Here is a 72,089-nt window from a genome sequence, read left to right on the forward strand (position 1 = left end):
TAGTTACTCCTCCGCCACTAGTTACTTCTTTGCGACTAGTTACTACCCCACCACTAGTTCCTCCCCCGTAACTAGTTACTCCAACGCCACAAGTTACTCCACCGCCACTAGTTACTCCAACGCTACTAGTTTCTCCCACCGCCACTAGTTACTCCACCGCCACTAGCTACTCCACCGCCACTAGTTACTCCCCCGCTACTATAGTGTCTCCCCCCGCCACTAACTACTCGCCCGCCACTAGTTACTCCACCGCCACTAGATTCTTTTCCGCCACTAGTTACTCCCCCACCACTAGATACTCCACCGCCACTAGTTACTCCCCCGCCACTAGTTACTCCTTCGCTACTAGTTATTTCCCCGCCACTAGTTACTCCACCGCCACTAGTTACTCCCCTGCCACTAGTTACTCCACCGTGACTAGTTACTCCACCGCCAATAGTTACTCCACCGCTACTAGTTACTCCACCGCCGCTAGTTACTCCACCGCCACTAGTTACGCCACCGCCACTAGTTACTCCACCGCCAATAATTACTCCCTTGAAACTAGTTACTCCACCGCCACTAGTTACTCCACCGCCATTAATTACTCCACCGCCACTAGTTACTCCACCGCCACTAGTTACTCCACCGTGACTAGTTACTCCACCACCACTAGTTACTCCACTACCACTAGTTATCCCCCGCCACTAGTTACTCCCCCAGCACTAGTTACTCCTCCTACACTAGTTACTCCCCGCCACTAGTTACTCCACCGCCACTAGTTACTCCACCGCCACTAGTTACTCCCCCGCCACTAGTTACTCCCCGCCACTAGTTACTCCACCGCCCCTAGTTACTCCCCCCCGATACAAGTTACTCCCCCGCCACTAGTTACTCCACCGCCACTAGTTACTCCCCCGCCACTAGTTACTCCTCCGCCACTAGTTATCCCCGCCACTATTTACTCCACCGCTACTAGTTATCCCCCACCACTAGTTACTCCCCCGCCACTAGTTATCCCCCGCCACTAGTTTCTCCACCGCCACTAGTTACTCCCCCGCCACTAGTTACTCCCCGCCACTAGCTACTTCACCGTCACTAGTTACTTCCCGCTACTAGTTATTCCCCCCACTAGTTATTCTACGGCCACTAGTTACTCCCTCGCCACTAGTTATTCCACGGCCACTAGTTATTCCCCCCACTAGTTATTCTACGGCCACTAGTTACTCCCTCGCCACTAGTTACTCCTCCGCCGCTCTTTATCCCCCGCCACTAGCTACTCCCCCGCCACTAGTTACTCCCCCGACACTAATTACTCCCTTGAAACTAGTTACTCCACCGCCACTAGTTACTCCCCTGCCCCTAGTTATCCCCCGCCCCTAGTTACTCCCCCGCTACTAGTTACTCCCCCTCCACTAGTTACTCCACTGACACTAATTACTCCCTTGAAACTAGTTACTCTACCGCCACTCGTTACTCCACCGTCACTAGTTACTCCCCGCTACTAGTTTCTCCAACGTCACTAGTTACTCCCCTCCACTAGTTACTCCACCGACACTAATTACTCCCTTGAAACTAATTACTCCACCGCCACTCGTTACTCCACCGCAACTAGTTATTCTCCCGCCACTAGTTACTCCCTTGCCACTAGTTACTCTCCTGCTACTAGTTTCTCCAACGTCACTAGTTACTCCACCGCCACTAGTTACTCCCTTCGCCACTAGTTACTCCCCAGCCACTAGTTATTCCCCCGCCACTAGTTACTCCCCGCCACTAGCTACTCCCCCGCTACTAGCTACTCCCCCGCCACTAGTTACTCCACCGCCTCTAGTTACTCCCCCGCCACTAGTTACTCCACTGCCACAAGTTACTCCCCCGCCACTAGTTACTTCCCCGCAACTAGTTACTCCCCCGCCACTAGTTACTCCACTGCCACAAGTTACTCCCCCGCCACTAGTTACTTCCCCGCAACTAGTTACTCCCCCGCCACTAGTTACTCCACCGCCTCTTGTTACTCCCCCGCCACTAGTTACTCCACCGCCTCTTGTTACTCCCCCGCCACAAGTTACTCCACCGCTGCTAGTTACAATCAATCAAATGATATCCAAAGCTTTGTTCATGAATTGGTATACACTTATAATTGGGAATGTTGACATATAAAGAATTACAGTACATTAAAGGGTCACAATAACATCACAGTATGTAAACAATGTCGTTCGCGGATTCACAACCGTATTCGCGATAACTTACACGAATCAGGGAAATATATATGCTTCCTGAACGGAAGTGTACCTATCTAAATCAAATTGACATTTTGGAATTAGGTGAAAATATTTAATTTACTATGGGAGTGGTGAGACATATTTTTAAAACAAATAAGTGGTAAGCCTTAAATGAGGCTTACCAATAGACTTGGTATGGTGGATATTGGTATGTTTAATATTTACAAAAAATTAGGATGAACAGCATACCTAATTATACCATGATGTTAGTGAAATTTGTTCACAGTCAACACTGTGTTTCAACATATTTAGGAAAGTCCAAGATGAAAATCACTGAAAACACTCATGGGCTCATACAATAGAGATCTGACTTCAATAGAACTTCAATAGGCCTGTCAGTAATCTGTCGCTTTGTGATAGTTCTTCATAGTTCCAATTGTCCAGGTATGACTCGCTCTGCTTTTTCTAGCTGCTTGTTCTTTTATTTTATCCTGTTTTCCTGCTTTGTAACATTATGTCAATCATTCTTAGATTGTATTTCGTAACAATTAATTGTTTTTTATGGAAAAGTGAAAGTGTCCAAGAATAAGCGATTACTTAAACGGAGTTGATTGAGTTTGCTGGATGGATGATTCCTTCTAGATAAAATTATATAATTCTTCTGTGAATCAGGAGGGAGACTGCCGAGAGTGACAGGATGGACACCCAATATCTAGAATATTTCCTCTACTCACAATTATGTTTTCCTTAGTGAACATTTGTTTATCTCCCATTGTTCACATCCATACAGGCTTGGACATGGCCTCCAGTACCAACGTTGCCGAGTCGTTTGGGAACCACCAGAATGCGGGTTCAAGCCACTCCATTGCCCCCAAAAAAATTAATTGACAATGAAATTACTTTCGACCAGATATTAAGATGACGAAGTTCACAAATGGTATTAGTTCGAAGGTATTAGTTCGTCATAATGGTATTATGACGAAGTTCACAAATGGTATTAGTTCGGATCTTTAGATATGTAATAGTATCAGAAAAATATGTCAAGTGAGGCTCTTTGAGCTATAATTTGCCCCAAATGCTTTTCAGAATACTTTACTGGCGTTGTTCTCCTTAGTAATGTTATTTTGGTAAAAAACTGTCAGTTAATAGCATTTATAACACATCTGACAAATGACAGGATTAAATGTTAATATTCAGCATTGTATCCTAAATATATTAATCAAAATTTCCATTGCCTCTTTAGACGGGGCTAACACCACAAGATCATCAACATGACAGAAATCAGTGGCCTAAGTACGGCTAAGGCCACTGATAAGGCCACTTAGTCCTGGCTAAGTGCGGTAGCAACTAGCTCTATAATTCTACTGGCTGAAGCTGGCCAGGTCTATTGGCTACAGCTACTCTACTGGTTCTACTGGATATTTCGAACAAATTCAACAATGGAGCAAGCTAGATATCAAACAATAAAGAACTAGTAACAGCACTTAGTTTGACCCCACTTTCAGGGAGAATTTTTCATACAGGACATTACTTAATTTCATAGCTAATTTGCATACCCAATACGAACAAACATAAGAATCAAGCGACGACAGGACATGCTTCTCTGATTAGTCTCTTAAACGTCTGGTGTGTTCAATTTAAAATCTTTGGAAGTATCAAGAAACCGAGCAAAGGTTTTCCCCGTGAGGGGAAAAGCATAGTTTCTATTACAGCAAAAGTTTCAAAATATATACCATGCTGTATAGTTTCAAAAGCATTGAAACTATACAGCATAGTTTCCAACCCCGCAAAACTACTGAGCATGGGTGAGTAACCAGCATTGTATGCAAATTCAGACTCACAGGTGTATAGTTCGTCGGCTAGAAAATCAATAAGTATAGAATCAAACACTTTGTTTAATAGTGAGTTTAGGGCAAAAGCTCTGGAGTTATCAGGAGGAGGACAAGGAAGTTCGGCAGTTCTTTGGGAAGAGAATAAGTGCAGAGGTGTTTGTTAATGGCGATGGACCATGGGATGAGACAGCATGTAAGATATACAGATAAATAAACAGTCTTGGCCTTCCATGTTCAAGGTTGTCAGAGTGTATGTTACAGAGCCTATCATAACTCCCATTTGTTTAGCCTTCTTTCTTCGCTCCTCCACTCAACCTCCCACAGTATAACTCCATAACTACCACAGTATAACTCACCCTCTCCCACATACAACTTCCGGTAGTATAACTCCATCACTTCCACACAAAACCTCCCACAGTTTAACTCCATTAACACACAACCTTCCACAGTATAACTCCATCTACACACAACCTCCCACAGAACAACTTCATGAACACACAACCTCCCACAGTATAACTCCATCACTCCTACACACACAACCTCCTACAGTATAACTCCATCACTACCACAGTATAACTCACCCACTCCCACACACAACCTCCCATAGTATAACTCCAACATACAACCTCCCACAGAATAACCCAACCACTTGGGCTGGACGGTAGAGCGACGGTCTAGCTTCATGCAGGTCGGCGTTCAATCCCCGACCGTCCAAGTGGTTGGGTACCATTCCTTTCCACCGTCCCATCCCAAATCCTTATCCTGACCCCTTCCCAGTGCTATATAGTCGTGATGGCGTGGCACTTTACCCCTGATAGTTCCCTAGTTCCCTTCCCACAGAATAACCACGAACATCCTGTGAAAATCCTGTAAAGTATATGCGCTCCGTTGACCCCCAAGATTAAACTTGCATTTCTTCTCTCACCTTAAGCGATATCTCTGTTTCCCCTCTTCCAGCCCGAACACTTCCCCCTCACTACTTGTCATACAAGATTAAACTTCTAGTTCTGTTAAAACTTCCAGTGCTGACATCTTAGAATGACGTTAATGATGCCCTTAATGTCAATTGGAAATTTCACTATTTAAAATAATTCTTTTATCGAGACCGATTTAAGTTTTCTGGGATTAAAAGAAAGTTTGTTTTATGTGTTTTAATATTTGTGTTATTTATGTTATCTGATTCAGGTAATCTCTATGTAGGTTCTTGAATATAAGTTAAACTCTTAAACCCTTTTTTGTGTTATCTAAAGCCAGTTTAGGGAATTTCTGATAAAGAAAATCGGTAATAACTGAGCCTCTTCCTGTTATATTATCTTGAGGCAGTGACATCAATCCTTCAGACAAGGATGTGTGGGAGTGAGAGTAAGTGGGAGTAACGATAAACACTGAACACTGCATACTGTTATGTACAATATTCCAGAGTAAATCTTCAATATCTTGGAGATTACTGAGAATTCTCGTAACTCCCAACCTTTGCCTTTCGTAGTTTCCAAAGCCAATCTTTAAAAAAAAAAAATCCTTGAGATTACTGGAAATCCAAAATACTCTAAGCTCCCCCCCACCACCACCACCACCACCAGCCGTATTCTAAAGTCAATCTTTAGGCGTGTCCTCACGTTCCCACCCTTGCATAAATCCAGTTCTCTCTTCTCCTGTAACACTCTCCGCCCTCTGTATCAATACCCCTACCATAAGCCTGCCCTCCAGTACTCGCCTCACTAACTCCTCTACGGTTCAGGCGCCAGCTCTTTACACATCTGCCTTTTGTATTATGGTACGAGTGTTGCATGCGCTCAATCTCCTGGAACTCATCCCTGATGAGTTTATGCTGCCTCAATTTCTTCCCTTGCTCACTTTCAAGGAGAGAGAGAGTGTGCTTGAATTGTGTTTTTATTGGTGTTTTAATTCTGTCATTCTTCACTTATTATTTTATCTCTGGTTTTTTCGCTGTTCTCTTTCTCGTTCTCTTGCTGTTCTATCTTTCGTTATCTCGATGTTCTAAATTTCGTTCTTTCACTGTTCTATCTCTTGTTCTTTCGCTGATCTATCTCTCGTTATCTCAATGTTCTATCTCTCGGTCTGACACTTCTGTCTCTCATTCTTTTTCTTTATCTCCGTCACGTTACGGTGGCGCTGTGTCCTGTACGATGCACTACCGTAATCACACTGTATTTACCAATGCTTTTATCTTAAGACTTAGATATTTATTACAATATTATTTATATATTTTACTATGCGATTCAACTTTACTGAGGAATTCCAGTCAAGTTGGAATAAAGCCCCTTTTAGCATCTTGGGCTCAGGGTCATCACATTAAAGTTAGAGGACAATTATCTGTTCATTTATACGTGTTGATCTTTCCTGAATTACTGTAGTAAGATAGTCACACAGAGATCACAATAGCGTGATATATCAAATGAACAAATCAACAAGGGCTAAGATGAGGGTTCGAACCTACGTCCGGGATGATCGTCAGGGCAAGTAGCACTCCAGGTTACAATTCTTTTTAACCATGTTGTGGCGCAGTCAACTAAGGCGCGTCTGGGATCATCCCGGACGTAAGTTCGAACCCTCATCACGGCCCTTGTGGATTTGATCACTAGTAAGATAGTGTTACCCCTTCCTTGAGATGGAATCCATGATCCTGTTAGTAATTGGTGTTGATTACCTCTGTTTGTTTCGTGGTTTCGCGTGTCTTAAACAGATAGTGAAAGTCAGTGAGTTTATACCTTGGTTAGTGAGCGTGTTTAAGGCAGGTTGTGTTCTCCAACGAATTGTAATCAAGTTTATTAAAGCTAGTGCAAAGTTATTTATTTACTAAGTGCAAAATATAATATGGTTTTTAAAAGTAACATTATAACGCTTCAGTGATGAGTACCTGGCCAGCGTTCAGGCAGTAATTACGCCGCTGTTAGTTCAGCCAGGTACCAGGTACCAGACAACCCTTACCCCCTATCCCTTCTATGCCTATCATGACCTCCACCACTATGCCTATCAAGACCATTCCCCCCCCCCCCATCTATCCTCCCCACATTATGCTTATCCTGACCTACATCTTGCCTGTTGGGGGCCCAGTTGAGGCTAGGCTTGGGGTCCTCAGAGGGTCCTCAGAGGGTCCTCAGGGGGTCCTCAGGGGGTCCTCTGGGGGTCCTCTGGGGGTTGAGGGAGGGGACGCATGAGTGAGGGGAGGGCCCCCTTCCCCAGTCAGAAGACTGGGGAAGTGAGCAAAGAGTTGAAATGAAGTCGATGCGTTATTCAGGAAGGTTCATGTGAACACTGAAGGGCTATATGCCTCCCTCCTGCCTCCCTCCTGCCTCCCTCCCTCCTGCCTCCCCCCCTCCTGCCTCCCTCCCTCCTGCCTCGCTCTTGCCACCAGGTCTCCTCTTTTTTCCCGAAAGAATGTTGTTCTCTTTTTCTGGACACATGAGACAGGACCCCCGGGGTCCACGAGGCTGGCGTGTGACCTGACCCCCGGGGTCCACGAGGCTGGCGTGTGACCTGACCCCCGGGGTCCACGAGGCTGGCGTGTGACCTGACCCCCGGGGTCCACCAGGCTGGCGTGTGACCTGACCCCCGGGGTCCACGAGGCTGGCGTGTGACCTGACCCCCGGGGTCCACGAGGCTGGCGTGTGACCTGACCCCCGGGGTCCACGAGGCTGGCGTGTGACCTGACCCCCGGGGTCCACCAGGCTGGCGTGTGACCTGACCCCCGGGGTCCACCAGGCTGGCGTGTGACCTGACCCCCGGGGTCCACGAGGCTGGCGTGTGACCTGACCCCCGGGGTCCACGAGGCTGGCGTGTGACCTGACCCCCGGGGTCCACGAGGCTGGCGTGTGACCTGACCCCCGGGGTCCACGAGGCTGGCGTGTGACCTGACCCCCGGGGTCCACGAGGCTGGCGTGTGACCTGACCCCCGGGGTCCATGAGGCTGGCGTGTGACCTGACCCCCGGGGTCCACCAGGCTGGCGTGTGACCTGATCCCCGGGGTCCACCAGGCTGGCGTGTGACCTGACCCCCGGGATCCACGAAGCTGGCGTGTGACCTGACCCCCGGGGTCCACCAGGCTGACGTGTGACCTGACCCCCGGGGTCCACGAGGCTGGCGTGTGACCTGACCCCCGGGGTCCACGAGGCTGGCGTGTGACCTGACCCCCAGGGTCCACGAGGCTGGCGTGTGACCTGACCCCCGGGGTCCACGAGGCTGGCGTGTGACCTGACCCCCGGGGTCCACCAGGCTGGCGTGTGACCTGACCCCCGGGGTCCACGAGGCTGGCGTGTGACCTGACCCCCGGGATCCACGAGGCTGGCGTGTGACCTGACCCCCGGGGTCCACCAGGCTGGCGTGTGACCTGACCCCCGGGGTCCACCAGGCTGGCGTGTGACCTGACCCCCGGGGTCCACCAGGCTGACGTGTGACCTGACCCCCGGGGTCCACGAGGCTGGCGTGTGACCTGACCCCCGGGGTCCACCAGGCTGACGTGTGACCTGACCCCCGGGGTCCACCAGGCGGGCGTGTGACCTGACCCCCGGGGTCCACCAGGCTGGCGTGTGACCTGACCCCCGGGGTCCACCAGGCTGACGTGTGACCTGACCCCCGGGGTCCACCAGGCGGGCGTGTGACCTGACCCTCGGGGTCCACCAGCCTGACGTGTGACCTGACCCCCGGGGTCCACCAGGCGGGCGTGTGACCTGACCCCCGGGGTCCACCAGGCTGGCGTGTGACCTAACCCCGGGGTCCACCAGGCGGGCGTGTGACCTGACCCCTGGGGTCCACCAGGCTGGCGTGTGACCTGACCCCCGGGGTCCACCAGGCTGGCGTGTGACCTGACCCCCGGGGTCCACGAGGCTGGCGTGTGACCTGACCCCCGCGGTCCACGAGGCTGGCGTGTGACCTGACCCCCGGGGTCCACGAGGCTGGCGTGTGACCTGACCCCCGGGGTCCACGAGGCTGGCGTGTGACCTGACCCCCGGGGTCCACGAGGCTGGCGTGTGACCTGACCCCCGGGGTCCATGAGGCTGGCGTGTGACCTGACCCCCGGGGTCCACCAGGCTGGCGTGTGACCTGATCCCCGGGGTCCACCAGGCTGGAGTGTGACCTGACCCCCGGGATCCACGAGGCTGGCGTGTGACCTGACCCCCGGGGTCCACCAGGCTGACGTGTGACCTGACCCCCGGGGTCCACGAGGCTGGCGTGTGACCTGACCCCCGGGGTCCACGAGGCTGGCGTGTGACCTGACCCCCGGGGTCCACGAGGCTGGCGTGTGACCTGACCCCCGGGGTCCACCAGGCTGGCGTGTGACCTGACCCCCGGGGTCCACGAGGCTGGAGTGTGACCTGACCCCCGGGATCCACCAGGCTGGCGTGTGACCTGACCCCCGGGGTCCACCAGGCTGGCGTGTGACCTGACCCCCGGGGTCCACCAGGCTGGCGTGTGACCTGACCCCCGGGATCCACCAGGCTGACGTGTGACCTGACCCCCGGGGTCCACCAGGCTGACGTGTGACCTGACCCCCGGGGTCCACCAGGCTGGCGTGTGACCTGACCCCCGGGGTCCACCAGGCTGGCGTGTGACCTGACCCCCGGGGTCCACCAGGCTGACGTGTGACCTGACCCCCGGGGTCCACCAGGCTGGCGTGTGACCTGACCCCCGGGGTCCACCAGGCGGGCGTGTGACCTGACCCCCGGGGTCCACCAGGCGGGCGTGTGACCTGACCCCCGGGGTCCACCAGGCTGGCGTGTGACCTGACCCCCGGGGTCCACCAGGCGGGCGTGTGACCTGACCCCCGCGGTCCACGAGGCTGGCGTGTGACCTGACCCCCGGGGTCCACGAGGCTGGCGTGTGACCTGACCCCCGGGGTCCACGAGGCTGGCGTGTGACCTGACCCCCGGGGTCCACGAGGCTGGCGTGTGACCTGACCCCCGGGGTCCATGAGGCTGGCGTGTGACCTGACCCCCGGGGTCCACCAGGCTGGCGTGTGACCTGATCCCCGGGGTCCACCAGGCTGGAGTGTGACCTGACCCCCGGGATCCACGAGGCTGGCGTGTGACCTGACCCCCGGGGTCCACCAGGCTGACGTGTGACCTGACCCCCGGGGTCCACGAGGCTGGCGTGTGACCTGACCCCCGGGGTCCACGAGGCTGGCGTGTGACCTGACCCCCGGGGTCCACGAGGCTGGCGTGTGACCTGACCCCCGGGGTCCACCAGGCTGGCGTGTGACCTGACCCCCGGGGTCCACGAGGCTGGAGTGTGACCTGACCCCCGGGATCCACCAGGCTGGCGTGTGACCTGACCCCCGGGGTCCACCAGGCTGGCGTGTGACCTGACCCCCGGGGTCCACCAGGCTGGCGTGTGACCTGACCCCCGGGATCCACCAGGCTGACGTGTGACCTGACCCCCGGGGTCCACCAGGCTGACGTGTGACCTGACCCCCGGGGTCCACCAGGCTGGCGTGTGACCTGACCCCCGGGGTCCACCAGGCTGGCGTGTGACCTGACCCCCGGGGTCCACCAGGCTGACGTGTGACCTGACCCCCGGGGTCCACCAGGCTGGCGTGTGACCTGACCCCCGGGGTCCACCAGGCGGGCGTGTGACCTGACCCCCGGGGTCCACCAGGCGGGCGTGTGACCTGACCCCCGGGGTCCACCAGGCTGGCGTGTGACCTGACCCCCGGGGTCCACCAGGCGGGCGTGTGACCTGACCCCTGGGGTCCACCAGGCTGGCGTGTGACCTGACCGCCGGTGATGAAAGGCTTGAGGTTAGCCATCTCTTCACAGGATGACGACGAGTGTATAGTGTTTAATCTCAAGATTAAGATTTTAAGAGCTGAACCCTTTTAATATATTTGAATGAGATGGAGTCACTGTTTACTTCCAAATTTTATATGATATATCTCAACCCAACCCCCCCCCCTCCCCTCCTCAAAACCCCCTTATGTAATTTTTGAATTTAGGATTTGAGTTACGTGAAAGACACTTTGGAGTGGACTTGCTTTTCCATTAAAAAGCAGTTCGATTATCAACATTGGTAGGAGACAATATTTGATGTTCAAGCTGTCTCCGACCCGCACAACACAGCTACTGTGTGAATTGATAATCGATTTACATTTAAATTAATTGAAGCAGCAAATGTTCATTTTGTAAATACATGAAGAGCAGTGAATTCTTGAGTCATTAACCTTTTATCTCTTGATGGAGTCGTCACAGTGTGTGGGTATAGGGCATCTTAGACTGCGTGTTGAGAACTGAATACCACGTACCAGTTGGAGGTGATCGTATCTTAAGGCAGTTATCAACACCAACTTGTAAACACGTCATGTTCATAATCTCATAAAAAAATTATAATTGACATTTGAATTCCTATAAATTATGGTACATAACCATAATATACCTTTTCTCATACCAAATATTAGTATTCAGAAAACTAAAGGTTGTGAACAGTTGTTCTATTTCCCACACTAAGATGCAAGTGGTTTGTGGATTCCCCTCTCCCCTGCCCCCTTCAGCGTGACATTACCCGACACTGGGCCAGATGGCACGTCACGGCTGACACAGGGCCAGATGGCACGTCACGGCTGACACAGGGCCAGATGGCACGTCACGGCTGACACAGGGCCAGATGGCACGTCACGGCTGACACAGGGCCAGATGGCACGTCACGGCTGACACAGGGCCAGATAGCACGTCACGGCTGACACAGGGCCAGATGGCACGTCACGGCTGACACAGGGCCAGATGGCACGTCACGGCTGACACAGGGCCAGATGGCACGTCACAGCTGACACAGGGCCAGATGTCACGTCACGGCTGACACAGGGCCAGATGGCACGTCACGGCTGACACAGGGCCAGATGGCACGTCACGGCTGACACAGGGCCAGATAGCACGTCACGGCTGACACAGGGCCAGATGGCACGTCACGGCTGACACAGGGCCAGATAGCACGTCACGGCTGACACAGGGCCAGATGGCACGTCACGGCTGACACAGTGCCACAGGACTGCCGCTCCTGTGAACAAAGACAATCATTTATCTCATAAAACCCATAACTAAGTTTTAATTAGTGTTTCTATAATGGTAATATTTTCCAAATACAGTTCTGAATTCGCGGTTTCCTGTGAAGTAGCTTCTGATTAAAGTTATAATGGGGCTTAGTAAGGCTTAATTGGTTTTCAGGTTATTGTTTGACACTACAGATGACCTGGTGGGAGTGTCAGGTAGGGCAGTTATCAGGAGAAAACACTAAGTCAATACGACTACATAACACTTGGAATGGATATGAGGGATAAGGATTTAGGATATTACGAAGTGAAGGAATGGTGTCCAATGACTTGGTTCGTCTGGGATTGAACGCCGATCCTGCAAAAAATGGAAGGGTACTATCAGGGAAAGCGCCAAGCTATTAGGACTATATAGCACTGGGAATTGATCATGATAAGAGTTTGGGATGGGACAGGGGGGGGGGAGAGGATGGAATGGTGGTCAACCAGTTGGACGGTCGGGGACTGAACGCCGACCAGCAAGAAGCAAGACCGTCGGTATACCGTCCAGCCCAAGTGGTTGGACTACCTGATAAGAAGAGACACACACACACATGACATGATCACCACATTCAAGATTCTCAAGGGAATCGACAGGGTAGATAAAGACAGGTTATTTAACACAAGGGTCACACGCACTAAGGGGACACAGGTGGAAAATGAGTGCTCAAATGAGCCACAGATATATTAGAAAAAACATTTTTAGTGTCAGAGTGGTTGATAAATGGAATGCATTAGGAAGTGATGTGGTGGAGGCTGACTCCATACACAGTTTCAAGTGTAGATATGATAGAGCCCAGTAGGCTCAGGAACCTGTACACCTGTTGATTGACGGTTCAGAGGCGGGACCAAAGAGCCAGAGCCCAACCCCCGCAAACACAACTAGGTGAGTACACACACAACGACACGCACGATTTCATTTTCTTTAATTACTGTAGTCCAATATCTAACAGATTTGTGGTCAATAATTGGTCACTTTCGCGATAGCTTTATGAGTTATCTGAGGAGTCATGGTGGTTTGTTGACAAACATTGTGATTCCATGTATACATTAGTGATTTTTACAATGATGAAGCTGACAGGAAAATCTAAAAACTTCACCATTCTGGCCATAACAAAACTGCCTATTTACAAAGATCAAAACAAAAATTATTATATATCGCTAGGGAAAATTTTGTTGTTATTATAACTATTTTCTGCACTTGAGTAATTTAGTTATTTGCAGGTGGCGAGGAAAAATGGTACAAGACAAGAGTGGTCAACCTGAACCAGGTATAAGATCAAGGTCCACCTCGAGGCATTACATCAAGGTCCACCTGGAGGTCACACATCCTGGTCCATCTGGAGGTCACACATCCTGGTCCACCTGGAGGTCACACACATCCTGGTCCACCTGGAGGTCACACATCCTGGTCCACCTGGAGATTACACATCCTGGTCCACCTGGAGGTCACACATCCTGGTCCACCTGGAGATCACACATCCTGGTCCACCTGGAGGTTACACATTCTGGTCCACCTGGAGGTCACACATCCTGGTCCACCTGGTGATCACACATCGTGGTCCACCTGGAGGTCACACATCCTGGTCCACCAGGAGGCATCACATCCTGGTCCACCTGGAGGTCACACATCCTGGTCCACCTGGAGGTCACACATCCTGGTCCACCTGGAGGTCACACATCCTGGTACACCTGGAGGTCACACATCCTGGTCCACCTGGAGGTTACACATCCTGGTCCACCTGGAGGCATCACATCCTGGTCCACCAGGAGGCATCACATCCTGGTCCACCTGGAGGTCACACATCCTGGTCCACCTGGAGGTCACACATCCTGGTCCACCTGGAGGTCACACATCCTGATCCACCTGGAGGTCACACATCCTGGTCCACCATGGAGGATCACACATCCTGATCCACCTGGAGGTCACACATCCTGGTCCACCAGGAGATCACACATCAGGAGTAATATGTAGATTATATGACCTCTTCTACTTCCCGGGGTCGACCACCCGTGTGATATGATCCAACATGCTGTTGCTTGGAGCGGACCCGCCGACCCACATATCCACTACAACCATGGTTGATACGGCTTTTCGTGCAGAAAATTTTGGTTTCTTAAATACGTCCACGTTTGTCCTTGCAATATTTCTAATGTGTTTGTTGGTAGGGTAGTCGACGATCTGTCGGCGATCTCAGATGGTTCTGTTCTGCCTTCCCTTACGTGTCGTTCCCTCCAGAATGTTGTTATTTCACTTTGCAAATTTGGGACCTGGCCTTCCAGTATTTTTTGTTTACATTTTATGTTATTCCATTCTCGTCTCCAATTTTGACAGTACATTTAAGAGCTTTGATATGGTCTCTCTAATTTACGTACTCTGTAATACCGTTGCATTCAGAGCTTGTTCTCTGTATTCCCATGCCCAATCACTTCGGCTGGACGGTAGAGCGACGGTCTCGCGTCATGCAGGTCGGCGTTCATTCCCCGACCTTCCATAAGTGGTTGGGCATCATTCCTTTTCCCCCTCCCCGTCCCATCCCAAACCCTTTTGCTGACCCCCTTCCAAGTGCTATATTGTCATATCTGGGAGACTTGACTATAGGTATGTAAGTTGGCGACCCGATCCTCTAAGTGGTTGGGCACCATTCCTTCACCCCGTCCCATCCCAAATCCTTATCCTTATCCCTTCCATGTGCTATATGGTCGTAATGTCTAAGCGCTTTCTCCTGATCGTTCCCGTCCCTTCTCTGTATTCCCAATATTTCAGAAATAACTCTCGCTTTGAGAGGGTAAATGAGTAGGGAGCAGCACTCAGGGGAGGAACCACAAAGTATTTAAATATCAGGATCATTCTGGGTGAATCATCGAGTTGAAATTTTATCATAATCCACACTGTCAATTTCCTGACTGATGACATATTTTCTTTATGTTGACCAGACCAGGACGGTCTGGTCAACATAAATGGTCCAGGACGGACCGAAACGTCGTCGTCCCTTCAATTTCTAGTGTGTGGTCTGGTCAACATACTTCAGCCACGTTATTGTGACTCATCGCCTGCATATTTTCTTTATCATCATCATCATCGTATGTTATGTCGTCACACATCATTATTCTGATATCCTTTATATGTGGTTTTCCTTGAATCTTGAAGAGATCTAATTGTGTTTTCTACTCTGTATCTCGTTTATTTTTTTTTTACCATTCCTAAGTATCTGCAATTTATCTCTGATAATCTGTTAATCGCCATGTTATTTTCTGTTGCCCAATCATAGTAGGTTTTGAATGTCTACTACTGAAGTCATATTCATGCTGATATTTGTATTATCTGCAACAGATGACTCGAATCTCTAATTTGCATTGTTGTCTATATCTGTTATGATACTGAGAAAAGCAGTGGTGCAAGGACTATGCCCTGGGGTACAGTGGTGCAAGGACTATGCCCTGGGGTACAGTGGTGCAAGGACTATGCCCTGGGGTACAGTGGTGCAAGAACTATGCCCTGGGGTACAGTGGTGCAAGAACTATGCCCTGGGGTACAGTGGTGCAAGAACTATGCCCTGGGGTACAGTGGTGCAAGAACTATGCCCTGGGGTACAGTGATGCAAGGACTATGCCCTGGGGTACAGTGATGCAAGGACTATGCCCTGGTGTACAATGGTGCAAGGACTATGCCCTGGGGTACGGTGGTGCAAGGACTATGCCCTGGGGTACAGTGGTGCAAGAACTATGCCCTGGGGTACAGTGATGCAAGGACTATGCCCTGGGGTACAGTGGTGCAAGGACTATGCCCTGGGGTACAGTGGTGCAAGGACTATGCCCTGGGGTACAGTGGTGCAAGGACTATGCCCTGGGGTACAGTGATGCAAGGACTATGCCCTGGTGTACAGTGGTGCGAGGACTATGTCCCTGGGTACAGTGGTGCAAGGACAAGGACTTTCAAAAGGAGGAGCATAGAGAATGTATTGAACTGGATGCCAGACCCACATGCATACCAGAATTACACATACAATTACATACCAAAATGGAACTACAACTACGACAGGCAACTGCCCTACAACAATCAGCACTGGTCAGAACACACTCAATATGTCCACGCATAATAGGCTTGTCGAAAAAGTCTCTCAAGTCAAACTATCCTTAAATGAGTAACCTCATTCATCTTTGCCAACATACAAGGACTAAAAACAAGAACAACCAACAAAGTACAGTTCATAAATGGCCTCCTCACGGAGTCAAATGCAGTATTTGGAGCTTTCACAGAAACTCATGCAGGGAAATTCTTGGGCAGTGAGATCTGGATTCCAGAATATAATCTATACAGGTGTGATAGGATAATTAGGTCACATGGAGGAGTGGCTCTGTATTAGGGAAGACCTTGTATGCTCGGAGCTCGTTGACGTTACAAATGAGATGGTAGAGTTACTGGGAGTAAAAATAGATAAAATAAACTTAGTTATTATTCTAATATACATACTGCCATATGCAACGGCCGAGAAATTCGCAGAACAGATAAACAAAATAGAGAGTAGCCTTGATAATTTGGAGAACCTGATACTAACTTCCTAGGTGACTTCAACTTGCCTAGTCTCAGATGGAGAATAACAAACAATAATATTATACCAGGAAATCTATCGGTACATAACCAACCACAGATTAGAGAACTGCCTAGATTCTGTGACAAATTTTTACTCAACCAGCAGATATCGGAGCAAAAGAGAAATTAAAAAGATATAGATCTGATCCTTACAAACAATGAATACATAATCAGGGACATTACGATATCAGATACCACATACTCAGATCACAAGCTCATTGAAGTGCAAACGACCATCAATACTCAGAATAGACCTAAAACGTTGATCAAGCGAGACGGGTTATTTAATAAATTCAATTTTAAAAATAAAAGGATAGACTGGGAGAAAATAAACATACAACTTACAAACATTCCATGGGAAACTGTTCTAAGTAATAAAAATCCTACAGAAGGAATTGAAAAACTGACTTCGGAAACATATATAAAGTCTGTCTGAAACATGTTCCTTTGAGGAAAGCCAGAAAAAGTTCCAACGTAGAAAGAGAATGCAAACGACACTATAAAAGAAGGAAAAAAAATACCGGAAATACTTAAGCAGACACGACTTTCCCAGTCAAAGAAGGAATAATTTAAATAGGGAGATTGGAGAAATCGAGCGGAAACTTGAAACACTCATATCAAACTGAAGAAAGGCAGTTAGAACAGAAAGCAATTCAGGAAATAAAGAAAAATCCAAAATACTTCTTCACATATGCGAAATCCATAGCAAAAACCACTGCCAGTATTGGACCTATTCGTACGAGTGAAGGTTCATACACAGAGGATAACAAAGAAATTAGTGAAATCCTAAGAAAACAATATGAGGACATGTTTAGCACTCCAATAAACAACATGAAAGTGGAAGATCCTGACAAATTTTTATGCGTGATATCCAAACCCCTGTAAATATAACTGATATCAACACGAGCGTACCAGATTTTGAAAGATAAATTGAAAACATGCCCATGCACTCAGCTCCGGGTCCAGATTCATGGAATTCAATATTTATGAAGAAATGCAAGGTGCCAGTAGCACAGGCACTCAGTATAGTGTGGAGGAAGAGCTTGGACAAGGGGATACCAGATGCTCTTAAATCATCAGACATAGCCCCTCTACACAAGGGAGGGAGCAAAGCATTGGCAAAGAATTATAGACCAGTTGCACTGTCGTCCCACATAATAAAAGTATTTGAGAGAGTGATTAGGAGTCAGGTCACCAGTTTCATGGAGACCAATGACCTCCACAACCCAGGCCAACATGGATTTCGAGCGGGATGATCGTGCCTCTCACAACTACTTGATCAATACGACAAAGTTACTGAGGCGTTAGAAGAAAAACACAATGCTGATGTAGTATACACGGACTTCGCATAGGTTTCGATAAATGTGACCATGGCGTGATAGCACACAAAATGAAGTCAATGGGAATAACCGGTAAAGTAGGACGCTGGATACTCAGTTTTCTGTCAAACAGGACACAACGAGTAACAGTCAATCATGTAAAATCGGGTCCAAGCACAGTTAAAAGCTCTGTACCTCAGGGTACAGTCCTTGCACCACTGCTTTTCCTTATTCTCATTTCAGATATAGACAAAAATACAAGTCACAGCTTCGTATCATCCTTTGCAGATGACACAAAAATCAGCATGAAAATTACCTCTGCTGAAGATATTGGAAAACTTCAAGCAGATATTAATAAAGTTTTCGACTGGGCAACAGAAAATAACATGATGTTTAACAGTGATAAATTCCAGGTACTCAGGTACGGTAAAAATGAGAACCTTAAACATGATACAGGGTACAAAACAATATTAAATTTGTCCATAGTAGGAAAGCAACATGTAAACGATTTGGGAATAATGAAGTCTGACGACCATAGGGGAGCATAACCAAACAAATATTGTGGCAGCCAGAAAAATGATCGGATGCATTACGAGAACTTTCAAATCCAGGGATCCCATCTCAATGGTTGTACTATTAAATCACTTGTACTGTCCCGTCTTGAGTACTGCTCAGTACTCACTTCCCCCTTCAGAGCAGGAGAGATTGCTGAAATAGAGGGAATACAGAGAACATATACGGCATACATAGACGCAATAAAGCACCCAAATTATTTGGTTAGTCTCAAAGCTCTCCAAATGTACTCACAAGAAAAAACACGATAGAGATATTAAATAATATTCACGTGGAAGATACTGGAGGACCAAGTACCAAATCTACACAGTAAAATAACGACATACTGGAGTGAACGATATGGAAGAAAATGCAGAATAGAATCAGTGAAGAGCAGAGGTGCAATAGGCACAATTAGAGAACACTGTATAAACATCAGAGGTCCACGGTTGTTCAACATCCTTCCAGCGAGCAAAAGAAATATTGCCGGAACCACCGTGGACATCTTCAAGAGAAAACTAGATCATTTTCTCCAAGGAATGCCGGACCAACCGGGCTGTCGTGGATATGAGGGCCTGCGGGCCGCTCCTAGCAAAAGCCTAGTGGACCAAACTCTCACAAGTCAAGCCTGGCCTCAGGCCGGGCTTGGGGAGTAGAAGAATTCCCAGAACCCCATCAACCAGGACTATGCCCCTGGGGTACAGTGGTGCAAGGATTATGCCCCTGGGGTACAATGGTGCAAGGACTATGCCCTCGGGTACAGTGGTGCAAGAACTATGCCCTGGGGTACAATGGTGCAAGGACTATGCCCTGGGGTACAATGGTGCAAGGACTATGCCCTGGGGTACAATGGTGCAAGGACTATGCCCTGGGGTACAGTGATGCAAGGACTGTGCCCTGGGGCACAATGGTGCAAGGACTATGCCCTGGGGTACAATGGTGCAAGGACTGTGCCCTGGGGTACAATGGTGCAAGGACTATGCCCTGGGGTACAATGGTGCAAGGACTATGCCCTGGGGTACAAAGCTTTTCACTGTGCTTGGAGTTTATTTTATTTAACTGACTTTTACTCTGTTCGTTCTGTCTGAGAGGAAATTTAATATCCATCGCCCCACATTACCTGTTATTCCCACTGATCTCATTTTATGGGATATCCCTCCAGGGTCACATTTATGTCACACTGGTCACAAGTGCTTCTGAAAAGTTCGTGAATACATGTGCATTTACTTTTTATTTTAAGGCTTCGGTGATTTTGTCATAGTGATTGAGTAATTGCGAAATAAATGATATTCCCTCTTTAAATCCTTGTTGACCCAGGTTGTGTAATTCATTGTTCTCCATTAAACTATAGATATGATTCCTATTCATTCTTTTAAAACTTTAATTATGTTAGATAGATGTTCAAGCGACTAGTCAATATTTATGGGCTTGGCTTTTTTCCTTGTATAGAGGGAGCTATATCTGTAGATTTAAGTGTTTCTGGAATTTCATCTGTATTCAAGCATTTTCTTTATATAAATTTATAATCTTTTTCTCGTTATAAATTTAAAATTCCAGGAGTACATGGGCATGTTGTAAAGTTCTCTTTCACGGTCTCCTGTACTGGTGTTAGAATCAGTTACAGTGGCAGAGTTTTGGATATGGTTCATAAAGAATGTATCCGGATCTTCAACGTTCATGTTGTTGATGGGGCGTTAAACATATGCTCATACTAGTCTTTTAGGATTTTACAAATTTAAATTCTCGTCATCTGCGTATGAGCTTTTAATTGTAAGAACAAGTTCAATACTTGCAACTTTTGCAATTTTTTTATTTTGATTTTGCAATGTGAAAAATATATTGTGGATATATTTTTCATTTTTTTATAGCTTTCAGTTCCAGTTATATTTTGTTCTCCTGATATGATCGCTTCAATTTCTGTTCTGTTTCCTCAATATCTCTTTATTATATCTTATTCTCTTTGTTGGGATATTCGTGTCTGCTTAAGCATTGCAGTAAATATTTTCCCTTCTTCTGCGAAGTTGTCTGCTTCACCCTCATGAGCCTCATTTTGATCATCCACAACTAAACATATTTCAAGCAGACTTTGCACCCTTCGGCCGTCAAGTGTTCTCTACCTTGATTGGCAGTTAAGTTGCTTTCCCATGTTCCCCTTAAGATGGTAGTTTGCAAGTATTATGTACATGTTTTCCACAGTTAATCCTATTATTGTTTAAAATTTAGTCTATTGAGCAATCGTTTCCGCTTCTTATTGCTTTTGAACATATTACGAGTATTAATGTTAGTTTGAACTTCAATAAGATTATGATCTGAGTGTATGAAGCATTTCAAATTTTGTCCCCGATTATTTCTTCATTGTTTGTGAAAATCAGATCAACAGCATGTTCGTTCCTAGTTGGTAATGTTATCTGCTGGCTGAGCAAAATTTTGTCCCAGAAAATAAATACTTCTCTATTCTGATATTTGGTACTTTCCAGGTTAATTTCAGGTTATAATGGTATTTTTCGTTGTTCTCCATCTTAAACTGGGTAGATTCAAGTCTCCAATGGAAGATAATATCTGACATTGAATTTTCTAGAGTATGTCACCATCTATTTTGTTTATCTACTCTGAGAATTCCTCAACAGTGGCATCTGGCGGCTCATCTCGAGAACTCATACCGTGGTCCAGTGCAGTACCCATCACCCTGGTCCAGTGCAGTACCCAGCACCGTGGTCCAGTGCAGTACCCAGCACCGTGGTCCAGTGCAGTACCCAGCACCGTGGTTCAGTGCAGTACCCAGCACCGTGATCCAGTGCAGTACCCAGCACCGTGGTCCAGTGCAGTACCCAGCACCGTGGTCCAGTGCAGTACCCAGCACCGTGGGCCGCCAAGAAATCAGTCACCTCGGTTCATTTCGTGAACAAACATCTTGGTCCACCTCAATATCCAACACTGTGGTCCATATCGAGTTCAAACCTCCAGGTCCACCTCAACAAGAAACCTCCTGGTCCACCTCGACAAGAAACCTTCTGGTCCACCTCTACAAGAAATTCCTGGTCCACCTTGACATGAAACCACCTTGTCAAACTCGACAAGAAACCTGGTCCATCTCGACAAGAAACCTCAGGGTCCACCTCAATAAGAAACCTCCCGGTCCACCTCGACAAGAAACCGCCTGGTCCACCTCGACAAGAAACCTGGTCCACCTAGACAAGAAACTGCCTGGTTCACCTCGACAAGAAACCTTCTGGTCCACCTCTACAAGAAATTCCTGGTCCACCTTGACATGAAACCACCTTGTCAAACTCGACAAGAAACCTGGTCCATCTCGACAAGAAACCTCAGGGTCCACCTCAATAAGAAACCTCCCGGTCCACCTCGACCTCGACAAGAAACCGCCTGGTCCACCTCGACAAGAAACCTGGTCCACCTAGACAAGAAACTACCTGGTTCACCTCGACAAGAAACCTTCTGGTCCACCTCGACAAGAAACCTGGTCCACCCAGACAAGAAGCCTCCTGGTCCACCTCGACAAGAAACTTCCTGGTTCCCCTCGACAAGAAACCTCCTGGTCCACCTCGACAAGAAACCTGGTCCACCTCGACAAGAAACCTCCTGGTCCACCTCGACAAGAAACCTGGTCCACCTCGACAAGAAACCTCCTGGTCCACCTCGACAAGAAACCTGGTCCACCTCGACAAGAAACCTCCTGGTCCACCTCGACAAGAAACCTGGTCCACCTCGACAAGAAACCTCCTGGTCCACCTCGACAAGAAACCTGGTCTACCTCGACAAGAAACCTCCTGGTCCACCTCGACAAGAAACCTCCTGGTCCACCTCGACAAGAAACCTGGTCTACCTCGACAAGAAACCTCCTGGTCCACCTCGACAAGAAACCTCCTGGTTCACCTCGACAAGAAACTTCCTGGTTCACCTCGACAAGAAGCCTCCTGGTTCACCTCGACAAGAAACCTCCTGGTCCACCTCGACAAGAAACTTCCTGGTTCACCTCGACAAGAAGCCTCCTGGTTCACCTCGACAAGAAACCTCCTGGTCCACCTCGACAAGAAACCTCCTGGTTCACCTCGACAAGAAACTTCCTGGTTCACCTCGACAAGACACCTCCTGGTCCACCTCTACAAGAAACTTCCTGGTCCACCTTAACATGAAACCACCTGGTCCAACTCGACAAGAAACCTGGTCCACCTCGACAAGAAACCTCCTGGTCCACTGTTACGAACCTTACCTCCTGTGGAGGTTAGTTTCAGTTATAAAATGTTGGTGGACACAGTGGAGAATGCTTATTAGAATAAATCTACAGCTGATGTCAGAGAGGTCGCGAGTCAACAGTAATAATCCGGCCAGAAAAGTAGTGCCTTCTCAGCTGGAGATTCCTAGGAATAATGTTAACTGGAATAGCCTAACTATTTAAGGGAAAAATGGACTCAATCAAAAAGCATGCTTTGGGAATATGGTAAATAAAGTCAATAAAGGATTTGATTGCAAATGTAAAGAATAGAGTATTAAGGGGCGATGACGAAAGAGAGTTGGACGCCATCTTGACGTGAGGGAAGGTGGATACGTTGACGACCAGACTTTGCTATTGGGGAATTTCCTCCCGCCGTACAGTCAGATAAGCCCTCATTACTTGTTATCAGGGATGCAAGATATTGTAGAGTAGTTATTCAGATTTTGGAGATGTTTTATAAGAGAGTCCAGGTTTCCTAGAGGTGTAAATATGTGAGTCATCGGTTGATAGCTGTGGTGGCTGTGTGCACGGTTCCAGGTTTGGGACGGTGAACCTTAGAGTATCTAGAGCCCGCTAAGGACTTATATTAATTCATACTGACCTTGTGTAGTAAGGAACAACATTTAATATATGAAATATCGTTTGTGTTATACGTATAACTTTGTGTCTTTGTACTAGGCTGTTTTCCTCACTCCTTCATTTTCCCCTTGGCTCAAGTAAAATCATTGATTTCCCCTAAACAACATTTAAAGGTCCACCACCACCAAATTCTTGACAGGTCTCTAAGACACACAATCTATGACAACAAAATGATGACACAATTGATGACAAAAATAAAACACAACTCATGACAAACCTCGACAAGAAACCTCCGGGTTCACTTCGACAAGAAGCCTCCGGGTCCACCTCGACAAGAAACCTCCTGGTTCACCTATACAAGAAACCTTCTGGTCCACCTCGACAAGAAACCTCCTGGTTCACCTATACAAGAAACCTTCTGGTTCACCTCGACAAGAAACCTCCGGGTTCACCTATACAAGAAACCTTCTGGTCCACCTCGACAAGAAACCTCCTGGTTCACCTATACAAGAAACCTTCTGGTTCACCTCGACAAGAAACCTCCGGGTTCACCTCGACAAGAAACCTCCGGGTCCACCTCGACAAGAAACCTCCGGATCCACCTCGACAAGAAACCTCCGGGTCCACCTCGACAAGAAACCTCCGGATCCACCTCGACAAGAAACCTCCGGGTCCACCTCGACAAGAAACCTCTGGATCCACCTCGACAAGAAACCTCCGGGTCCACCTCGACAAGAAACCTCCGGGTCCACCTCGACAAGAAACCTCCGGATCCACCTCGACAAGAAACCTCCGGGTCCACCTCGACAAGAAACCTCCGGGTCCACCTCGACAAGAAACCTCCGGATCCACCTCGACAAGAAACCTCTGGATCCACCTCGACAAGAAACCTCCGGGTCCACCTCGACAAGAAACCTCCGGGTCCACCTCGACAAGAAACCTCCGGATCCACCTCGACAAGAAACCTCCGGGTTCACCTCGACAAGAAGCCTCCGGGTCCACCTCGACAAGAAACCTCCGGGTCCACCTCGACAAGAAACCTCCGGATCCACCTCGACAAGAAACCTCCGGGTCCACCTCGACAAGAAACCTCCGGATCCACCTCGACAAGAAACCTCCGGGTCCACCTCGACAAGAAACCTCTGGATCCACCTCGACAAGAAACCTCCGGGTCCACCTCGACAAGAAACCTCCGGATCCACCTCGACAAGAAACCTCCGGATCCACCTCGACAAGAAACCTCCGGATCCACCTCGACAAGAAACCTCCGGGTCCACCTCGACAAGAAACCTCCGGATCCACCTCGACAAGAAACCTCCTGGTCCACCTCGACAAGAAACCTCCTGGTCCACCTCGACAAGAAACCTCCGGATCCACCTCGACAAGAAACCTCCTGGTCCACCTCGACAAGAAACCTCCGGGTCCACCTCGACAAGAAACCTCCGGGTCCACCTCGACAAGAAACCTCCGGATCCACCTCGACAAGAAACCTCCGGGTCCACCTCGACAAGAAACCTCTGGATCCACCACTAGAACAAACATTATGGGTAAGCAAACTTCGGAGCTGCAGAGCCCGAATTGTTAGATGCCCGAGCCTGACATGTGCAGATTGACGCCTGCATACGTCGGACTGTTAAGATTCTTATTTATCAATTAACAAAAATCTAAACTGTCGAAGACTGATTATTCACAGTACCTTCGCTTTCCGAACTCTCGGTATTTGGTTACTAAGGCTCGGTACGGTCAGTTATTAAATCCTTGGGTACTGATCATTACCTTCAAGTCATGTCACAAGTTTCGTTTACATATTCTGCCGATGTATCATCAACAACGAGTCTGACTCTAAAGAATTGTTATCTTTCCAGAACCTGCATTTCCCCGCTGATCCAATCCAGCTCAGCTTCCATGGTGTACCCTGGAAAAACAATGGCTATAAGCTCATGACCACCCATGCAAGAATCGAGCTTTCTAAGTAAATGCAATATAGAATATGGAATCAGCTTATAGACGGGTGGGGGAAGAGCCAAGCCCCGCTCCACTAGAAGGCACTGACCACTTGTGAACAAGATCGGATATGTCGAGACCCCTTCCTCTCCCCCACCTCCCACGATTCTTTTTCCGAATTAAACCTTTTGATGACATCTGCTCGTATGCCCGGTGGTCAAAGGATTATCGGCCAGGAGGGAAGGAAGGGAGGGAGAGGACGTGGAGGCCAGGAGGGAAGGAAGGGAGGGAGAGGACGTGGAGGCGAGCATCCACTGGAGTCACACAGGAGGCACGGGGGGGAAGGGTTTTTCTCCTCTGTGTGAACCTTTCCTTCAAACAAATATTTTCCTTCCAATATGACACCCTTGATAATCTCCCTAGGGAGGCCCGGCCAGGGAGCGGCCCCCAGCCGGCTTGTGAGCAGCCTGATCCCCTCTTTTATCCCGATAGTTTCAGGTGTATTGAGAAAAGGTCTGTTGATTCTCCCCCCGTTGTCTAGTGGTGTGTGTGATACCCCGTTGTTGCTCGCAGCTTCCCTCTCTTCTTCTGTTGCCTGCTGCTGCCTATGGTCAGTCTCATCCATATTGTTTAGTCCCTTGTTCCATGTCCCCCTTCTCTGATGTCTGATGTCCCCCTCTCTGACGTCTGTTGTCTGATGTCCCCCTCTCTGACGTCTGTTGTCTGATGTCCCCCCTCTCTGACGTCTGTTGTCTGAGGTCCCCCTCTCTGATGTCTGTTGTCTGATGTCCCCCTCTCTGCCGTCTGTTGTCTGATGTCCCCCTCTCTGACGTCTGTTGTCTGATGTCCCCCTCTCTGACGTCTGTTGTCAGATGTCCCCTCTCTGATATCTGTTGTCTGATGTCCCCCTCTCTGACGTCTGTTGTGAGATGTCCCCTCTCTGACGTCTGTTGTCTGATGTCCCGCTCTCTGACGTCTGTTGTCTGAGGTCCCCCTCTCAGACGTCTGTTGTCTGATCTCCCCCTCTCTGTTGTCTGATGTCCCCCTCTCTGTTGTCTGATATCCCCTCTCTGATGTCTGTTGTCTGATGTCCCCTCTCTGATGTCTGTTGTCTGATGTCCCCTCTCTGATGTCTGTTGTCTGATGCCCCCCTCTCTGACGTCTGTTGTCTGATGTCCCCCTCTCTGACGTCTGTTGTCTGATCTCCCCCTCTCTGTTGTCTGATGTTCCCCTCTCTGTTGTCTGATATCCCTTCTCTGATGTCTGTTGTCTGATGCCCCCTCTCTGATGTCTGTTGTCTGATGCCCCCCCTCTCTGACGTCTGTTGTCTGAGGTCACCCTCTCTGACGTCTGTTGTCTGATCTCCCCCTCTCTGTTGTCTGATGTCCCCCTCTCTGATGTCTGATATCCCCCTCTCTGATGTCTGTTGTCTGATGTCCCCTCTCTGATGTCTGTTGTCTGATGTCCCCCTCTCTGACGTCTGTTGTCTGATGTCCCCCTCTCTGACGTCTGTTGTCTGATGTCCCCCTCTCTGACGTCTGTTGTCTGATGTCCCCCTCTCTGACGTCTGTTGTCTGATGTCCCCCTCTCTGACGTCTGTTGTCTGATGTCCCCCTCTCTGACGTCTGTTGTCTGATGTCCCCTCTCTGATATCTGTTGTCTGATGTCCCCCTCTCTGACGTCTGTTGTGAGATGTCCCCTCTCTGATATCTGTTGTCTGATGTCCCCCTCTCTGACGTCTGTTGTCTGATGTCCCCTCTCTGACTTCTGTTATCTGATGTCCCCCCTCTCTGACATATTTTGTCTAATGTCCCCTTCTCTGACGTCTGTCTGATGTCCCCCTCTCTGATATCTATTGTCTTATGTCCCCCACTCTAACGTCTGTTGTCTTATGTCCCCCACTCTGACGTCTGTTGTTTGATGTCCCCTCATTGGCGTCTGATGTCCCCTCATTGACGTCTGATGTCCCCTCATTGATGTCTGTTGTCTGATGTCCCCTCATTGGCGTCTGTTGTCTGATGTCCCCTCATTGACGTCTGCTGTCTGATGTCCCCTCATTGACGTCTGTTGTCTGATGTCTCTTCCATTATATACCTGTTCACTGATTGTATTCTGTTATATGCTAATGGATGTGTCCTTCCTCATATCTGTTGCCGAATGTTTCCTCCCTGATTCATCATTTCTACCTCTGATACATGCTGTTCGATTTTTGCTTCCTAATACATATTGTCTAACGCCTACTCCATGATACATGTATTCTAATACATGTTGTGACGATTGCCACCTGAGGCTTGTTATTCTCACCACCACCATTATACGATGTATTTTTTTTTGGGGGGGGGGGAAGGGGAATTATCAGGGCAAAGCGCCAAGCCATTACGACTATATAGCACTGGGAATGGGGTCAGGATATGTTTGTGGGATGGGACGGGGGAAAGGAATGGTGTCCAACCACTTGGATGGTCGGGGATTGAACGCCGACCTGAATGAAGTGAGACCGTCGCTCTACTGTCCAGCAGAAGTGGGGTGAGTATTCTGTTTTAGCTTTTTTCTTGACATGTTTTCCTCATTCCTGTTGTTAATCATTTGAATAATCATTTTTAATTTTGACAAATATGTGTGTGGCGATTATATGTTCCTTGATGAAGTCCTGTTGTTTGTGCATTGTTAAACGCCTAGAGACTTTGTTGTCTTGTCTATATACAGAGTTCGTTAGTGCTGACAATTCCCAAGTGGGCGCGTGAAGGCGTAGACAACGTTGGTCTCTTTCGAGGCGTTTTTCTTGGTGTCGGGAGAATTCTTCATTAGCAGGATTGGCGGTTTAAACTACAGTTGGCAAGGAACATATAATCGCCACACACAATGAGACGATCACCAGGGATATTTTGACGAATAACACCGAAATAATTAATAGATACAAAGACAATAGAATATTAAACATCAGTGAGGCGTTGCAAATCAAGAAATCTAGTCCAGTAATCAATAACCAGCTAGTTCACTCTACCCCCTTCAAGACCCCGGACCAACACAGAAGCAGGACCGAATGCCCCTGCAACAGGAACGGAAGCGGCCAGAAGAACATAAGGGACCAACATGTCACACTCAATGTTGGTACATTTAATACCTTATTAATGTGCTCAATGTAATGCCATTCATCTATATGTTACTTAACCACCTCACGATAACAAGATATAACCAGGTGCTAAGCACGTTAGAATTTGTCTTTGAAAGTGTGAGGAGTGATCTTACGAAACGCATCACTAAAACTTTGTCGTTTTCAACGTAATGTTTAAAAGAAAGAATTTTACCAAAATATTCTAAATAAATATATATAATATATATATATATATATATATATATATATATATATATATATATATATATATGAGTGTCAGACCACGGAGGAAGAATTGAAACCAGAATTTCCTTAATTACTTTCGTATTTAATAATACATCTTCAGAAGGGTGAGTTACAAGTAAAACGATATGGACATATATTACAGGAGAGAGGTGAAGTGAGGTACACTGATAAAATTTTTGTTTATGACTGGGATTGGGTGGGGTATGAATAGGAGCAACATCCTATGGGCCAATAGGCCTCCTGCAGTTACCTTTGTTCTTATGTTCTTATGGCCCAAACATGGATAATAATAGCATAAGATAAGGAATATAAACAATGAATTAGCGAGACAAATGTATATCAATGATCCTACCCAAATCGCCCTCTAACTGATCCATCAAAAATGGATATAAATTATATAAATCACTGCTAATCTTCAAATTACATGTTTTTGTAATCTGTATTAAATCAGATTCAATTATGCTCCTTTGGAAAGAGCTTTTATAATTCGTTATTGAAGAAGACATCTCCCAATCAATTTGGTGAGCATCTTCTGACAAATGAACAAACAAAGCATTAGACAATTGGCCATGTCTTACAGAGTATTTATGTTGCGAAATTCTACATTTCAAATCTTTAGATGTTTGCTCAACATAGAACCTATTACAGTCTTCACAAGGAGTTTTATAAATTACAATTATCACTACGAGGGCTGCTTCTAACTAAAAGTTTACCAACAGTATTTTCGTTGATAAACAATACATGTATATCAAAACGTTTCAAAGCACTGACCATATTTTCAAACCCAGACAAATATGGTAACCATAAAACATTCTTTGGGCGAATTTTCTCACTGCATATATTAATATAATATGTACGATGTGCTCTGTTACGGCAAACATCCAAAAAACTCAGTGGATAACAATGCTTGAAACCAATAAAATCAATAATCTTAAACTCTTCATCTAAGAATTATGACCTAGCAACCCGAAGAGCTCTTAGATACAACGAGGAAAAAAGTGATTTTATTCACATTGTATCTATTTCCTGAAAAATAATGAACATAAGATAGATTATTCGTAGGTTTTCTGTAGACACTAAACTTTAGTGAAAAATCTTCCCTATGAATAAGTATATCTAAGAATGGCAAACAATTATCAATTTCAGTCTCCATAGTAAATTTCATAGAGGTGACTTGAACATTAAGTTTAGCTACAAATTCGTCTGTATTAACATCTGAAGGCCATATACACAAAATATCATCAACATATCTAAACCATGGAATGATTCCAGGGGTAATTTTTTAAACAAATCTAATTTCGAAAAATTCCATATACAAGTTTGAAAGCAATGGCGATAAAACATTCCCCATTGCCATTCCAAAGGTCTGTAAATAATACTCATTATTAAAGATTACATCTATTTATGCACAACTTAACAAGATTGACAACAATATCGGCAGAAAGAGGTAAAACATGATTCATTAATTCATGAGCAAGATAATCAAGAATATCATCAACAGGTACCTTTGTAAACAGAGAACAAACGTCAAAACTAATTAGCTTAACACCAGGAGAGATAAGAACAGTGTTCAATTTGTTAACTAATTCAAGAGAATTGGTCAAATGAGAAGAGGAAATAGTTCCTAACAATGGGGACAAGATATTGGTAAGCCATTTAGAAAGCTTGTAAGAAATGGATCCCACAGAACTGATGATAGGCCTCATGGGATAGTTAGGTTTATGAGTTTTGACAAGTCCATAGATATGGTAATGAAGGTGATGAGGTAGTAAATTGATTAAGAAGATCTTTATGTTTACTTAATATCCTTAAGTTGCTACTGAAGAACTTGATGATGTCCTCAAGAGGATTGTAGCTAAACTTAATGATCAAGTCACCTCTATGAAATTTACTATGAAGACTGAAATTGATAAATGTTTGCCATTCTTAGATATACTTATTCATAGGGAATGTTTTTCACTAAAGTTTAGTGTCCTACGAATAATTTATCTCATGTTCATTATATTACAGAGCATAGATACAATATGAAAAACTAAAATTTTTCCTCTATGTATTTAAGAGCTCTTAGGGTTCTTAGTTCAGAATTCTTAGATGAAGAGTTTAAGAATATTGATTCTATTGGTCTCAAGCTTTGTTATCCACTGAGTTTTTTGGATGTTTGCCGTAGCAAAGCACATCGTACATATTACAATAATATATGCAGTGAGAAAATTCGTCTAAAGAAATGTGTTATGTTTACGTGATGACGTGAGGAACACAATAAATTTGATTTGATAAAATGCTATGCCCAAGATTACCATCAGAGTGCCGGCGGGCTGATGGGCTAAATAGCCTCGGCTACCATCAGTTTTTGTCCAGTTGTGATGGTCAAGTGGATTAAGGCGTCCTGTACATACCAGTTGCATTGCTCCTGGCAGTATGGGTTCGAGTCACTTCTGGGGTGTGAGTTTTCAGTTACATACATATACATACATACATACATATTATATATATATATATATATATATATATATATATATATATGTCGTACCTAGTAGCCAGAACTCACTTCTGAGCCTACTATGCAAGGCCCGTTTTGCCTAATAAGCCAAGTTTTCATGAATTAATTGCTTTTCGACTACCTAACCTACCTAACCTAACCTAACCTAACTTTTTCGGCTACCTGACCTAACCTAACCTATAAAGATAGGTTTGGTTAGGTTAGGTAGGGTTGGTTAGGTTCGGTCATATATCTACGTTAATTTTAACTCCAATAAAAATAAATTGACCTCATACATAATTAAATGGGTTGCTTTATCATTTCATAAGAAAAATATTAGAGAAAATATATTAATTCATGAAAACTTGGCTTATTAGGCAAATCGGGCCTTGCATTGTAGGCTGAAAAGTGAGTTCTGGCTACTAGGTACGATATATATATATATATATGTACAACTAATATGTTGTCCTTAATAGCCAGAATGCAGTACTCCGCCTACTATGCAAGGCCCAATTTGCCTAACAAGCCAAGTTTTCCTGAATTTATATTTTTTCAGTTTTTTTCTTTCTAAAATGATAAAACTATACATTTCATTGTGTATGAGTTCATTTTTTTAATTTGAGTTAAAACTAGCGAAGATATATGACCTAACCTATCCTACTCCACCTTACCTAACTTATCTTAACCTAACCTAAACTAACATAAGACAATAATTTATGTTCTTAAATTAATATAATATAATAATAATTCAGATAAACAAAGTGGATTTTTTTTTTGAAAATTAAGAAAATCACTCGGCCTATTAGGCAAATCGGGGCTTGCATAATTGGCTAAGAAGTGCGTTTTGGCTATTATATACGACATATACATATGTCGATTATTTTACAAGGTTTCTTAGACCACATTCGTGCAAACAAAGACAGTTTGTGTTCACTGTGTCGGGGGACATGAAGCCAGAGTGTATTCATACACGTTAGGCTTTATCGAGGTTACCCTCACCCCAGTCCCCCTTCCCGGGTCGTACTGCTGACCCCGCCCAGGATACAACATGCTGACTAACTCCAGAGTACCTATTTGCTGCTAGGTGAACAGAGGCATTAGGTGAAAGGAAATGTGGCCATCCATTTCTGTTCCGCCCGGGATTCGAACCCGTAATTCTCGAATGGGCGTCGAGAACGCACCGGGACCCTTTTAAACTACTGTGTGAGTGTGTGGGGCTGTGGCCGTGTAAACACCTCGGCCACTAGGAGTACAGGTCACCGCAGTCGCTCTCCACAACATCCTTTTGAAAACTTTGACAGGAAAGAAAACTGTAAAAAAAACTTTCAAAACTTTGTGAAGAAACCAAGTGGCCCTTAGTGGCTAAGGGGCCTGACAGCTGAGTGGACTCAGGACTCGGGATTCGTAGTCCTGAGGTTCCGGGTTCGATCCCCCGGTGGAGGCGGAAACAAATGGGCAGAGTTTCTTTCACCCTGATGCCGCTGTTACTTAGTAGTAAGTAGATAAATGGGAGTTAGACAGCTGCTACGGGCTGCTTCCTGGGGGAGTGTAACAAAAATTAAAAGTGGCCTTGTCGAGGACCGGGCCGCGGGGACGCTAAGCCCCGAAATCATCTCAAAATAACCTCAAGATAGTTTGAAGAACATGGTCCCTTTTATCACCGTCCCCAGCAATATTATTGTGAGATCTTAATCATGTGAGATTTTGTGCTCCAAATCAACATAACACTTTAGTTTAGATAACACTTTAGATTAATTAAAATAATTTAGGCTGCATTATGATATTAGGTAAATTTAAAAAGCTCACGTCTTCACCAATTTGATGTAAGAAAGAATGAGGTATGTGTGAAATCTTAGTCTGAAACCCTAAGCATGGTGTATGTCACAGAGGGTTCAAGTGATCCTAAACACCACTCAGAATGGCAATACGGGATCAGAAAACAAATTAGGTAATCATCAGAGGTTTCCACTCTCGAAATTGGAAAATTAATTAGTGTTTTGTAAAAAGAGACAAGTTGGAAGCGTGTTCAAAGAAGAAAGAGAGAGGGGGAGAGAGAGAGAGAGAGAGGGGGGGGAGAGAGAGAGAGAGAGAGAGAGAGAGCGAGAGAGAGAGAGAGAGCGAGAGAGAGAGAGAGAGAGAGAGAGAGAGAGAGAGAGAGAGAGAGAGAGAGAGAGAGAGAGAGAGAGAGAGAGAGAGAGAGCGAGAGAGAGAGAGAGAGAGAGAGAGAGAGAGAGAGAGAGAGAGAGAGAGAGAGAGAGAGAGAGAGAGCGAGAGAGAGAGAGAGAGAGCGAGAGAGAGAGAGAGAGAGAGAGAGAGAGAGAGAGAGAGAGAGAGAGAGAGAGAGAGAGAGAGAGAGAGAGAGAGAGCGAGAGCGAGAGCGAGAGCGAGAGAGAGATGCACTTCAGTTATCAAAAAAGGAGGAAGCAACCAATACGAGTTAGAGCAATAAACTCATAAATTAAATCAGGAAAAAGATTATGATATATATTGTCTTTAAAATTAAAAAAAAAAATTGGTATGTTAAACCATGCTTAAAACACCTGTTAATAGTGAGTGACTGTAATCACCCTAAAGACATCTGGTGATGTTAACAGCAAAATATAATTGTACAGATGTAATGCCAGTTTGTTGTACAATATCCACACTGTTTCTCGAAATAACAAAAGCAAATTACATTCGTCAAGTAGAAAGAGTTCTTTTCTCTTTAAATGAGTTGCAAAGGGTTAATTATGCCCATCATACTCATGAAAGCCAACACCAGCTTAAGATTAACTTTCGTTACTGTTAATTAACAGGCTCATTAACAGAGAGAGATGAGGAGGCAACAGAAGAATGAAAACTGTGTCATCCAATATTCCGCCGCCGGTGGTCTAACCAGCTTATACCTGACATATGAAAACCTTTTAACAGATAATTAATTCAAGTCCAGCTATTAAGTAATGTAAGCGCCGCTCATCTGGCGATCAAACCAGGATTGAAATAATACAGTAGGTAATTATCCTGGCGGGCCAGCCAGGCCAGCCTTTCTAGTCTTCACATTAATAGCTGGTAGCGGGGGTCTCCTCCCCCTCCTCCTCTCCTTCTTCTTCCTTCTTCCCCTCCTCCTCCTCCTCACATCAGTCCTCGGCAGGGCTGGTAGGTAGCGCTGAGTGGGTCATTGTGTATTAAGGCGCGTGATCTTGAAGGTCGCGGTGGGGGGGGGGGGGGGGGTAACTCCGTCAGATGTCTTGGAGTGAGGGAGTCCGTCGGAGCCTCCGATCTGTCGTCCACTCTCTCCCTGAGTGCGTCTCCCGTTGTGTTCACTCTCACTTTCGTCTCCCACTAGTGCGTCCACTCTTCCATTCCCCTCCCACTAGTGCGTCCACTCTTCCATTCCCCTCCCACTAGTGCGTCCACTCTCACTTCAACCTCCCACATTGGGCGTCTATTCTCCCCCTTATCTTATAATGATTGCGTCCAAACTCCCATTCCACTGAGTGCATCCACTCTTCCCGTCCCCTCCCTTAGTGAGGGTACAGGACCACGGTATTCCTGGCTGAGCTCTAGCTCCTGTCCTTATTTCCCCTCTCCCCCCCCCCCCCTAAAAAAAAATTGTCCTTTTTCTCAGTAACACAACCAACCATTTGGTCTGGACGGTAGAGTGACGGTCTCGCGTCATGCAGGTCGGCATTCAATCCCCGACCGTCTATAAGGGGGGTTGGGCACCATTCCTTTCCCCCCTCCCCGTCCCATCCCAAACCCTTCTCCTGACCCCCTTCCAAGTGCTATATAGTCATATCTGGGCGACTTGACTATAGGTATGTAGGAGGCAGCAGCACTACAGTGATCTAACCTATCTGAATCACACGTGATTATTGTTATTAATTACATAATAAATTTGTAAATTATGTATATATAATAAATACAATAAATATGTATATTATGTTTTGTATTGATCATTGCTTTTCAGACACGTCTCCATCTCGACCTCGAACATTTCCTTGCTTGCTTTCTCCACTACCATCTCCAGCAGCTGTACCTGAATGGGAGAAATTTCTCTCGCCTTTCTATTTCATACATCCTGGGGATGTCAGGCGAGACTTCGCCTGACTGTTTCACTCTCTTGCTCTCCTTATTCTTCTCTTCCCTCTCTTTAATTTGTTGTCCTGTTTTCTTTGTTCTTGTTCAGAGCCATGCAGTTCTCACAGCATGGCATCACATGATGAACAACAGTCTTGTTCAGAGATATCAACAGCAGCCAGGGGCTCACTGTGACATATATAACGCTCCCTGGTATTTTGTAAGGCATGGTAATGGTCTCAATCATGAATCCAGGACTAACCTAAGGATTATGGGTATGTTATGTTGAGTTATGTTGATAACTCAACATAACATAACATAACTCAATATAACATATTATGTTATCATGAGTTATATTGGATACAACCCTTTGGGATGCGGCGTATTTGATATAAAGGGCCAAGTGGCCACGAATATTTGATATAAAGGGCCAAGTGGCCACGAATATTTGATATAAAGGGCCAAGTGGCCACGAATATTTGATATAAAGGGCCAAGTGGCCATGAATGGTTGAATAAAGGGCCAAGTGGCCATGAATGGTTGAATAAAGGGCCAAGTGGCCATGAATGGTTGAATAAAGGGCCAAGTGGCCCCGAATAGTTGAATAAAAGGCCATGAAGCATTACGTACAAGGATTCATGGGCGTAATGCATATCTGGATAAAAGAACATGAACGACATGTATTTGGATAATGGGACAATACAGATATGTATTATTTGGATAAAGGACCATAGAGAGATGTATTATTTGGATAATGGGCCATAGAGAGATGTATTATTTGGATAAAAGACCATAGAGAGATGTATTATTTGGATAAAGGACAATGGAACGTTACATACTTGGATAAAGGACAAATAATACATCTCTCTATGGCCCATTATCCAAATAATACATCTCTCTATGGTCCTTTATCCAAATAATACATATCTGTATTGTCCCATTATCCAAATACATTATCCAGCAATGCGCAGGTTGGATGTAGAATAATTGAGGATGGAGTAACCGGCATTGATTGAGCTTGACAGTGATAACTGTTTTTCCTATATCCAACTATGGCAGCGCCCCCCCCCCTTTCCCCCCTCTGCTCCCGCCCCTCCATCACCCCCCCCCCTCCATCCGTTCCCCCCCTCCCAAGTCTGCAGCCACAATACTGACAGTCCAAGTACAGGTAATGGTTGATTTATAAAGTTAACCCTTTATAAAGTTAACCCTTAAACACGGTCTACGTTTTCTAACATGCGTTTTCCAGGACGGCGAGCAACACTGAACATCACATATATGCTAACATCACACAACGGGGAACAACACTACAGCACATACAGTAACATCATACACCAATGGAACCCATGCAGTAACATCATACACCAATGGAACCCATGCAGTAACATCATACACCAATGGAACCCATGCAGTAACATCATACACCATACAACAAGACTACAGAATACACGTATATCTTCATTAGATGTATAATAGGTCAGGAAAAACACCCCATAACACAATATCACAAGGCAGAATAACACCCATAACACAATACCAAAATTCAACATTAATACCACCCCCACAACACAATAACACCCCTAGAACACAATAACACCCAATAACACAATAACCAAATTCAACATAATTACACCCCATAACACAACACAAAACACCCCATAAAACAATAACACCACCGGCCACAATAACACCACAGGACACAATAACACCGCAGGCCACAATAACACCACTGGCCACAATAACACCACAGGCCACAATAACACCACAGGACAAAATAACACCAAAGGCCACAATAACACCACAGGCCACAATAACACCACAGGCAACAATAACACAACATGCCAAAATAACACAACAGACCACAATAACACCATTGGCCACAATGACACCACTGGCCACAATAACACCACTGGCCACAATAACACCGCAGGACACAATAACACCAAAGGACACAATAACACCACAGGACACAATAACACCACAGGACACAATAACACCACTGGCCACAATAACACCACAGGCCACAATAACAAAATAACACAATAACACCACAGGACACAATAACACCACAGGACACAATAACACCACAGGACACAATAACACCACTGGCCACAATAACACCACAGGACACAATAACACCACTGGCCACAATAACACCACAGGACACAATAATACCACAGGCCACAATAACACCACAGGACACAATAACACCACAGACCACAATAACACCACAGGACACAATAATACCACAGGCCACAATAACACCACAGGACACAATAACACCACTGGCCACAATAACACCACAGGACACAATAACACCACAGGCCACAATAACACCACAGGACACAATAACACCACAGGACACAATAACACCACTGGCCACAATAACACCACAGACCACAATAACACCACGGGCCACAATAACACCACAGACCACAATAACACCACAGACCACAATAACACCACAGACCACAATAACACCACAGGCCACAATAACACCACAGACCACAATAACACCACAGACCACAATAACACCACAGGCCACAATAACACCACGGGCCACAATAACACCACAGACCACAATAACACCACTGGCCACAATAACACCACAGGCCACAATAACACCACAGACCACAATAACACCACATACCACAATAACTCCACAGACCACAATAACATCACTGGCCACAATAACACCACAGGCCACAATAACACCACAGACCACAATAACACCACAGACCACAATAACACCACAGGCCACAATAACACCACGGGCCACAATAACACCACAGACCACAATAACACCACTGGCCACAATAACACCACAGGCCACAATAACACCACAGACCACAATAACACCACATACCACAATAACTCCACAGACCACAATAACATCACTGGCCACAATAACACCACAGGCCACAATAACACCACAGACCACAATAACTCCACAGGCCACAATAACACCACAGGCCACAATAACACCACAGGCCACAATAACACCACAGGCCACAATAACACCACAGGCCACAATAACACCACAGGCAACAATAACACCACAGACCACAATAACACCACATACCACAATAACACCACATACCACAATAACTCCACAGGCCACAATAGCACCACAGGCCACAATAACACCACAGACCACAATAACACCACATACCACAATAACACCACATACCACAATAACTCCACAGACCACAATAACACCACTAGCCACAATAACACCACAGACCACAATAACACCACTGGCCACAATAACACCACAGGCCACAATAACACCACAGGCCACAATAACACCAAATACCACAATAACTCCACAGACCACAATAACACCACAGACCACAATAACACCACTGGCCACAATAACACCACAGACCACAATAACACCACAGGCCACAATAACACCACTGGCCACGATAACACCACTGGCCACAATAACACCACAGGCCACAATAACACTACTGGCCACAATAACACCACAAGCCACAATAACACCACAGGCCACAATAACACCACAGACCACAATAACACCACTGGCCACAATAACACTACAGACCACAATAACACCACAGACCACAATAACACCACTGGCCACAATAACACCACAGACCACAATAACACCACAGGACACAATAACACCACAGGCCACAATATCACCACTGGCCACAATAACACCACTGGCCACAATAACACTACAGGCCACAATAACACCACTGGCCACAAAAACACCACAGACCACAATAACACCACAGGACACAATAACACCACAGGCTACAATAACACCACAGGCCACAATAACACCACAGACCACAATAACACCACAGGCCACAATAACACCACAGGCCACAATAACACCACTGGCCACAATAACACCACAGGACACAATAACACCACAGGCCACAATAACACCACACTCCACAATAACACCACAGACCACAATAACACCACTGGCCACAATAACACCACAGACCACAATAACACCACAGACCACAATAACACCACAGGACACAATAACACCACAGACCACAATAACACCACAGACCACAATAACACCACAGGACTCAATAACACCACTGGCCACAATAACACCACAGGCCACAATAACACCACAGGCCACAATAACACCACAGACCACAATAACACAACACGCCACAATAACACCACAGACCAAAATAACAGCACACGCCACAATAACACCACAGATTACAGTAACACCACAGGCCACAATAACACCACAGGCCACAATAACACCACTGGCCACAATAACACCACAGGCCACAATAACACCACAGGCCACAATAACACCACTGGCCACAATAACACCACAGGCCAAAATAACACCACTGACCACAATAACACCACAGGCCACAATAACACCACAGGCCACAATAACACCACTGGCCACAATAACACCACAGGCCACAATAACACCACAGACCACAATAACACCACAGACCACAATAACACCACTGGCCACAATAACACCACATTACACAATAACACCACAGGCCACAATAACACCACACGCCACAATAACACCACAGACCACAATAACACCACAGACCACAATAACACCACAGACCACAATAACACCACAGGTCACAATAACACCACAGGCCACAATAACACCACAGGCCACAATAACACCACTGGCCACAATAACACCACAGGCCACAATAACACCACAGGCCACAATAACACCACTGGCCACAATAACACCACAGGCCACAATAACACCACAGGCCACAATAACACCACTGGCCACAATAACACCACAGGCCACAATAACACCACAGACCACAATAACACCACACGCCACAATAACACCACAGACCACAATAACACCACAGACCACAATAACACCACAGGCCACAATAATACCACAGGCCACAATAACACCACAGGCCACAATAACACCACAGGCCACAATAACACCACAGGCCACAATAACACCACAGGCCACAATAACACCACAGGCCACAATAACACCACAGACCACAATAACACCACAGGCCACAATAATACCACAGGCCACAATAACACCACAGGCCACAATAATACCACAGACCACAATAACACCACAGGCCACAATAACACCACAGGCCACAATAACACCACAGGCCACAATAACACCACAGGCCACAATAACACCACAGGCCACAATAACACCACAGGCCACAATAACACCACAGGCCACAATAACACCACAGGCCACAATAACACCACAGGCCACAATAACACCACTGGCCACAATAACACCACAGGCCACAATAACACCACAGGACACAATAACACCACAGGATACAATAACACCACTGGTCACAATAACACCACAGGCCACAATAACACCACTGGCCACAATAACACCACAGGCCACAATAACATCACAGGCCACAATAACACCACTGGCCACAATAACACCACAGGCCACAATAACACCACAGGACACAATAACACCACAGGATACAATAACACCACTGGTCACAATAACACCACAGGCCACAATAACACCACAGGCCACAATAACACCACAGGACACAATAACACCACAGGATACAATAACACCACTGGTCACAATAACACCACAGGCCACAATAACACCACAGGCCACAATAACACCACTGGTCACAATAACACCACAGGCCACAATAACACCACTGGCCACAATAACACCACAGACCACAATAACACCACAGGCCACAATAACACCACTGGCCACAATAACACCACTGGCCACAATAACACCACAGGCCATAATAACACCCCATAACACACACCATAACAGCACCTCATACGAGCTTCACCACTATGTCACTTAAGAACACAAACGCCACACATATAAGCACATATAACCACAAACTATCACATACAACCTCACATACAACCTCACATATGTTAACACCAATTTCTCAGCAGTCAACAATTATCCTGGCGCTGTTTTTGTTCATGAAAGGAAATTGAGCAAATAGAAAAGAACAAGCACAAAAAAACTGCTACAAAATATGCAAAAGAAAACATTTAAAATTTGCTTTTGTGTATAATCTGAAATGCCAGTGAAAAATTGAACTTTCAATCTTAGAGCTTAAATAACGGAGCTTAAGCCGTGGTGTATTACAGTTTGTGGTAGTGTGACCTACACCTACTGTGTACTACAAGCTAGTGTGACCTACACCTACTGTGTACTACAAGCTAGTGTGACCTACACCTACTGTGTACTACAGGCTAGTGTGACCTACACTCTGTACTACAAGCTAGTGTGACCTACACCTACTGTGTACTACAGGCTAGTGTGACCTACACCTACTGTGTACTACAAGCTAGTGTGACCTACTCTGTGTACTACAAGCTAGTGTGACCTACACTGTGTTCTACAAGCTAGTGTGACCAACACTGTGTACTACAAGCTAGTGTGACCTACACTGTTCTACAAGCTAGTGTGACCTACACTGTGTACTACAAGCTAGTGTGACCAACACTGTGTACTACAAGCTAGTGTGACCTACACTGTTCTACAAGCTAGTGTGACCTACACTGTGTTCTACAAGCTAGTGTGACCAACACTGTGTACTACAAGCTAGTGTGACCTACACTGTTCTACAAGCTAGTGTGACCTACACTGTGTACTACAAGCTAGTGTGACCTACATTGTGTTCTACAAGCTAGTGTGACCTACACCTACTGTGTACTACAAGCTAGTGTGACCTACACCTACTGTGTACTACAAGCTAGTGTGACCTACATTGTGTTATATAAGCTAGTGTGACCTACACCTACTGTGTACTACAAGCTAGTGTGACCTACACTGTGTTCTACAAGCTAGTGTGACCTACACTGTGTACTACAAGCTATTGTGACCTACATTGTGTTCTACAAGCTAGTGTGACCTACACTGTGTACTACAAGCTAGTGTGACCTACACTGTGTATTACAAGCTAGTGTGACCTACACTTTCTGTGCACTACAATCTAGTGTGACCTACACTGTGTACTACAAGCTAGTGTGACCTACACTGTGTACTACAAGCTAGTGTGACCTACACTGTGTACTACAAGCTAGTGTGACCTACACTGTGTACTACAAGTTAGTGTGACCTACACAGTGTTCTACAAGCTAGTGTGACCTACACTGTGTACTACAAGCTAGTGTGACCTACACAGTGTACTACAAGCTAGTGTGACCTACACTGTGTACTACAAGCTAGTGTGACCTACACTTACTGTGTACTACAAGCTAGTGTGACCTACACCTACTGTGTACTACAAGCTTGTGTGACCTACACTGTGTACTACAAGCTAGTGTGACCTACACTTACTGTGTACTAAAAGCTAGTGTGACCTACACCTACTGTGTGCTACAAGCTAGTGTGACCTACACTGTGTATTACAAGTTAGTGTGACCTACACAGTGTTCTACAAGCTAGTGTGACCTACACTGTGTACTACAAGTTAGTGTGACCTACACAGTGTTCTACAAGCTAGTGTGACCTACACTGTGTACTACAAGCTAGTGTGACCTACACTAACTGTGTACTACAAGCTAGTGTGACCTACACTAACTGTGTACTACAAGCTAGTGTGACCTACACTGTGTACTACAAGCTAGTGTGACCTACACTTACTGTGTACTACAAGCTAGTGTGACCTACACTTACTGTGTACTACAAGCTAGTGTGACCTACACTTACTGTGTACTACAAGCTAGTGTGACCTACACTTACTGTGTACTACAAGCTAGTGTGACCTACACTGTGTACTACAAGCTAGTGTGACCTACACTGTGTACTACAAGCTAGTGTGACCTACACTGTGTACTACAAGCTAGTGTTAGTGGTACAGATGGGGCCTGACAACTGAGTGGACAGCGCTTCGGATTCGTAGTCTCAAGGTTTCGAGTTCGATCACCGGTAGAGGCGGAAACAAGTGGGCAAAGTTTCATTCACCCTGATGCCCGTGTTCACCTTGCGGTAAGTAGGTACCTGGTCAGCTGCTACGTGCTGCTTCCTGGGGGAATGTGTAACCAACAGGAGGCCTGGTCGAGAACCGGGCCGCGGGATGCTAAGCCCCGAAATTATCTCAAGATAAGAGAGTGTGTATTACAGTTAATGTTTGTGTATCCTACAGTGAGTGTGAGTGTATGCTACAGTGAGGGTGAGTGTATCCTATAGTGAGGGTGAGTGTATCCTACAATGAGGGTGAGAGTATCCTACAGTGAGGGTGAGTGTATCCTACAGTGTGGGTGAGTGTATCCTACAGTGAGGGGTGAGAGTATCCTACAGTGAGGGTAAGTGTATCCTACAGTGTGGGTGAGTGTATCCTACAGTGAGGGGTGAGAGTATCCTACAGTGAGGGTGAGTGTATCCTACAGTGAGGGTGAGTGTATCCTACAGTGTGGGTGAGTGTATCCTACAGTGAGGGTGAGTGTATCCTACAGTGAGGGTGAGTGTATCCTACAGTGTGGGTGAGTGTTTCCTACAGTGAGGGTGAGTGTATCCTACAGTGTGGGTGAGTGTATCCTACAGTGAGGGTGAGAGTATCCTACAGTGAGGGTGAGTGTATCCTACAGTGAGGGTGAGTGTATCCTACAGTGAGGGTGAGTGTATCCTACAGTGAGGGTGAGAGTATCCTACAGTGCTAGTGAGTGCGCTTCAAACGGAGTATGCGAGACAGTCACTGGCTACTGTGAATTCCTAATGAGTCCGTGTGTCTTGCGTTAGTGAATGTGAGCTTGAGTGCATGTGTACCAGCGCCTCAGTTGTGGCCAGTCAGCGCATGGATCATGAACGCACGCCAAGGGATGCGTCACTGGGTATCATCAGTATGCGCATTACAGCCCGCATGGGGCGTCATGCAGAGAGTTGGCATGAGAGTAAAGTGGTGTAGCTGTCTGTCACGGTCCCTCAACCCCACCATGGACAGGAAGGAAGGGGGGGGGGGGTGGAGGGGGGAATGTAGGGGGGGAGGGGAGGGCAGGGGGGGAGGGAGGGAGAGTGGGGGGGAGAGAGGAAAATGTAAAAGAAGGATGGATGGAGGGAAGAAGAGGGAGGTGGAGGAAGGGTGAAAAGGGGGGGAGAAGAATGGAAGAGGAACAGGAAGGTGGAATGGAGGAAGGGATAAGGGAGGTGTAGGGGCAATGGAAAGGGAGGGAAGGGAAATAAAGAGAGGAAGGGCAGTGTCGGTGATAGGGAGGGAGAAGGGATTGAAGCGGTTGGGAGAAAAGGGAGGAAGGGTAGGAAGGGAGATGAGGGGGAGGGAGGGAGGTGAAGGGGAGGGAGGGAAAGAGGGGTAGAGAGGAAAAGAGGGGAAGGGAGGGCTGAGAATATGGACAGTGGAAAAGCGGGGAAGAAATAAGGGAAAGGGACGATCGATAAAAGGGGGGGGGAGAATTCCAGAATTGAGTGACGGGGAAAGATATAAAGGAAAGGGTTGTGTGAGGGGGGGGGGGGGTAGAAAGGGTTTGGTGGGGGTAGAGGGAGAGGTTACCTTGAAATAGATTCGGGACATAGCATTCCCGCGGCCCGGTCCTCGACCAGGCCTCCTAAGGGAGGGCAAAGATCTCCGGCAGTCATGCGGTCCCAGGAATCAAGCTTTCCCCCGCATGCTGACACATGCCCGCATGCTGACACATGCCCGCATGCTGACACATGCCCGCATGCTGACACATGCCCGCATGCTGACACATGCCCGCATGCTGACACATGCCCGCATGCTGACACATGCCCGCATGCTGACACATGCCCGCATGCTGACACATGCCCGCATGCTGACACATGCCCGTATGCTGACACATGCCCGCATGCTGACACATGCGTGCGGCCTTGGCCCACGTCAGTCTTCTCTTGGACGAACTCATGCACCAAGTACAAATTCGGTGGCCCCCCCCAAAAAACACCCTTATATCAGCTGTGAGCATAATTTATCAGCTGTGAGCTTAATTTATCAGCTGTCAGCATAATTTATCAGCTCTCAGCATAAGTTATCACCGTTCAGCATAAGTCATCAGCTATCAGTTAAATTGTGGGTTGTCACCGTAAGTTGCTAGCTATCAACAAGAGTGTTCACCTATGAGAGCTGGTTAGCTGTCAGTATGAATCATCAGCCATCAGAGCTGGTCATCAGCTGTTAGCACGAGCCATCAGAGATCTTCAGGCTTCATCATCAACTAAGAGAAAATCAGTCAGCTGACAACTGACAAACTGGGGCGTCAACTGTCAGAGCAATTCATCAGCGTTTGCCACCAGCTGTCATGGCTAATCATCAACTGTCATAGCACACCTGTAGCATTCCAGGAGAGGGTTCCAGCCCGGGCCAAGCTCGACTTTTGGTAACTTGGTCCAACAGGCTGTTGCTTGGAGCGGCCCGCCGGCCCACATATCCACTATAATCTACATTAAGAATGTAAGTTTCTCGATCAAAAATGTCCACTTTAGTTCCGACAAAAGTTCTAATGCTTGCTGGCCGAGTACTGAACAGTCGTGGATTCCTAATGTTCAGACAGTGTCCTCCTAATGTTTCCCAAACGTTAAGAAACCTGACGTGCTAATGCCTCCTATCCTAACCTACTAGAGGACCGAAAACAGAAAACGAGACATTATGTAATTTTCGCGAGCTGCTACCATTTTCCAGTACGACGATTTTTGGCCTTAAGTAGAGTATAACGTCAAAATGCGACGCTTTTTTAGGAGCACGGATTGTTCCGATTGTATCTATAATACCTCTATTCCTCTCTGGTTTTACTTCACATTTCCTTCAGCATCTTTCCCTCCATTATGTTGTTATTCTACTGAGCAAAATTAGGACCGGACCCTCTAGTATCTTCCACGTATATAACACGTGATACCTCTCGCGGCTCCTTGCCTGACGGTATTATTTGAGAGCTTTCATACAGTCCCAGTAATTGAGGTGCTTTATCGTGTCTATGCGTACCGTACAAGCGTCCTGTAGTCCTTCTATTTCAGAACTCACTCTATCTCTGATATGGGAAGGGAGTACTGAAGACGGGACAGTACCAGTGATTTAAATACTATCAATACTGTGGTGGGATCCCTGGATTTGAACCTTTTCATAATCATCAGATCATTTTCCTGGCTGACGCAATGTTCCCTAAATGTGAGGTGGTCAGACATTCCCAGAACCTTTAGATGTTGCTTTACTTCTGGGAGTGGGTCGGGGTGCGTCTTGTACACTGTGTTTCGTCCAAGTTCACCATTTCCACCATGCCTGAGAACCAAAGTTCGTAGACGGTATCAGCGGTCATAGTGAGTCTTCAGCTGTCACAGCGAGTCTTCAGCTGTCACAGCGAGTCGTCAGTTGCCATAGCGAATAATCAATTGATTCATCAACTGACAGAACGAGTCATCAGTTTTCTGCGCGAGACATCAGTTGTCTGCGCGAGACATCAGTTGTCTGCGCGAGTCATCAGTTGTCACAGTGAGCCATCATTTGTCACAATGACTCATTATCAGTCATAATGAATCATTAGAGGAAACTACAATGCCGTAGTGCTTGACTGAAGGGATGGGGAGGAAGGACCCAATATATGTGTGTAACTGTATTAAAAAATATTTTTTCTGGATGTCACCAAGATCCCTTCACAAGGTGTTGTATACAACGATTCTCATCCTTGAGAAAGGATGTTGGTTACATTCGAAAATTGGGGTTTTAATACACTTATAAATTGGGTCTTTCCTTCACATGCAGGTCGGCGTTCAATCCCCGACCGTCCACAAGTGGTTGGACACCTTTCCCTTCCTGTCCCATCTCAAATCCTTATTCTGACCTCTTCCAAGTGCTATATAGTCGTAATGGCTTGGGGGTTTCCCCCGATAGTTCCCTTCCCTTTCAATGAACCACCACCTGTCAGAGTGAATATTCAGCTGTCTTAACGAGTCATCAGCTGTCAATGCGAGTCGTCTTCAGTCAGTACGAGTCATCAGTTATCACAGTGAATCGCCTGCTGTTTTAGGTAGTTATCAGTTTTATAGCTATCAGCAGTCAAAGGTAGTCATTAGTTTGTATTGTTATTATCTGTCAAAGATAATTATCAAGTGTTATACTAATCAGCCGTCAAAGGGAGTCATCAATTAGTATAGTTATCACCTGTTAAAGGTAGTCATCCATTTGTATAATTATCACCTGTCAAAAGTTGTTAGCAATTTGTATATTTATCACCTGTCAGAAGTAGTAATCAATTTGTATACTTATCACCTGTCATCTACTGGTAGTCATCTACCTTTATAGTTATCAGGTGTCAGAGGTCGTCATCCAGCGTCACGTGGGAAGGGAGAACACACCAACCGGACCTGCGCAGTCAAGCGCCCGCCGCTCAGTAAGAAGGGAGTTAGAAAACCAGGAGTGCGCGCAGCGCCAGGAGACGTCAGGCAAGGGAACTGCTGATATTAGATCGGGGCAGTGTCAGGCACTGTCAGGCACTGTCAGGCAGGCAGGGCCAGTGACACGTCCCTCCTTTCCCCTCCCCTCGCTGTGAGTCAGTCAGCTGGTTCTTTTATCATTTTTACATTTTGCCTGGTACTGCGAGTATCCGGATTCTGGGCCCCTGCCCCCCGAACTGAAAATTGAAACTACATCATATGAAAGCCGTGAGGGGGCGGCCGCGGCTTGATTAAAGAGGAGTGAATACCAACTACCCCTTTTATATAAATATGCAATTGACCTGTGAGGCATTTAGACCATTAAGGCAGGGCAAAGAACGCTTGCGGAATTAGTGAGAAAGCGGGTGATTGCCACTGAAAAATACGCTCAACAGATTTACCTCTGACTGACAGATAGTAATCCACACCAGAGAGCGAAACGGGGGAAGTAATAAAATTCATGAAAAAATGTGTAAAAGCAGAAGGATTGGGAATATTGGAATGGTGGGAATAGGCAGAAAGAAATAATATTGTTTTGTGATTGATACCGGGATCGTTTATGCGCGCCTGTGCCTGCTTTTTATCGCGCCAATTAAAAACGGGAGGGGGGGTGATTGCGGGTCAAAATATATCACGTTATTCGGCTAATGACGATAAATATTCGTGCATTTTGTTATTGCGGCTAGCGACGTGTGGAGCTTTGTTGTATGGCTAGGGGAGAGTCGCTCGCCCGCCCGCCTGCCTGCCTGCCAGCCTGCCTGTTTGCCTGCCCGCCTGCCTGCTTGCCTGCCTGACTGCCTGCCTGCCTGCTTGCCTGCTTGCCTGCCTGCCTGTCTGCTTGCCTGCCTGCTTGCCTGCCTGCCTGCCCGCCCGCCCGCCCGCCTGCCTGCCTGCCTGCCCGCCCGCCTGCCTGCCTGCATACATGCACTCCTGCCTGCCTACCTGCCTGCCTGCCTGCCTGCCTGATAACCTGCATGCCTGCCTGATAACCTGCCTGCCTGCCTGCCTGCCTGCCTGCCTGTCAGGCCGCCTGCATGAATGCCAGGCCGCCTTCCTGCCTGCCTGCCCGCCCGCCTGCCTGCCTGCCTGCCCGCCTGCCTGCCTGCCTGCCTGATAACCTGCATGCCTGCCTGATAACCTGCCTGCCTGCCTGATAACCTGCATGCCTGCCTGATAACCTGCCTGCCTGCCTGCCTGCCTGCCTGTCAGGCCGCCTGCATGAATGCCAGGCCGCCTTCCTGCCTGCCTGCCCGCCCGCCTGCCTGCCTGCCTGCCCGCCCGCCTGCCTGCCTGCATACATGCACTCCTGCCTGCCTACCTGCCTGCCTGCCTGGTAACCTGCCTGCCTGCCTGATAACCTGCATGCCTGCCTGATAACCTGCCTGCCTGCCTGCCTACCTGCCTGCCTGCCTGCCTGATAACCTGCCTGCCTTCCTGATAACATGCCTGCCTGCCTTTCTGCCTGCCTACCTGCCTGATAACCTGCCTGTCTGCCTGCCTACCTGCCTGATAACCTGCCTGCCTGCATACATGCATTCCTGCCTGCCTGCCTGCCTGCCTGCCACGAGCTGGATACAAGTGCCACCCTCCACCACCACTCTGTGTTGGTGCGGCTTATGGTGGGGGCAGCTCCTGCTCCTGCAGCTGGGGGAGTGTGGGGGAGCAGGAGGAGGGGAGCGCCTCTTGCCTCTGCTGCTGCTGTTGGGGGGGGGGAGGGGGTGAGGAGGAAAAGGAAGGAAATTCCTGCTGGTGCTGGCAAGGGGTCTGCTGGTGCTGGCAAGGGGTCTGCTGGTGCTGGCTTGAAATGATTTTTCTGCTGCTACTGCTCGCTTGCTGATACTAATGGTGAGGAAGGTGTTGACGGTGGTGGTGGCGTGCTATGGTGATGGGGATGGTGACGTGTCATGGTGATGGGGATGATGACGTGTCATGGTGATGGGGATGGTGACGTGTCATGGTGACGGGGATGGTGACGTGTCATGGTGATGGGGATGGTGACGTGTCATAGTGATGGGGATGGTGACGTGTCATGGGGATGGTGACGTGTCATGGTGATGGGGATGGTGACGTGTCATGGTGATGGGGATGGTGACGTGTCATGGTGATGGGGATGGTGACGTGTCATGGTGATGGGGATGGTGACGTGTCATGGTGATGGGGATGGTGACGTGTCATGGTGATGGGGATGGTGACGTGTCATGGTGATGGGGATGGTGACGTGTCATGGTGATGGGGATGGTGACGTGTCATGGTGATGGGGATGGTGACGTGTCATGGTGATGGGGATGGTGACGTGTCATGGTGATGGGGATGGTGACGTGTCATGGTGATGGGGATGGTGACGTGTCATGGTGATGGGGATGGTGACGTGTCATGGTGATGGGGATGGTGACGTGTCATGGTGATGGGGATGGTGACGTGTCATGGTGATGGGGATGGTGACGTGTCATGGTGATGGGGATGGTGACGTGTCATGGTGATGGGGATGGTGTATATGGTAGTGATGATGGCTGCATGTCATGGTGGTGAGTATTATGGGTACTGTGTCGGTGATGAATAGTAGTTGTGGAGGTGATGCCAACATCACCATCGTGAGATGGTACATGATACAATCACCATGACATGGGGATGGTGGTAGTGTAGGGGTTGTGGTGGTAGTGGTTGTTGTGGGGATTGTGGTAGTGTAGGGGTTGGTGGTTGTGGTGGCTGCGTTGTAACGAGGGCTTATAGTGATCGGGTGACTAGTTAGTGGTAGAAATTTGAAGGTTATGATCTTATGAGTGGTGAACTTTACCGCCAAATTTGACAAAGATTTCGAACGCCGTAAGAGTTAAATTATAAGGCAACAGACACAACAATGATACACAGTAAACTGTTACTGTCCATCTTTAGTTTACCACACGGCATCAGGAGGATGTTTTGACACGCGTTGACAATGCAAAGAATCATGATGTTGCTACATTAACGTACACAATGACGTATTGTTCTCCTGCGTCATCAGATCTCACAGGAGGCAAGTCACGATATCACAGACGTCAATATCTCACTGGTGTTAAGCCAGAATTTCATAAGAATTTTGGTCAAAATCTCACAGGAGTGGAGTCAGGATCTCACAGGAGTGGAGTCAGGATCTCACAGGAGTGGAGTCAGGATCTCACAGGAGTGGAATCAGGATCTCACAGGAGTGGAATCAGGATCTCACAGGAGTGGAGTCAGGATCTCACATGAGTGAAGTCAGTATCTCACAAGAGTGGAGTCAGGATCTCACAGCATTCGAGTCAGGATCTCACAGCAGTCGAGTCAGCATCTCACAGGAGTCTGGATCTCACAAGAGTCGAGTATGCATCTCACAGGGTCGAGTCTGGACCTCACAGCAGACGAGTCAGGATCTCACAGCAGTCGAGTCTGGATCTCACAGGAGTCGAGTCTGGATCTCACAGGAGTCGAGTCTGGATCTCACAGGAGTCGAGTCTGGATCTCACAGGAGTCGAGTTAGGATCTCACAAGAGTTTACACTAAAATCTGGCAGGAACATGGCGCCATGGCGACTACTAATGTGTATACTAAGACACTCACTTGGGTGTTCATATACAACGACACACATTCCTATGAAACAAAATATTTTGATGGATTATCGCTTAAATGCATATTTTGGGACTGCATGAATCTTCATTTGGATGGCTTTGTGACAATGATACTCTTGCTTTGTGGCATTTTTTTGTGTAGTGCATAATGCAGCTGTCACGTCTGGGTGTGTAAGGCATTATGCAGCTGTCGCGACTAGAAGTGTAGTGCATTATGCAGCTGTCACGTCTGGGGTGTAGTGCATTATGCAGCTGTCACGTCTGGGGTGTAGTGTATTATGCAGCTGTAACTTCTGGGGTGTAGTGCATTATACAGCAGTCAGGTCTGGGGGTGTAGGGCGTTATGCAGCTGTTACGTCTAGGGTGTAGTGCATTATGCAGCTGTCACGTCTGGGGTGTAGTGCATTATGCAGATGTCAGGTCTGGGGTGTAGTGTGTTATGCAGCTGTCACGTCTGGGATATAGTGCATTATGCAACTGTCACGTCTGGGGTGTAGTGCATTATGCAGCTGTAACGTCTGGTGTGTAGTGCATTATGAAGCTGTCGCGTCTAGGGTGTAGTGCATTATTCAGCTGTCAAGTCTGGGGTGTAGTGCATTATGCAGCTGTCACGTCTAGGGGGTGTAGTGCCTTATGCAGATGTCGCCTCTGGCGGTGAAGAGCATTATGCAGCTGTCATGTCTGGGGTGTAGTGCCGTATGCAGCTGTCACGTCTGGGGTGTAGTGCATTATGCAGATGTCGCGTCTGGGGTGTAGTGCATTATGCAGCTGTCACGTCTGGGGTGTAGTGCATTATGTAGATGTCGCGTCTGGGGGTGTAGTGCATTATGCAGCTGTCACGTCTGGGGTGTAATGCATTATGCAGATGTCGCGTCTGGGGGTGTAGTGCACTATGAAGCTGCCACGTCTGGGGTGTAATGCATTATGCAGATGTCGCGTCTGGGGGTGTAGTGCACTATGCAGCTGTCACGTCTGGGGTGTAGTGCATTATGCAGCTGTCACGTCTGATGTGTAGTGCATTATGCAGCTGTCACGTCTGGAGTGTAATGCATTATGCATATGTCGCGTCTGGAGGTGTAGTGCATTATGCAGCTGTCACGTCTGGGGTGTAGGGCCTTATGCAGCTGTGACGTCTAGGGGTGAAGTGCATTTTGCAGCTGTCACGTCTGGGGTGTAGGGCCTTATGCAGCTGTGACGTCTAGGGGTGAAGTGCATTTTGCATCTGTCACGTCAGGGTGTAGTGCATTATGCAGCTGTCACGTCTGGGGGTTTAGTGCGTTATGCAGCTGTCACGTCTGGGGGGTGTAGTGCCTTATGCAGATGTCGCCTCTGGCAGTGAAGAGCATTATGCAGCTGTCATGTCTGGGGTGTAGTGCCGTATGCAGCTGTCACGTCAGGGGTGGAGTGCATTGCGCAGCTGTCACGTCTGGGGTGTAGTGCATTATGCAGCTGTAACGTCTGGGGTGTACTGCATTTTCAGCTGTCACGTCTGGGGGTGTAGGGCATTATGCAGCTGTCGCGTCTGGGGTGTAGTGCATTATGCAGCTGTCATGTCTGAGGGTGTAGTGCATTATGCAGCTGTCATGTCTGAGGGTGTAGTGCATTATGCAGCTGTCACGTCCAGGGTGTAGTGCATTATGCAGCTGTCGCGTCTGGGGTGTAGTGCATTATGCACCTGTCATGTCTGGGGTGAAGTGCATTAAGCAGCTGTCATGTCTGAGGTGTCGTGCATTATGCAGCTGTCATGTCTGGGGTGTAGTGCATTATGCATCTGTCACGTTTGGGGTGTCGTGCATTATGCAGCTGTCTTGTCTGGGGTGTCGTGCATTATGCAGCTGTCACGTCTGGGGTGTCGTGCATTATGCAGCTGTCACGTCTTGGGTGTAGTGCAATATGCAGCTGTCACGTCTGCGGTGTAGTGCATTATGCAGCTGTAGTGTGTGAGGTGTAGTGCATTGCGCAGCTGTTACGTCTGGGGTGTACTGCATTTTCAGCTGTCACGTCTGGGGGTGTAGTGCATTATGCAGCTGTCTCGTCTTGGGTGTAGTGCATTGCGCAGCTGTTACGTCTGGGATATAGGGCATTATGCAGCTGATGTATCTGGGGTGTAGTGCATCATGCAGCTGTAACGTCTGGGGTGTACTGCATTTTCAGCTGTCACGTCTGGGGATGTAGAGCATTATGCAGCTGTCGCGTCTGGGGACGTGGTGCATTATGCAGCTGTCACGTCTGGAGACGTAGTGCATTATGCAGCTGTTGCGTCTGGGGTGTAGTGCATTATGCAGCTGTCACGTCAGGGTGTAGTGCATTATGCAGTTGTCACGTCTGGGGGTGTAGTGCATTATGCAGCTGTCACGTCTGGGTGTTGTGCATTATGCAGTTGTCACGTCTGGGGTGTGTAGTGCATTATGCAGCTGTCACGTCTGGGTGTAGTGCATTATGCATCTGTCACGTCTTGAGTGTAGTGCAATATGCAGCTGTCACGTCTGCGGTGTAGTGCATTATGCAGCTGTAGCGTGTGAGGTGTAGTCTATTGCGCATCTGTTACGTCAGGGGTGTAGTGCATTATGCACCTGTAACGTCTGGGGTGTACTGCATTTTCAGCTGTCACGTCTGGGGTGTAGTGCATTATGCAGCTGTCGCGACTGGTGTGTAGTGCATTATGCAGCTGTCACGTCTGGGGTGTACTGCATTATGCAGGTGTCACGTCTGGGGTGTACTGCATTATGCAGCTGTCACGTCTGGAGTGTACTGCATTATGCAGCTGTCACGTCTGGGAACGTAGTGCATTATGCAGCTGTCACGTCAGGGTGAAGTGCATTATGCAGCTGTCATATCTGGAGTGTTGTGCATTATGCAGCTGTCACGTCTGGGGTGTAGTGCATTATGCAGCTGTCACGTCAGGGTGTAGTGCATTATGCAGTTGTCACGTGTGGGGGTGTAGTGCATTATGCAGCTGTCACGTCTTGGGTGTAGTGCAATATGCAGCTGTCACGTCTGCGGTGTAGTGCATTATGCAGCTGTAGCGTGTGAGGTGTAGTGTATTGCGCATCTGTTACGTCAGGGGTGTAGTGCATTATGCACCTGTAACGTCTGGGGTGTACTGCATTTTCAGCTGTCACGTCTGGGGTGTAGTGCATTATGCAGCTGTCGCGACTGGTGTGTAGTGCATTATGCAGCTGTCACGTCTGGGGTGTACTGCATTATGCAGGTGTCACGTCTGGGGTGTACTGCATTATGCAGCTTTCACGTCTGGGGTGTACTGCATTATGCAGCTGTCACGTCTGGGAACGTAGTGCATTATGCAGCTGTCACGTCAGGGTGAAGTGCATTATGCAGCTGTCATATCTGGAGTGTTGTGCATTATGCAGCTGTCACGTCTGGGGTGTAGTGCATTATGCAGCTGTCACGTCAGGGTGTAGTGCATTATGCAGTTGTCACGTCTGGGGGTGTAGTGCATTATGCAGCTGTCACGTCTGGGTGTTGTGCATTATGCAGTTGTCACGTCTGGGGTGTGTAGTGCATTATGCAGCTGTCACGTCTGGGTGTAGTGCATTATGCATCTGTCACGTCTTGGGTGTAGTGCAATATGCAGCTGTCACGTCTGCCGTGTAGTGCATTATGCAGCTGTAGCGTGTGAGGTGTAGTGTATTGCGCATCTGTTACGTCAGGGGTGTAGTGCATTATGCACCTGTAACGTCTGGGGTGTACTGCATTTTCAGCTGTCACGTCTGGGGTGTAGTGCATTATGCAGCTGTCGCGACTGGTGTGTAGTGCATTATGCAGCTGTCACGTCTGGGGTGTACTGCATTATGCAGGTGTCACGTCTGGGGTGTACTTCATTATGCAGCTGTCACGTCTGGGGTGTACTGAATTATGCAGCTGTCACGTCTGGGAACGTAGTGCATTATGCAGCTGTCACGTCAGGGTGAAGTGCATTATGCAGCTGTCATATCTGTAGTGTAGTGTTGTGCATTATGCAGCTGTCACGTCTGGGGAGTAGTGCATTATGCAGCTGTCACGTCAAGGTCTAGTGCATTATGCAGCTGTCACGTCAGAGGTGTCGTGCATTATGCAGCTGTCACGTCTAGGGGTGTAGCGCATTACGCAGCGCTCACGTCTGGGGTGCAGTGCAAAATGCAGCTGTCACGTCTGGGGGTATAGTGCATCAACCCGTTCTCGCACTTGCTTTAGTCAATATTGGCTTATTTATTAAGTGCATATGTGACATACTAATTGACTGTGAATATTTTAGTTTACTTTGAATAGCTTCATAGAAAACACCGACCTCACCTAACCTTCTTAGTATGTTAAGATAAGCATCCTCTTGCTTCCAAATTACAATTATTATTTAACCTATACCGTTGACAGTTTAAGTAATAATTGTAAATAAGAAGTAATAAGATGCTTATCTTAATATACTAAGAAGGTTAGGTGAGGTCGGTGTTTTCTATGAAGCTTTTCAAGGTAAACTAAAATATTCACAATCAATTAGTATGTCACATATTCACTTATTAAATAAGCCAATATTGACTATAAGCAATTGCGAGAACGGGTTGAGTGCATTATGCAGTTGTCATGTCTGGGATGAAGTGCATTATGCAGCTGTCACGTCTGGGGTGAAGTGCATTATGCAGCTGTCACGTCTGGGGTGTAGTGCATTGTGCAGCTGTAACGTCTGGGGTGTAGTGTATTATGCAGCTGTCACGTCTGGGGTGTAGTGCATTATGCAGCTGTCACGTCTGGGGTGTAGTGCATTATGCAGCTGTCACGTCTGGGGTGTAGTGCATTATGCAGCTGTCACGTCTGGGGTGTAGGGCATTATGCAGCTGTCACGTCTGGGGTGTAGTGCATTATGCAGCTGTCACGTCTGGGGTGTAGTGCATTATGCAGCTGTCACGTCTGGGGTGTAGTGCATTATGCAGCTGTCACTTCTGGGGTGTAGTGCATTATGCAGCTGTCACGTCTGGGTTGTAGTGCATTATGCAGCGGTCACGTCGGATTTTTTTTTTTTTGGGTGGGGGGGGGGATGTGGGGATATTATCATGGGGTCATCCTATTTAACCTAATTTCCAGCGAGAACATTCTCCACAAATAAATCAACGCCAGTAACTGGTAATTTAGGATCAACAACTTAGGAACCTAATGAAATCACATTCGAGATTCATCTCTGGCAAAGGTATACTCTGGAAATCTCCAGTAACTCCATGATTATTATTTCCACAGTGTTAGTCGACTGTAAATTTGGCAAAACATTTTCAAATATAAATGACTGGAATGCTCTCCTCAAAATTTGTACTTCTTTCCACATCCCATTTGCGCATTCTAATTCCCCGTTGGATATAAAATCCTTAAAATGATTTATATCAAATGCTGTATGTTCCTATACATATTAACACACTTGATTTTCCTCCCCTCGGAAATTGTGCATGCCATATGCCTCTTTTTTTCTGAGTGATGAAACCAAGATCTTCTACAACATGAGCCTTTCTCTGGCAGTAGGAACACTCATTCCTGGGTGTGGTTTGGCACTTGTGTGATCCTCTTTGGGATTAACAGTACCCGCTTTATCACCTATCACCTTTGGTGCAGTGTTTCCTTGACCTGCTGTAGGGTGGCAAGTGGGTCTTGTCACCACACTTGCTTACAGCAAGTAGGCTTGAAATTTTTGCTGGCTAAAGACTTTCTACACTGTGGTTGTCCACTATCTGTTGTGCTACTGTATCTCTTCAGAAAAACTCTAACCTAGGAATCAGAAAATAAGCTTCACCAACACTACTCCTTTCAACCAAGCTGAACTGGGAATTAGTTTACAAAATATTGATGGAGACAATGTTTGGTCTACTTGACTGCCTTATAAGCTGGTCAGTTTTGCACTTAATAACACACAGGTACATAGAAATACTGTGAAATCTCTCATAAAATTTAATGAAATATACATAATAATATACGCCACATAATCAGATCACTGAACGTATACCATTATTTATTACTTAAATTTCTGAATATATGCACCTAGGTCATAATGGTGTCAGCTCCCAGACAGCCTACCCATCATTATTGTCACGTCTCCAGTTTATACGGTTTTTGGCCCTTCTACATAGGCCAGAACATTTGCCTTATGGAGGGTTTCACATGGTCGTCCTCCAAGGGATTTATATTTAATATCAGCTAACTGATTATCATCCACACTTCCGTCAAAATAAACATTGCATTCACCTGGGAATGTAATGTTTATTTCCTTATTAAGACTTCTCAATTGCTCGGTCGATAGATTTTCGGTCTCACACACATGGGGTCCAGGGTTCGAGTCTCCTAGAGCCCAGGTGAATGGAATAGCCTACTGATAAACGTCCAGGGAGACCCCCCAAAGGAGCACAGAAACGCCTATGTAGTGTGACAGTATAAATATATATTTACAGACAGTACCCAAGAAAAACATATAGACATAGTGGTCACTCTGTGGAGCTCGCACACATCCTTGTAAGAGTAAACTGATTAATACACATGATTAAGAAATATCAAAATTGACATAATATTCACAATACATCTTAGTCTAGCAAACTTTAAATTAAATAGTGGTCGACTTGAGCAAGAACCTCATCAAAGACAAATATATTCGGAAATGTAACCTTATTATATATAACTACCCCGTAGTCCCTCAGAACGACACTATGACATCCTGCAAGTTGCCTGAACATGAATTCTGACTTAACTGACTGTGCGGTGGTGTGAACAATCTCTAATATCGTGAGCCTCTGTCTAACGCGACCACCCCGTCCGCCATTTTCTGGTCTAGTTACTGAGGACGCCCTCTTACCTCCGCCCCTTAATACCAGATAATCGTCACTGAATAATCCCTGAATTTTCTCACTTAAGAATACTGGCAGGTCATAGAAGAGAGTCTATTATTCATTTAAAGGTATTTATATATATTCTCCTGGTTAACCGTAATCAACGAATGTCTGCAGGCACTACTTTGATGGGCGGAGGGATATCGTCGACCTACTGTCTACCAGCTGCTGCCAGCTCCATAAGCAGATATCTACAACTCTTGTTCCTATATAATGTCTGTCTGTAAACAAAATACTATATAAAGTTAGCAACAACAGTCTATCCTACTTAGATAGTACTTATGGTAACAATGTGAATCGTCGTGCATATATTGACATGATGGACAATTATAAAGTCCAATTTGGTACTATTGAATATGGAAAACCAGAAAAACTTTTATTTTTATGTTCTAATGAAACTAAACTACTGTAACCATCCCAGGCTTAATGCACGCTATCTCAGGCCTGATAGTAAACATGGGTGCTATTCTAAGCCTAGGAATATTTAGGCTTAGTTTTTGGCTATATTTTATTCTGGACTTATGAAGTGAACAGTGCCAAATTCTACTTTCTAATTTTCCACTACGTCAATATATGTACAATGGTCCACATAGTTAAAAAAAAAAAGATCTAAATAGGAGAATGGTTGGCCTTGTGGTGATTGGTGACCGAGGAGTGATGATTATTGCTTAGTTCCACGTCAAAGTGAAGGGGTTGAGGTGGGCTCCATAACCACTCCTTTGATGGGTCATTTTCGATATTATTTGTGATTACTGTGTGAGTTTAATGAGTAAATCAGAACATCTATCAGTGTGTCATTATTCTCCTTTTCTAATCGGCATTTTCAATTAGTAAGCAAACTAGCCTAGCGCATGGCAATAACTTGTTTACAGATTATTTTATTGGAAAAAAAAACCCTATTGGCTGAGTTAATGCTGACATAATCACAGCTGTACTTGCGGCGGTGGGTTCAAAAGTAAATAAAGAGTTCATCAGGAGACAAAATATCTCCAACACAACCAGGAAAAATGTGTACAATAACCTGGCCGGCAAGGAGCCGCCACTGTAGCGCCGGTACAACTACATCCTCACCGAGTTTAAGACACCAACTTCACAACATCTTATCTAACAACGCCGCGCGTGTCGCTCATGTGACGAAGCATCGAACGAGACAACCTGGTGGAGATAACGCCTGAGTTTGAACAGTTATGATAAGTTTGTGATAGTATTTCATTCACCTGGGCTCTAGGGGACTCGAACTGTGGACCCCACGCTTATGAGGCCGAAGCTCTATCTACTGGGCTATGAGTAGTCGTAATAAGGAAAGTTTCCAGCAGCAGCATCTTGCTGCCAAACTGGATTTTTTTGTGATAGTATATTGTTTGTAAAACAATTTTTGTATTTGCTTTATCTGTAATATGAATTACTATGATTAGTTTTATCATTTAAAAAGAATAAGGAATACTTTAGAATTCATTTGCTATAAATTTTAGTGTGGTTTTCAGATTAGTCCCTAATATTAAATGGCCCTTCATAATGGTGGAATATGAGGTTATTTGTACTAATTATATTTTAAAGAAAAGAAATAAAAAAAAATGACATATTTTCTATAATTCTTTCCATATAAACATTCTTGTCCTTCAGGATTCTATCCGCTGTCTTACTGAAAAATAGAACTGTAGTTTCTGCAACTCAGTTTTATATTTGCTACCGGTTCCGCGGCGATGATTCCTTCATCAGAGGCAGCATCATAGTTAATCTTCCATTCGGTGACTTCGTCCACATATATATATTAGAGTATCCGCTGTTGACAAGGGCGAGGCCATCCAAAAGTTAACCATTATGATCCCAGATGCAAAAACTCAAGGATACAGAACCAGTCACACCCACACAACTCTCTTACCAACACAACGTTTATATAGCCAGTCATACGAAGGCAAGAGACCTGAAGGACATAGACCTTCAGGACTATGTCCTTCAGGTGCTTTGAAACGTGGCCTTACCAGTTCTTTTGCCTATGTAAACGTGGTCTCAAGCGCTTTTGCTTATATCTTTTGAAACGTGGCCTTACTGTCCCCGAGCTGAAAATCCTGTTAATCATTTACGACAACGGCAAGACTAGGAATAACGACAATAGACGACTAGACGAAGCTGAAGGACCTCGTATCCAACGCACTCTACCCATTATCACCAGCCAGCTCATATTTAGGAGAAACCTTTCTTTCACCATGACCAATACTCAACCAATGATAATACAGAACCAGAAGAACGTGTCACCTTCACAGGTCAGCCTCGCTTCTAGTACATTTTCATGTATTCTGTAGCTTGTAGATTTTTTATTTTGTATGCTCTTCTACCTGGAAGCTTTTGGAGTTTATTTTTGTAATTGTTAAATCTCCTACTCAGTTGAAGAACCTAAGAAATATTGATACAATTTTTGTCCAGAATCACTTTGCTATTTTTTTCAGTCATATTCAATGAATCATGCCAATAAGAACAGTTGTTAACAATATATATCTATAAAGTAAGAAAGTCTGTCTCCCAGTCTGTTCTGGACCCCAGGCTGGTCAGGGGCAAGGTTCTGGACCCCCAGGATGGTCAGGGGGAAGGTTCTGGACCCCAGGATAGTCAGGGGCAAGATTCTGGACCCCAGGCTGGTCAGGGGCAAAGTTCTGGACCCCAGGCCGGTCAGGGGCAAGGTTCTGGACCCCAGGCCGGTCAGGGGCAAAGTTCTGGACCCTAGGCCGGTCAGGGGCAAGGTTCTGGACCCCCAGGATGGTCAGGGGGAAGGTTCTGGACCCCAGGATAGTCAGGGGCAAGATTCTGGACCCCAGGCTGGCCAGGGGCAAAGTTCTGGACCCCAGGCTGGTCGGGGCAAGGTTCTGGACCCCAGGCCGGTCAGGGGCAAAGTTCTGGACCCCAGGCCGGTCAGGGGCAAGGTTCTGGACCCCAGGCCGGTCAGGGGCAAAGTTCTGGACCCCAGGCTGGTCAGGGGCAAGGTTCTGGACCCCAGGCCGGTCAGGGGCAAAGTTCTGGACCCCAGGCCGGTCAGGGGCATGGTTCTGGACCCCAGGCTGGTCGTGGGCAAGGTTCTGGACCCCAGGCTGATCGTGGGCAAGGTTCTGGACCCCAGGATGGTCGTGGGCAAGATTCTGGACCCCAGGCTGGTCGTGGGCAAGGTTCTGGACCCCAGGCTGATCGTGGGCAAGGTTCTGGACCCCAGGCTGGTCGTGGGCAAGGTTCTGTACCCCAGGCTGATCGTGGGCAACGTTCTGGACCCCAGGCTGGTCGTGGGCAAGGTTCTGGACCCCAGGCTTGTCGGGGGCAAGGTTCTGAACCCCAGGCTGGTCGGGGGCATGGTTCTGGACCCCAAGGATGGTCAGGAGCATGGTTCTGGACCTCCGGCGGGTCAGTGGTATGGTTCTGGACCCCAAGGATGGTCAGGAGCATGGTTCTGGACCTCCGGCTGGTCAGTGGTATGGTTCTGGACCTCCGGCTGGTCAGTGGTATGGGTCTGGACCCTAGAATGGTCATGGGCATGGTTCTGGACCCTAGGGGCATGGTTCTGGACCCTAGGGGCATGGTTCTGGACCCTAGGGGCATGGTTCTGGACCCTAGGGGCATGGTTCTGGACCCTAGGGGGATGGTTCTGGACCCCTGGCAGGTCGGGGTCGTCAGAGGTCAGAGAGAAGCATCGAGCTGGGCGTCGCATTCTCACACCAAAAATGATTTTTGACACTGGCTGCCGGCTAACCCTGTAAACACTTTGAAAACAAACAAATCAAACTGACTTTTTTAAATAATATTATGCAACATTATTCAATGTTGCCGAGAAAGTTAACAATTTCTGATATTCAGATTTTTTGTCCGGAGCCCGAAAAAACACCCAAGTTAAAGACATGATTTAACACGCAAGTTAGAGTTAGTGTTAGTGGCTTTACAAGAATGTAAAAAACATTATATATATATATGTGCATATATATATATATATATATATATATATATATATATATATATATATATATATATATATATATATATATATATATATGACAGTGTCAGACCACGGAGGAAGAATTGAAACAGGAATTTCCTTAAGTACTTTCGTATATTAATACATCTTCAGAAGGAGTCTGAAGATGACTCCTTCTGAAGATGTATTAATATACGAAAGTACTTGGGGAAATTCCTGTTTCAATTCTTCCTCCGTGGTCTGACACTCACATTTTTAACCATTTTTAATCAATCATTAGTTTATTTTTCGTGATTTACACACACACATATATAAATTTATATATATATATATATATATATATATATATATATATATATATATATATATATATATATATATATATATCCTATTGAGGAGATCCTTGATAAATTATCACAGACCTCAAGAGGATGGAAAACTGGATAGGTGACATCAATGCCCACGATGCCTTTTATCTCCTCACTAAATGCCTATCCCTTCCGCCTATCCCTTCTGCTTCAAGGGATAGGCTTCAAGTGAATTGCTTCAAGAATCACCTATCCCTTCAGGTGATTTTTGAAGCAATTCTCATAAGAATAGAACAACCTACCATGAACACCCAAATCACGGAACTATTTACTCTACCCACCATGAGAGTAAGGACAAGACCAGAACATAACGATGCCAACACAGAAGACACTGTTCAACATAACAGGCCAATTACACCGGATTAATCTTTGTATGTAGATAGGAGCTGCCTCGTATGGGCCAATAAGCCTTCCGCAGTTACCTTTATTCTTATGTTCTTATGTGCTTCACCCCCCATTTATCCCTTATGTATCCCCAATGTTTTTACCTTTATTGTCTTATCACCAGACCCAGTGCGGGGTATAAATGAACCAGTTCTGAAAATTCTTTTCACTTGAGAATGAACCATGGAGGTTCGAAACGTTGTGCAAATTGAATAAATAAGTGTAATACATTCTATAGTAATTCACTTTTTTTTCTTCACCTTGAAATTACGGACATGAGTTTTGGAGTACTCCTCTTTCAGCTAAGCCCTGATGCTAAGAAAATAGTTAGAGGGATAGAAGCCCTAAATCGGAAGATAGTAAATACAAAATATGCCGTCATATTTAATGAGACATGTTTAAAAGAAAACCTGCTGCCAGTATACACCAATAATATATCAACCCGTTCTCGCAAATTTAGTAAGTCAATATTGACTTATTAGTTGCGTGCATAGGTGACATACTAAACATAATAGTTTCCCTTGAAAAGCTTCATAGAAAACACCGACCTTACCTAGCCTACTTAGTATGTTAAAATAAGCATCTTATAGCTTCGTAATTACAATTGTTACTTAACCTATAATAGGTATAGGTTAGGTAATAATTTTAATTACGAAGCAATAAGATGCTTATCTTAACATACTAAGTAGGTTAGGTAAGGTCGGTGTTTTCTATGAAGCTTTTCAAGGGAAACTATTATGTTAAGTATGTCACCTATGCACATATTTAATAAGTCAATATTGACTTATTAAATTTGCGAGAACGGGTTGAATATATATATATATATATATATATATATATATATATATATATATATATATATATATATATATATATATATATATATACTAAGTAGTCCATAAGTAGTCCAGCGTCCATAAGACCTATCATTTTTGGAGCATCTCTCTGTGCTCTAAAGAAAAAAGATGGAGGGATCAGGCCAATAGCTGTGGGCAATTCACTCCGGCGTCTCGTCGCAAAGGCAGCTGCAAGAACAGTTAGTGATGCAGCGGCCAACATGCTGAAGCCAAAACAGCTCGGGTTTGGCATTCCACAAGGGTGTGAGGCGGCAGCCCATGCAGCTCGAGCCTTCATCGCCAACATCACAGACGAAAAGGCCCTTATCAAGCTAGATTTCAAAAATGCCTTCAATTTGGTGCGGAGGGATGCTGTACTCCGTGCGGTTCATAGTCATTTCCCTTCCCTCTACCCTTTTGTACATTCATGCTACAGTATGGATCTTAAGCTACTTTTTGGCGAACATGAAATTGACTCGCGAGAAGGCGTCCAACAGGGTGACCCCCTCGCTCCTCTCCTTTTCTGCTTAGTCATCAAACAAGTCACAGAGGTCCTGTCCAGCGAGCTTAACATCTGGTTCTTGGATGATGGTACCCTAGCTGGTTCCCAAGACTCCCTCCTGGAGGACATCAGAAAAATCCAGGAGCAAGGTGCAGTTTTAGGCCTCACCCTGAACCCTTCTAAATGTGAAATAATATGTTCCAACCAGGGCATCGTAGAGAGAATAGAGGGTCTTCTGCCAAATATCCATAAAACTAAACCTGAAGACAGCACACTCCTAGGAGCTCCCCTGGGGTTGAAAGCCATCGATGAGGTCCTTGATAAGAAAATCGCCGACCTTAAGAGGATGGATGGGAGGATTGAGGATATTGATGCTCATGATGCACTCTACCTCATCACCAGATGTCTGTCCCTCCCCAGGTTAACCTACTTTCTGAGGTGTTCACCATCTTACAGTAGCCAAAAACTAAGTGAGTATGACCGGTTACTGAAATCAATGCTAGAAAAAGCCCTTAACCTCTCTCTCGATGACCTACAGTGGAAACAAGCCTCTCTTCCCGTAAGACTTGGGGGCCTCGGAGTTCGAACAGCAACGCAAATCGCTGTTCCAGCCTTCCTGTCCTCCTTATCAGCATCCGACGACCTTGTGAAGGAAATTCTACCTGCCCACTTACATCAGCTGGCAGGTGTACATGATCCCAATTTTACACGCTGTGCCACAGAGTGGGCCTCTCGTGCCGGCCAATCACCTCAACCACCATCCCCAAAATCCCACAAGCAATCCAGCTGGGATGGTCCCATTGTAGACCAAGTTGCTGCAGAGTGCCTGGGTGCTGCAACAACGCAACACGACATTGCTCGCCTCACAGCAGTAGCAGCACCACATGCAGGGGATTTCCTGTTAGCAACCCCAATGTCGGCAACTGGCACGCGTCTCACACCACACGCCCTCCGAATTGCTGTGGCCCTCCGCCTTGCTGCCCCAATCCACACCAGATATAGGTGTATTTGCGGCGAGGTGGTGGCTGACAGGTACGGTCACCATGGCCTACTCTGCCAAAGCACAGGGGGATGGCACTCGAGGCACAGTGAAGTTAACGACATCATCAAGAGGAGCCTCACCACAGCTGGATGCCCAGCTGAAAGAGAGCCCCGTTACCTAACGCCCCGTAACTCTGATGCTCTTATTGGTCGCCCGGATGGTATCACAGTGAACCCCTGGAAGAATGGCAAGCAGTTGGTATGGGACTACACGTGCGTATCAACCCTGGCTAACACCTACATTAACCTCAGTGTTGCACAACCAGGTGGCGCTGCCACCCACAGGGAAGCAGCCAAATCCCGTAAGTATAGAGAACTGGATCACCACTACAATTTTGTCCCCATTGCTTCTGAGACGCTCGGCGCCTGGGGTAAAAGTGCTACCAGTTTTTTGAAGGAACTGGGTTCTAGGCTCATTGAAACAACAAGGGACCCGAGAGCTGCAAGCTTTCTTTTCCAGCGCCTCAGTGTGGCGATACAGAGGGGAAATGCGCACTGCATCCAGGGTTCCTTCCCGCCATCTGAGGAGCTGGAGGAACTCGACAACCTATGACAACCATCTTTGTAACCCATATGTAACTCCTTTTTTGTAACAAACTTCAAATAAAGTAAATATATATGTGTACATACAAAAGAATGGGGGTGGTAGGAGAAGATAATATTAGTGTTCAGTGAGAAACCACAAGGTCTCCTCTGAATACTTTTTATTTTCTTCTCCGAGGCTATGGGTCCCCACATTGGCACCAGAGGTGGTACCCTCACAAACTTTTATATATATATATATATATATATATATATATATATATATATATATATATATATATATAGAGGTGCCACGGTCGGGGTGAGTCTCACCCAAATTGGTATAGAGTGTGGCCTGGGGTGAGGGGGTGTGGCCTGGGGTAAGGGGGTGTGGTCTTGGGTGAGAGGGGTGTGGTCTGGTGTGAGGGGTGTGTGGACTGTGGTTAGGGGGTGTGGTCTGGGGTGAGGGGTGTGTGGACTGTGGTTAGGGGGTGTGGTCTGGGGTGAGGGGTGTGTGGACTGTGGTTAGGGGGTGTGGTCTGGGGTGAGGGGTGTGTGGACTGTGGTTAGGGGGTGTGGTCTGGGGTGAGAGGGTGTGGTCTGTGGTTAGGGGATGTGGTCTGGGGTGAGGGGGGTGTGGTCTGGTGTGAGGGGTGTGTGGACTGTGGTTAGGGGATGTGGTCTGGGGTAAGGGGTGTGGTCTTGGGTGAGGGGGGTGTGGTCTGGGGTGAGGGGTATGTGGTCTGTGGTTAGGGGTGTGGTCTGTGGTTAGGGGTGTGGTCTGTGGTTAGGGGTGTGGTCTGGGGTTAGGGGTGTGATCTGGGATGAGTGGGTGTGGTCTGGGGGGAGGGGTGTGATCTGGGATGCGTGGGTGTGGTCTGGGGTGAGGGGGGTGTGGTGTGGGGTGAGGAGGGATGTGGTCAGGGGTGAGGGGTGTGTCAGGGTCACACCCCCACGATGATCGCAGGTAAATATTTTCTAAACAAACTTTTCACAACACAAATACAAATATTATATTAGCATGCGCCATTCTTCACTGATCTCGGAAGAAATTAACAATAATTTCCTGTCAATAATTTGCCAGTTATCGTCTTGAGGTTATCTTGAGATGATTTCGGAGCTTAGCGTCCCCGCGGCCCTGTCCTCGACCAGGCTTCCTGTTTGTTACACATCCCCAGGAAACAGCCCGTAGCAGCTGTCTAACTCCCAGGTACCTGTTTGCTGCTAGGTGAACAGAATCATCAGGGTGAAAGAAATTCTGCCCATCTGTTTCTGCCTCCGCCAGGGATCGAACCCGAAACCTTAGTATTACGAATCCCGCGCGCTGTCCACTCAGCCGTCAGCCCCCCGTATCTATTCATCCATCAATCCATCTATCGATATATTCATCAATGTATGTTTCACCTATCTAACTATCAATCAGTCTATCCATCCCTCTATCCATCACTCTATCCATCTATCTATCCGTCTATCCATCTATCAATCCATCCATCTATCCATTATTTCTGTCAAAAGCTGGTGGCCAGCTGATTGGGGGGCTGGGCTCACTCAATTTTGCAGGAGGGTAGTGGGGTGGTATGGGGTATGGGGTGGGCATAGGCCACTCGGGGTAGGCCTAAGTATAGCTTTAAGAAATATTATGTATATTACCAAATGGTTGGATAGATGCATGTATAGATAGCTGGATACATGGAAAATAGAGGGATAGATATATGATACAGACAGAAAAGTAGATAGATGAATAAACAGATGGATGGATATATGGACAGATCGACATAAATTTAATGGATGGACAGAAATACAGATGGATAATTGGAAAGATTAATGCTAAATAGATTGATTGATGAATAGATAGGTTTAAAGATCGACGATAGATGGATGCATAAAGATAGATGAATGGACAGTTAGAATGACTAATGGATAGAACAAACCGACCCAGGCAATATTGGGAAACCTCCCCCCCCCCTTCCCTCTCCCCGTCTCATACCTCGGTATATCCATTAGAGAATGTGTCTGTCTATCCAAAATTTGGCTGCCAGAAGCTTGGAAATATAGTCTTACCCAATTTTGCAGGGGGACTGGTTGGTGGTATGACAAGGACATAGGCTTGGACAAGGTACTCCCAAGTTTAAATGATGTTTAAGAAATATTTACATTTACAGTCGCCTCCCGTGGAAAATTTTGATGGAGGCAAGTGTGTGTGAGAGATTTATGCTGTGGCTCCTGTGGAGGTTTGATTGATTGTAATAGATTATCTACGAGATTCATATATAACTGTTTCAGTGCTTCCTAATAATAGATTTTCAGACAGAAGGGGGAAGATGGGGGAAGGGTTAAAAGAAAATTGAAAAAATTAAAAGAAGGGGAAATTTGAGACACACAGTTGTTTCTGGGATTCTTAATAATATCCATCTATTCATCTATTCATTCATCTATCTATCCTTCCATCTATCAATGCATCTACTCATTTATCAATGCATCTTTTACGAATCCATATATTTGATTCTAACGATTATCATGATAAATATGTATGTCCATTATTTCTTTCCTCAGTTAATTCAATAAAACATTGTACCAGTTGTGTTCCAGTATATATATATGTTTGATTTAAATGCAGCATGCTCTAGTGTGCCTGTATTTAATATTTTGTTAATGCTATTGCATGTTCATTCCTGTGGGGGGAGACCGTGGCGTCTCATGAGGGGATGACCATATTTGGGATATTCCAGTATGCGTGCAGTGTATCCAGCGAGCGTCACTGATTCACCCCTTGTAATTATTCCTGTTTATTGATTGTACTTAATTTCTTTTACACCTTAGCAGTGTTATATACATATAAGTTTAGTTATAATTATGTTCTTAAGTATTACTCTCTGAGTAATACTTTAAGCAGACTATCTAGAGATTTCATGTCGGTTTTAGTTGGTACCTTGTAGACACCATGTTGTGCATGCTCCAGCAACACCAGTCGCGTGGGTGGAGGTGGCTGGCGTGTACATGTTGGGAGATAAGTCTGTGGTACCGGTTTATTGTTTAGTAACATAGCTGATTTCCTGGTTAGTCCATTATGTGCATACCCATCTATCCATTTAAGTCGTAAGGTAGTGAACAGTGGTTATATAATGAGATTGTGTTATTGTATTTTTGTGCATAATTATTTCTGGCTGCCTGTATTTCCATTTATATATTTGTATGTTCTTTGTTACCCTTACGTTAAGTATATTGCTTTGTTGAGTAAGCAATTGAGTTATTTACCCCTAGACACTTTTAGTAGGCAAGGCCGTATTATTGTATATTTTTAACAACTGCAACAAAGGAATCACACCCAGAGGTCAAGGGTCGTAACACCATCTACTCATCTATCTATCAATGCATCTACTCATCTATCTATCAATGCATCTACTCATCTATCTATCAATGCATCTACTCATCTATCAATGCTACTCATCTATCTATCCATCTGTATCTGTATATCCATACATTTATCCATTAATCTATTTATCCAGCTACTCATCTATCCATCCATCCGTATATATCCTCTACTCACGCCCTCCTCCCGCCCCGTCTCCCACCCTCTCGCCCTTTCCATAACACCCCCCCTCTCCCTCCCTCATCCAGCCCTTCCCGTCATCATACCACATCAACCTCTATCCCGCCCCCCCCCCCATCCACTATCGGCTTAGCCCCTCTTTCTTTCCATAACATATATTATCAAGGAGCAATAGAACTACTTTACGTGCTAAAGGAAATTTATCTTCTAATGAGAGAGAAGTCTACGGTCACCTCCACCAATATTTCACAACTGATCACAATTTTTAATCTTTGAAAATCAGGAGAGAGGAGGGGTGTAAATTTTTAATCATTTAAGCCTACTTTGACCAGCCTATATCCATTCCGTAACCCAGACCCCTTTTTCCCCTACAAATTTTGGTGAGGCGTCTTGCCTCCAATTTTGCACAGACATTCTTTCTTGCTTTATATAACCTAAGGAGGATGAAAGAGAGGACTGAAGACATCGATGCTCATGATGCACTTTACCTCATCACCAGAGGCTTGTCCCTCCCCAGGCTGACATACTTTGTTATATATGTTCGCTGTCTTTCAATAAAATTAAATTAGAAGAGTACGTCAGGCTGCTGAAATCAATGCTAGAAAAAGCCCTCGACCTTTCTCTCAGCGACTCACAGGGGAAACAAGCCCCTTTTTCTGTTAGACTCGGGGGCCACGGTGTTCGCACAGCAACACAAATCAGTATACCAGCGTTCCTGTCCTCTTCAGTCGCATTTGACAACCTGGTGAGGGAAATCCTACCTGAAAACCTAGTTCAACGGCCATGGGTACATGATCCCAGCTTTACGGTCTGCATCACCAAATGGGTCTTTCTCGCAGGACCAGCACCCTAACCACCATCTTCTGAAGCCCATAAGCAATCCAGCTTGGATGGCCCCATTGTACACCAAGCAGCTTCAGCATGCCTAGAAGCTGCGACAACACCACAAGACACTGCCTGACTTAGAGCTGTAGCACCTCTCCATGCAGGTGACTTCCTATTAGCAGCGCCAATGTCAGCAACCGGCACCCGTCTCACACCGCAGGCCCTCCGAATTGCTGTGGCTCTCCGCCTCGCTGCCCCAATCCACACCGAATACAGGTGTATTTGAGGCGAGGCAGTGGCCGACAGGTAAGGACGGCATAGCCTTCTCTGCCAAAGGACAGGAGGATGGCATGCAAGACACGGTGAGGTTAACGACATTATTCAGAGGAGCCTTACCACAGCTGGTTTTCCAAAAGAGAGAGAGCCCCGTTACCTAATGCCCCACAACTGTGATGAGCCTGTCGGTCGCCCAGACGGGATCACGGTGAACACCTGGAAGAATGGTAGACAGTTGGTGTGGGACTACACTTGCGTTTCAACTTTAGCCAACACCTATGTTGACTTCAGTGCTGCACAAGCAGGAGGTGCTGCCAATCACCGGGAAGCAGCCAAGTCACGTAAATACAGAGATCTTGATCACCACTACAGTTTTGTCCCCATTGCCTCAGAGACACTTGGTGCCTGGGCTATGAAGGCTGACTAGTTTTTTGAAGAAGATGGGTTCAAAGCTAATTGAAACAACTAAAGACCCTAGAGACGCCAGTTTCTTCTTTCAGCGCCTTAGTGTGGCGATCCAGAGAGGAAATGATCAATGTATCCATGGTTCCTGCCCGCCATCTGAGGAACAGAAGGATCTCTACAACCTGTGACAAGTAGCCTTGTACCTTGCATGTAGCCAATGGTGCTTTGTGTTATGAAATTTTAAAAAAGGTGATTTTATATATAATATATATATATATGTCGTACCTAGTAGCCAGAACGCACTTCTCAGCCTAATATGCAAGGAACAATTTGCCTAATAAGCCAAGTTTTCATGTATTAATTGTTTTTCGACTACCTAACCTACCTAACTTAACCTAACCTAACTTTTTCGGCCACCTAACCTAACCTAACCTATTAAAATAGGTTAGGTTAGGTTAGGTAGGGTTGGGTAGGTTCGGTCATATATCTACGTTAATTTTAACTCCAATAAAAAAAAATTGACCTCATACATAATGAAATGGGTAGCTTTATCATTTCATAAGAAAAAAATTAGAGAAGATATATTAATTCAGGAAAACTTGGCTTATTAGGCAAATCGGGCCTTGCATAGTAGGCCGAGAAGTGCGTTCTGGCTACTAGGTACGACATATGTCTATATATATATATATATATATATATATATATATATATATATATATATATATATATATATATATATATATATATATATATATATATTTATATATATTTATATATATATTTATATATATATTTATATATTTATATTTATATATATATATATATATATTTATATATATTTATATATTTATATATATATATATATATATATATATATATATATATATATATATATATATATTAAGAATCTTGGTTTCAAGCTCATTGACACCACAAGATACCCTAGAGCGGTAAGTTCTCTCTTTCAGCGCCTCAGTGTCGCGATCCAGAGGGGAAATGCCCGCTTCATCCTCGGTTCCTGCCCGGCGTCGGAGGAGTTCGAGGAAATCTACAGCCTCTAGGAAGGGAACTTTTTCTTGTGTCCTCTCAATGTTTATTTTTTTTATATAAAATCAAATATGTAACTGTATAACCTACCATAATAAAGTAAACACCATAAAAAGGGGGGTGGTAGAAGCGAACACTCATACGTATTCAGAGTTAAAGGGCAAGTTTTTCTTTGAATGCTCTGTATTCCCTTCTTTGAGGTTGTGTGTCCCTATAATTGCACCAGAGGTGGTACCCCTCTCTCTCTCTCTCTCTGTATATAAATACACATATATATATATATATATATATATATATATATATATATATATATATATATATATATATATATATATGCATGTCTCATTGGATATGACAGCATATTCCGTATTTACTATT

At 46.2% G+C, this 72,089-nt stretch overlaps 3 protein-coding genes across 3 annotated transcripts; 2 read left to right on the top strand and 1 right to left on the bottom strand.

Moving 5' to 3' along the window:
• Positions 1-23,611: 23,611 nt before the first annotated feature.
• Positions 23,612-24,928, top strand: LOC123751455 (zinc finger protein 429-like). The gene has a single exon (XM_045733541.2). The coding sequence runs from the start codon at positions 23,612-23,614 to the stop codon at positions 24,926-24,928; it is 1,317 nt and encodes a 438-aa protein (XP_045589497.2).
• A 19,864-nt stretch (positions 24,929-44,792) lies between these two features.
• Positions 44,793-45,149, top strand: LOC138369426 (putative uncharacterized protein FLJ46204). Its single transcript, XM_069332666.1, has one exon. The coding sequence runs from the start codon at positions 44,793-44,795 to the stop codon at positions 45,147-45,149; it is 357 nt and encodes a 118-aa protein (XP_069188767.1).
• Positions 45,150-60,549: 15,400 nt separating this feature from the next.
• On the bottom strand, positions 60,550-61,371 carry LOC138369427 (serum response factor-binding protein 1-like). The gene has a single exon (XM_069332667.1). It carries the CDS (start codon positions 61,369-61,371, stop codon positions 60,550-60,552), a length of 822 nt encoding a protein of 273 aa, XP_069188768.1.
• Between the last annotated feature and the right edge of the window lie 10,718 nt (positions 61,372-72,089).

Source organism: Procambarus clarkii, chromosome 28, assembly GCF_040958095.1.
Source record: "Procambarus clarkii isolate CNS0578487 chromosome 28, FALCON_Pclarkii_2.0, whole genome shotgun sequence".
NCBI classification, from domain to species: domain Eukaryota; kingdom Metazoa; phylum Arthropoda; class Malacostraca; order Decapoda; family Cambaridae; genus Procambarus; species Procambarus clarkii.

What these genes read in the sequence shown, in the direction of transcription:
- LOC123751455 (XM_045733541.2), top strand. Translation starts at nt 23,612, where the DNA reads ATGACAAACCTCGACAAGAAACCTCCGGGTTCACTTCGACAAGAAGCC.
- LOC138369426 (XM_069332666.1), top strand. Translation starts at nt 44,793, where the DNA reads ATGCTGACACATGCCCGCATGCTGACACATGCCCGCATGCTGACACAT.
- LOC138369427 (XM_069332667.1), bottom strand. Translation starts at nt 61,371, where the DNA reads ATGCTCCTGACCATCCTTGGGGTCCAGAACCATGCCCCCGACCAGCCT.